Genomic DNA, 72,089 nt, shown 5'->3' with positions numbered 1-72,089 from the left:
AGACTGTATACGAATTAGGTTTCTTTCAGAGTTTGCTCATGCAGTAGCTCCATACTTAACAACCAGATACAACAGCTAGCTTGACGAAAGATCCGTTCCCCAAGACTGGAAAGTTGCACATGTCACACCAATATTCAAGAAAGGTAGTAGGAGTAATCCACTAAACTACAGATCCGTATCGTTAACGTCGATATGCAGCAGGATTGTAGAACATATAATGTGTCCGAACATTATGAATTACGTCGAAGAAAACAGTCAACTGACACACAGCCAACAAAATATTTTCCCATTCGGAGGAGAAAGTTGGTGACAGGAATCTCATGAGAAGATTCATCCGCAACGGAAAACGCCTTTGTTTTAATGATGTCCATCCCAAATCCTGTGTCATTTCAGTGACACTCTCTCCCCTATTTCGCGATAATACAAATCGTGCTGGCTTTCTTTGAATTTTCTCGATGTAGTCCGTCAATCCTATCTGGTAAGGATCCCACAACGCGCAGCTGTAAGAGGATGGACGGATGTAGTGTAGGCAGTCTCTTTAGTAGCCCTGTTAATTTTCTAAGTGCTCTGCCAGTAAAACGCAGTCTTTTTTTAGCCTTCCCCACAGCATTTTCTATGTGTTCCTTCCAATTTAAGTTGTTCGTAATTGTAATTCCTAATTATTTAGTTGAATTTACGGCCTTTGGGTTTATCTTGTAACTGAAGTTAACGTATTCCTTTTAGCACTCATGTGGATGTCCTCACACTTTTCGTTATTTAGGGTCAGTTGCCAATTTCCACGCCATACAGATATTTCTAAATCGTTCTGCCATTTGTTTTGATCTTCTTATGACTTTACTAGTCAACAAACGACAGCGTCATCTGCACACATCTTAAGACATTGCTCAGATTGTCTCCCAAATCGTTTATATAGATACGGAGCAGCAAAGGGCCTATAACACTACCTAGGGGAATGCCAGAAATCACTTCTGTTTTAGTCGATGACTTCCCGTCAATTATTACGAACTGTGACCTCTCTGACAGGAAATCACGAATTCAGTCACATGACTGAGACGATATTCCATAAGCAGCCAATTTCACTAATAGCTGCTTGTGTAGTACAGTGTCAAAAGCCTTTTGGAAATCTATAAATACGGAATCAATTTGAAATCCCTTGTCAATAGCACTCAACACTTCATGCGAATAAAGAGCTAGTTGTGTTTCACAAGAACGATGTTTTCTAAATCTGTATTGAATGTGTGTCAGAGCCGGCCGCGGTGGTCTAGCGGTTCTGGCGCTGCAGTCCGGAACCGCGGGACTGCTACGGTCGCAGGTTCGAATCCTGCCTCGGGCATGGGTGTGTGTGATGTCCTTAGGTTAGTTAGGTTTAAGTAGTTCTAAGTTCTAGGGGACTTATGACCTAAGATGTTGAGTCCCATAGTGCTCAGAGCCATTTGAACCATTTTTTGTGTGTCAGTAAACCGTTTTCCTCTAAGTAATTCATAATGTTCGAACACAATATATGTTCAAAAATCCTGCTGCATATCGACGTTAATGATATGGGTCTGTAGTTTAGTGGATTACTCCTACTACCTTTCTTGAATATTGGTGTGACATGTGCAACTTTCCAGTCTTTGGGTACGGATCTTTCGTCAAGCTAGCTGTTGTATCTGATTGTTAAGTATGGAGCTACTGCATGAGCAAACTCTGAAAGAAACCTAATTCGTATACAGTCTGGACCAGAAGACTTGCTTTTGTTAAGTGATTTAAGTTACTTCACTACCCCGAGGATATCAACTTCTACGTTACTCATGATGGAAGCTGCTCTTGATTCGAATTCAGGAGTATTTACTTCGTTTTCTTTTGTGAAGGCATTTCGGAAGGCTGTGTTTAGTAACTCTGCTTTGGCAGCACTGTCTTCAATAGTATCTCAATTGCTATCGTGCAGTGAAGGCATTGATTGTGTCTTGCCGCCAGCATACTTCACCTAAGACCAGAATCTCTTTCGATTTTCTGCCAGGTTTCGAGACAAAGTTTCTCTGTGGAGCTATTATAAGCATTTCGCATTGAAGTCCACTCCAAATTTCGGGCTTCTGTAAAAGATTGTCAATCTTGGAGATTTTGTGTCTGTTTAAATTCGGCATGTTTTTTTTTTTTTCGTTTTTTCTGCAACAGTGTTCTGACCCGTTTTGTGTACCAAGGAGGATCAGCTCCGTAGTTTGTTAATTTATTTAGTATAAATCTCTTGATTGCTGCCAATACTATTTCTTTGAATTCAAACCACGTCTGGTCTACACTTATATTGTTAATTTGGAAGGAGTGGAGATTGTCTCTCAGGAAGGTGTCAAGCTTTTTTAAATAGGTATATTTTTCGTTTATTTGTGAAGGATTTGGGGGTAACAATATTCAGTCTCACTACAACAACCCTGTGTTCACTAATCCCTGTATCCGATTCGATGTTCGTTATTAACTCAGGATTATTTATTGCTAAGAGGTCAAATGTGTTTTCACAACCGTTTACTATTCACGTGCGCTCATGAACTAACTGCTCGAAATAATTTTGAGAGAATGCTTTTAGCACAATTTCAGATGATGTTTTACGCGTACTTCCGGAAATAAACATGTATTTTCGCCAATATATCAAGGTTAATTTAAAGCCACCACAAACTATAACGTGTTTGAAATCAAACTCAAGATTTCTTTGAACCTTTCAGCAATTTTGTCACCTGAGTTGGGAGGTCGGTAAAAGAATCCAATTATTATTTTATTCCTGTTGCCAACAACGTCCTCTGCCCATACTAACTCACAGGAACTATCTACTTCAATTTCGCGACAAGATAAATTACTTCTAACGGTAACAAAGACGCCACGGCCAACAGTGTTTAGCCTATCCTTTCGGAACACCGTTAGGTTCTTCGCAAAATTTCGATTGAACTTATCTCCTGCTTTAGCCAGCTTTCAACGCCTGTAACGATTTGAGCATCAGTGCTTTCTATTAGCGCTTGGAGCTCTGGTAGTTTCTCAACACAGCTATGACAATTTACAACTGTGACACCGATGGTTCCTGTATCTATGTTCTTCCTGTGTTCGGCCTGCACCCTTTGTGACAGAAGCCCTTCTTGTGTTTTCCCGAGACTCTCTAACCTAAAAAATCTCCCAGTCCACGCCACACAGCCCCCTACCCGTGTAGCCGTCTCCTGCGTATAGTGGACACCTGACATATTCAGCGGAAAACGAAATCCAGCCATCCTTTGGCGCAAGTCGAGGAATCTGCAGCCTACACGGTTGCAGAACTGTCTGAGCCTCTGATTGAGACCCTCCACTCGGCTCTGTACCACAGGTCCGCAATCGGTCCTGACGGCTATACTGCAAATGGTCAGCTCTGCTTTCATCTTTCAAGCAAGACTGAAGCCTTTACCGCTTCTGTTAGCCGCTCAAAACCAGAGAGAATCTCTTCTGATCCAAATTGACACACGCCATTGGTACCAACGTGAGCCATCACCTGCAGTTGGCTGCAACCTGTGCTCTTCATGGCATCTGTAAGGATCCATTCCACATCTGGAGTGACTCCACCCAGTATGTACACGAAGTGCACATTGGCTTTCTTCCCCTTCTTGGCAGCCATGTCAATAAGGGGCCCCATAACGCGCCTAACGTTGGAGCTCCCAAGTATCAATAATCACACCTTCTCTGATTGCCCGGATCTTGCAGTCTGAGAGGTTTCCTCTGAAACAGGACAGGTGATGGCATCTGGCTCAGCGACAGTGTCAGCTACAGACAGCACCTTAACTCTGTTTGTCAGATTAACTGAGGAGGCCTTACGTGCAGCCCTGTGGGAAGTCTTTCGCCACCTGCTATGCCCTGGGGCGACCTCCCACTCTACCACAGGTGAGGGGTCAACCTCAGTGCGAACAGCGACTGGGCTGACCACCATTGAGGACCGATCAGAGGACGTGCTGGACGACCGTTGGATCCGACACGGCCGGCCCACAACAGTGGTGCCCAACCACTGCAGTCTCAAGCTGTGTAACCGAAGTCATCACAGCCTGGAGTTGAGAGTGAAGTGTCACCATCTCGGCTTGCATCGCACACAGCAATCACACTCCCTATACATACTAAAGGCTGTGGAAAACTAAACTACCCAAGTAAACGGACTGTCGGCATGTGCTGCGGAACTGTAATTTAGATGCTGACGAAAACGCAGGAACTGGGTCTAATAAATTAGATTGATATGCATAGGTTCAAAAACGTAACTATTGAAGCACTCACGTGAAACTGAATAACTCGCCCCTGATTAGGAACTTGTAATATGTCACAAAATCGGTTTACTTTCCGACGAAAACGAAAACGCGAGAACTGTGGCTGTTAGATGTTAAATTAACACGCAGAAACTCAAGAAACTGAACTATTAAAGCACACAGATGATATTATAAAATTCGCTCCTGCTTAGGAACTCGTACAAGTCACAAAATCGGTTACTTCCCTGTTGCTGCAACTGCTTCGGGCGGACGTTGCGTGAAAAGTGATTAAATGAAACAGAAACCACCCTATCAGATCAAAGGTATCTAGACACCACTACGTAATACGGAACTGACCACTAGATGTCATGAGAGGTGGATCGGCCAGTATACATTGAGACGGTGAGTGTTGTGTTGCCAGTACCGAGGCAGTAACAGCAGAATGGTCAGTCAGGATAGCTCGAAGACTTCGAATGTGGACTTGTTATTGGGTGTCACCTAAGCAACAAATCCATAAAGGACATTTGTGAAGTAGAAACGTGAACGAACCACCACAGCTAAACTAAGGCTGGGCAGATCTCACGTACTGATGGACAGTTACCTTCGAGCATTGTGGAGACTGCTTGTAAAAAATTGCATGAAATCAGCGGCGGGAATCACTCGTGAGTTTTAAAGTGGTACCAGCAGTCCAGCTAGTGCAGTGACTTTGCATAGGGAGTTGATAAGAATGGGGTACAATAGTCGAGCAGCTCGTCAAGGGCCACATATTCCCGTACTCAGTGCCATATGACACTCGATGTGGTGTAAAGATCGACGCCAATGGACAGTGAATGAATGGAAGTAAATAATTCGGACTTCCCGGGCGGGATGGAGCGCCTGGTTCCCGGCACGAATTCGCCCGGCGGATTTGTGTCGAGGTCCGGTGAGCCGGCCAGTCTGTGGATGGCATTTAGGCGGTTTTCCATCTGCCTCGGCGAATGCGGCCTGGGTCCCCTTATTCCGCCTCAGTTGCACTCTGTCGGTGATTGCTGCGCAAACCAGTTCTCCACGTACGCGTACACCACCATTACTCTACCACGAAAACATAGGGGTTACACTAGTCTGGTGTGAGACGTTCCCTGTGGGGAGTCCACCGGGAGCCGAACCGCACAGTAACCCTGGGTTCGGTGTGGGGCGGCGGAGGGGTGATGTGGACTGCGGTAGTCGTCGTGGGGTTGTGGACCATTGCGGCTGCGGCGGGGACGGAGCTTCTTCGTCGTTTCTAGGTCCCCGGTTACCATACAACATACAACAAATGATTCGGAGGGATGAACCATGCTATATCCTGCGGCAATCCGTAGAAGGATTTGGGTTTTGCGAATAGCTGGTGAACATAGCCTACCATCATGTGTAGTGCCAACAGTAAAGCACGGAGGAGCTGGTGTTCTTCATGGCCAGTGTGTGATCTTCTAATTGCTGTCCAGAAAACGCTAAAGACAGAAGATATGAACACATTTGACAGCTTTGTGTGCTGCATACAGCAAAGGAACACTTGGGATTGATTGGTTATTTGTATCATCATGACAATGCACTCTGACATAAATCATCAACTGTAAGGTAGTGGTTTGCGGGCAATAACATTCCTGAAGTAGACTGTCCTGCCCAGGGTCTCGATATGAATCCAATGGAACACGTTTTGGATGGGTTAGATTGCCGACTTCGCTCCAGACCCGAGCGTCTAACATCTCTACCTCCTGTGGGTTCAGCTCTTAAGAAAGATGTAGCACCTATTCTTCCACAGACATTCAGACATATCATTGAAAATATCGTCAGGAGAGTTCAAGCCATCATAAAGGCGGAAGGGTGGACACATCTCATATTCATGTCCACTAATAGGTGTCCATATACTTTTCATCCACTAGTTTACTTAACTAAAAGTTTCTGTGATCGATAGCGCATTCAGAGGACAGCCCAGCCGACACCGTCTCACCGCTTCTCTGTATGATGTTTTCCTATAGCCGTGCTTGCAGGAAGAAGCCCATTCTCGACGTCACCTGCTTCCAGTGTGTGGTGTCTCATGTCGAGCTGCTGCTCTCGACGCTGTTCACACTAGTAAGATCCTTAATACATCGAAACGGATATTAAACTCACAGCGCGTTGAACTGTAACTCTGGTTCAAAATGGTTCAAATGGTTTAAATGGCTCTGAGCACTATGGGACTTAACATCTGAGGTCATCAGTTCCCTGGAACATTGAACTACTTAAACCTAACTAACCTACGGACATCACACACATCCATGCCCGAGGCAGGATTCGAACCTGCGACCGTAGCGGTCGCGCGGTTCCAGACTGAAGCGCCTAGAACTGTTCGGCAGTAGCTCTGGTTTTCGTTTTGTATGTACGTAAATCTCCATTCGTGCAGTAGGTTTAATGACTGTCCTCTCGATGGGCTATGCAACATGTTTTTCCTTATCGAAATGCGAACCGAGTACACTTTTATTTTCCAAAGTTTCGAGGTAGCAGTTAACAATAAATAATCCGAAACTGCAACGGCAATAAATAAAGACCGTCAGAATAAAACGCAGAGCTGTGAATTAGGTAATGAAGTAGCAGATTATGTTGCCAAGTCAACTGACAATAAACAGCATAGTAAAGTAAACATTCACATCAAAGAAATTAATGACGATAAGTTGGACTTGTGTATTATCCATCAAGAAACTAGTGGTAGTAATTTTGGGGTTGAAATTTCCACACTGAATGTGAATGCAGCCGAATTTGTGCCTTCATTCAGGCATCAAACAAACAGAAACTCTTTCGAATGAAGAATGTCCAGATACAGTGGACGTGCAGGTTCCACAAGAGGATGTTAATGAACCTTTTGACTTGGATGGGGATGAGCCACTTGAGAGTGGGGCACATCCAGTTACTGCTGATAGTTGGGAGGAAGCTGCAGATGATAATGTCGAGCTTTTATTAACAATGAATAATGTGAGGAACGATATAGTAGATGAGTGGAATGAATCATTCCACAGGAAACTGGGTGATGTAATAAGTTGGGGTAAACTTTTTCTCTGCGATACAATTCGTAATACATGCATTTCTGTGGAAAGTAAATGGAGCGAATCAGATAAGAAACAATTAATAACGATAAAGATGCAGAAAAACAATGTGGTTATAAACTTGAGAAGAATACGGCATTTAACCGCAAAGAGATTCACGTTGAAAATAGTGAGAATGAAAATCAATGAAAACACAACACACTTTATATACATGATGAACTGAAAGTGACATCGAAAGAGAATGTAGGCAATTTTGAAGCAACAACGAGTCAGGTGCACAATAATAGAGCAGCAGTACCAATAATAGAACAGTATCTAGTCATGAGAAAGCAGACAGTGTCAGTCAATGAAGTCGAAACAGTAGTAAACGATAGGGAATGGATAATGCAACTCAGTCAAATGTATGACGGATTCGAACAATGGGAAATAGAAAGGAAAGTAAGTTTTGGTGGGAAAACAAGTCAGAATATAAAGAGAAGTAATAGTTATGAAGTGTGTGAAACGAAAGGGACGAGCAATCCGCTGTGCAGTGCACATGAGCTAAGTGAAAGTAAGAAGGAGGATCGGACACATGAAGTGAAATTAATGCCATTCCCGAGTGTAACGAAGTCGATGGAATTGCGCAAACAGATGGAAACTATGACACGGACAAGAATTTGTAATTTTTGATAACTGCATAAAGTTGATAAATGAACTGGAAAATTGCAGTGGAGACAGTCAAACTAGACAACTTACGTTCAGATGTAAGTAGAGAGGAAAATGAAACTGTTACTGCATTAAATACCAAACTGGAACATATGTGATATCAAAAAGGAGAAATAAACGAAGAGGAGAAGCCAATGTGTGGAAGCAAGCAGGCGCTAGTGTGGCGAGAAAAGTATTGATTTTTTCGTCACTTGACCAAGGTCTAACAGAGCATAGCACGCCATGAGCTGCTAACAAAGAGATTGCACAATATACTTATGTATAATTAAATGTATAAATACTGATTAAAGGCTTTTTAAGATTATGTAAGACTCTGAAAAGCCTAAATATTGTGAAGCTCAATATGATACGCTAATTACTTACTTCAAAAACCAGCTTTTTGTAGTATTCTAAGAGGACTGTAACATTAAAGCTAGAAAGTTTTATTTTTCGAATTAAATGCAGTTCATCATAAAAACAGTTGGTAGAAGTTTATATGAAGGTACCTGCTTTATTTTTTGAATTATTCCCCTCAGCATAATTCTCAGAGAGTTAGAACAGATGCGTAATTCTAAGAGAGTTATAACATTATTTTTGGTTTCGCCGAACGGAATTGTGGACCAGTGGACTGAAGATTATCGAACAACATGTTCTCCATCGTTTTCTGGCTGTTCGCGCTAATAGTTTTGAGGCACTTGTAAAAGGCTGTGGTATCCAAGGATTGCACAAGACTACCGAACATTTTAACGTTCAAAATTAAAGAACAATCATAATAATTTTTTACCCACCGCCCTACGGCTACAAATAAAATATCTGAACAGAATACCATTTTATGGAATGATCTGGAAGTGGAATCAAACTAGTTATGTGGTGATAAGAATAATGAATCAGAGCTAGGTGTGCAATTCATGATTCCTATAGAAGTGTATGGAACAAAAACTCGTGTTTCAGCAGAGTAATGGTCAAAACAGTGTTCTATCTCAGTCGATTTACGAAAACATTAAAACAAATCAGATCCAGTTGAGATGAATGTTGTGGATGTGAAGTTGATAAGTGCTACCTGTGTTTGTAGTAAACCTGAAAGGATCAAGTTAGCATGCGGTTCTCGATCAACAATATTACATTCGAACATAATTTTTAATAATACCTCGATTGAGTGAAGAAATTACTGGGGAAACGAATAAGTAGCAGGTTCCACTATATAAAGATAGAGGCGATAGCGTGTCTGGAAGGTACATTCAGCATTGGTTGAGGAGTGCGAAAAATCTAAAGGAAAAGAGGCTAAAAACCCCCCCAGACAAACATACTGTATATCCGCTCATAATGCCGCCATAAGGACAGAGCGCAGGATAAGTATGTGCACAAAATTACTAAATTTTGGAACTCAAATTTGGTTATAAGGATTTTATTAGACTGGATGTGTTCCTCACCCTAAGGCTGTCTTTCTGATTATCCTCAACCACGTAAAAGATTAACTGTGTGTAACATCAATACACTGAAGTATTACCAGAGTAGAAGTGATTATTGTTTGTATTGTAAAGAAATAACAGTAAATGACTGCAAGATTTGGACTACCGTTTATAAACATATAGTACTAATTTTATTTAAAGATATGTGTGTATTAAGTGGACCATGAAAAAGTGGAAGTATTTAAATTCTCGTTATAATATTAATAGCGTTAAGTTTAAAGTCAAAATATTTTCTGTTTCCTTATCTCTTGCAACAGAGGAACTTAAATGTATAGTGGAACATAAACAGACATTGATAGAAGCAGTAATTTAATTACAGTGTGTTTAAAAGTAAAGGAAAAGGTACTAAGATTTTTGTTTAAGTTGCCGATAAAATTAAATTAATGGACGGTTGTTAAAGCACAAAAGATGTTTTTTACCTGGTAAAGAGAACAGAAAGAGGACATTCCTGAGTATGGATAAGTTGTGAAAAAGAACATGAATAACGTGCAACCACAAAAATTGAAGCTGTGGGAAGAGTGCACCAGGCGGTGCCAAAATAATCACCTTTTCTTAGAGGAAAAAAGAGTTTAGTTGAAAAGTAAATTCTATATAAGGTAATATTTGGTAAAAGGAAATGTGATCTAAAGACTGACCAATTGATATGAGAAATGAAATATTGCTTGTACCATTTTAAATGAACACTAATAATTTCATTATTATTCAATTAACTCTGTGATACTGTAATGACAAATAATAATAATAATTTCTGATGCTTAACTTTACTAATAAAGCCTTAGAAAGCTAGTTAAAAGGACAATGATTTTTATCTATGTATTTACATAAGAAGATACTCAATACTTAACAGAATGCTACACTAGTAAGTAATTTCTGTCTCAGCTACACTTTATGTGTTACATTAATGATGACTGACAAATTTTGCTATCTGTATGTGTCTATGTAAATTAATTATTTCATGTTTTGCACTATACAGGATACAAATATATCTCATGTTAATAGTTAACACATTTTTCTGGAAAGTGCTGTACAATGATAAGTATATTTCATTTCCTGATCATTACGAACTAAACGTGGCTCATGCTAGCAACTGTGTTACATGCTTGGACATACCAGTGAATCCTTAATTGTCAGTACAAACCAATGAAATGTGGGGCACGTGTAACGCTACAACACAGTGCCTCACATATTTTACAGTTACTAGATTCCCTGATTTTAAAACAGTTTATTTAATTATATGCACTTAAGACTTTTCTCAGTAATTAGTGTTTATGAAACTAAAATATGATGCTAGAAGAACCAATAAGAAATAATGATGTCAAAGCTTTGTGATAAACATACTGGTTGTGTCAGGGAAATTCATACTGTATTTAGACCAAAGAATAACTTTAAATGTATCAATAACATCGTTGGTGCGAGCACGTGCAGTCATAGTAACGGAACGAGCAAGCGAGCATGTGTGGGCACAGTACATGATTATAAGAACATTTGCTAACTGAGGAAGATTAATGTGTGGTCCAAAGTTATTCAGCTGATCGCTGACTAAGAAGAGCCTGTTGCCAACTGTGGATACCACAGAAAGCATTACGTCGCAAAATAAGGCCACCCCAGTAATTTTGTAGCTGTGTACAAGTTTTTCAAGTGTAGTAGTTATTTTTTAACATTATACTGTTGTTTAGTCAAATCATTAATTTGGTAAGTGAAGCTCATTGACCCAAGTCATTAACCCTCTGCCGGCCGGGGTGGCCGAGGGGTTCTAGGCGCTACAATCTGGAACCGCGCTACCGCTATGGTCGCAGGTTCGAATCTTGCCTCGGGCATGGATGTGTGTGATGTCATTAGGTTAGTTAGGTTTAAGTAGTTCTAAGTTCTAGGGGACTGATGACCTCAGAAGTTAAGTCCCATAGTGCTCAGAGCCATTTGAACCATTAACCATCTGCAGACTCCCATTATTCCAACACTTTCGAGAAAGTCACATCTGAAAGAAATAATTAAAAGAAGATAAATCCAATTATTTTGCTTTTAACTTTAATACAAATAATTATTGCAATCAGGGGAAAGAGTAATTATAGTTCGGCGTATAGTGTTGCACTACTAATGCAGACAATCAGTCAAACCAAAAAGTATTTAAAAGCAATTATTTCATGACAAAAGTATGTTGACGCCTTTGGAGCCAAATTAATTTTATAATTTTGTATTGTATTTTACAAATAATTCCGTGAGCTTATATCCTCGTCAGCCTGGCAACGAAAAATGGTTGTTGCTATAAATGAAATCATTTAAGACATTAATTTGATAAGTTTTCTAGTTTTTTTCATGCGAGTTACGCAGTCTAGCACAGTTTCCATTTAGTGTTGCTGTCCACTATCTATTATTGGTGATCGTAACTAGAAATAATATCGCGGTATGCCAAATTAACACCATTTTGTTCATGTTACACATATCTTTAATATCTAAGCTCGCGCAAGCGCATTTTGTTCAGTTGCTGCATAATTATTAACTCCCAGAAATTACGTGATTTCAGTCACGTGAGTCATTAACAAACTTTAAATTTTGCTCGTTTTCGGACTAGTAACAGTTACTATTCAGCAATCTAAATTTATTCAACCATTTAATTATTCCAAATTACTGCTGTCTACTGTAAATCATTAACTTATTATCATTTTTATATTTCTGTCGTTGTAATACATAACAAAACTCCAAGCAGTAACGATCAGGATATAAATACCTGTATCCTATCGTTGAACATTGTTCTTCGGAACTGAAGCCTTGTTACCATTAATTGGTTCAAATGTCTCTGAGCACTATGGGACTTAACTTCTAAGGTCATCAGTCCCCTAGAACTTAGAACTACTTAAACCTAACTAACCTAAGGACATCACACACATCCATGCCCGAGGCAGGATTCGAATCTGCGACCGTAGCGGTCGCGCGGTTCCAGACTGTAGCGCCTTTAACCGCTTGGCCACCCCGGCCGGCTACCATTAATTGCAGAACATTAGATACACATATGGCTACGAAGTCTTTCGCGACGTATTTCTTGAATAAAAATCTCTCGGTGTACATGCCGCGTCAATTCAGGATAAAACTCCAAGCTTTCTACCGCTACCTCCATGGTCGTCGTCAAGGCTACATCTATGGAAGTAGAGGGCACCACTCCACTACGCGCCATATCGCTGTTGCTATGACGTATTCCAGCCAATCAGAAGCCGTCCTTTGCTTATAAAAGTGGGAACATCGCTAGTTCACGACAGTCAGTTTTAGCCCTGACGACGACCATGGAGGTAGTGGTCGAAAGCTTGGAGTTTTATCCTGACTTGACGCGGCATGTACACCGAGAGATTTTTATTCAAGAAATACGTCGCGAAAGACTTCGTAGCCATATTAGTTTCCTCTACGGGGAGGATATAGCGCGCAGCGTTCGTCACCTGGAGAAACTGCGCCTGAAACAGTCTCAGTTGCTGAGCAATCTGGCCTTTTTACAACGCTGTCGTGACAAGGATGTAGTACCAAAGTTTGCAGTCGTCAAACACCACATCAGAACAACTGCAGTAAACAGAATTTTACGAAAGACCAGCCATGCTATTGTGAAAGAGAGGATACGTCATACCAGGTATTAACTAGACATTAACGCTCGCCTGTTATTTAGTTGCCATTTATTTCTGGCCGGAGTCCTCTCACTATTGGACTGGGAATGGGTGGATATGACTTTGTCGGCACACCAACGAGCCAATTTAAGCAGGACTACGGCGAAACAGGCCGATAAATTTGAGCGGATTAACCGTGATCAAGGAAGTACTGGGTCCAACGGCATTCACCACACTGTTATCAACTTCTCTGACAAGGAACTTGATGAAGCTACCATCTCGGCTCTCAGTAAAGGATTGAACTTTGCCCCAGCTCCACGTAAGTTACCGGTGGTTGAGATTATTAGTGGAGTGGAACAAGCAGTTCGTCATCTTCCTCAAGAAGCAGCGGATGACGTAAGGCTTGCTTCTAGCCAGATTTTAGCGACATCCAAGCCGCCTAAGTCAAACATCAGCAGAGAGGAGAGACAAGGACTGAAATTCTTGCAGAAGGATGAAGATCTAGTTGTTTTACGTGCCGACAAGGGGAACGCCACGGTAATCCTCAATGCTACAGATTACCACAAGAAAGTTGGGTTATTACTGGAGGACAGCACATACCGAATTCTCAGACGGGATCCCACATCGGCGCTCAGCAGGAAGACAAGGGAGCTACTAAAAAACTCTGGCCTCTCCGACGAACTGGTGAAGAACTTACGGCCGAGAGCACCTAGGCAACCAAGATTGTACGGCTTGCCAAAGGTTCATAAGGAGAACGTCCCGTTGAGACCGATTGTTAGCGCTATTGGCTCTCCTACGGACAGGCTTGCAAAACACTTAACTAAATTGGTGGCGCCTATAGTTTGTCACTGCCCACATCATATTACGAATTCAAAAATGTTTGTTGATATCATAAAACAAATGAAGATAGGCCCAAGTGATATCATGGTCAGCCTCGACGTGCTTTCTCTGTTCACCAAAGTACCTGTGGATGACACATTACAACTGTTGGCTGCTCATTTTTCCCCAGAAATTTTGAAGTTGTTCCGACATACCTTGACGACCACTTACTTTTTATACAGTGGAAATCATTATGAAATGACGGATGGAACAGCCATGGGTTCGCCACTGTCACCAGCAATAGCGAATTTTTTCATGGAGGACTTTGAAGAACGAGCGTTGAGCAGTGCTCACCTCCGCCCATCATGCTTCTACAGATACGTCGACGATACTTTTTTTTTAATCTGGCCACACGGCAGCGACACGCTGCAGCAGTTCGTCGAACATTTAAATGGTTTACATCCAAACATAAAATTTACATTGGAGGTAGAGAAGGAAGGGAAGTTACCTTTTTTTAGATGTGTTGGTGGAGCGAAAGCCGGATGGACGACTGGGCCATTCTGTGTACAGGAAGCCAACCCATACAGACTTATATCTGCATAACCACAGCTTCCATCATCCGTCTCAGAAGAGAGCTATGCTGAATACTTTAGTACACAGAGCCAGGACTATTTCCGACAAGGACCACCTCGGTCCCGAGATTAACCATTTGACGACTGTTTTCAAGAGGAATGGTTATTCTGTCGGTGAAATTAAATCAGTATTGTCGAAGAAAGTAAGACACGATGCCGGCCATATACAAGAAGAGGACCAACACATAGCGCGGCTTCCTCTTTGCGGTGCTACAACGAGCAAGATAGCCAGAGTCCTGAAGAGGCAAGGAATAAAACCAGTTTTCCAGGAAAATTAAGGAAATGTTGAGACCAGTCAAAGATAGTCTCGGCTTAAGAGTGCCGGGAATTTATACTATTCCTTGCGAATGCGGCAAGAATTACGTGGACCAGTCTGTAAGAACCGTTGCCGACCGCTGCATCGAGCACCAGCGCCACCTGAAATACAGGTATTTGAAAAAATCAGCGCTGGCTGAACATAGCCTCCTTAACAAGCATAAGATTTTATTTGAAGAAACCAGAGTAATAGCCCACGCATCGAATTACTGGGACTCTGTGATCCGGGAAGCAGTCGAAATTAGACTTAGCGATAATAACTTTAACAGAGACAACGGCTATGCACTTAGCAACACGTGGAAGAATGCACTGGATAAACAAAAATCGCAGAGAAAAACTTCCCGCACTTTACCTCCTGGTACAAGGGATGGCGCTGCAAGCAACGCGGGATAGAAACTACATCTATGGAAGTAGAGGGCACCACTTCACTACGCGCCATATCGCTATTGCTATGACGTATTCCAGCCAATCAGAAGCCGTCCTTTGCTTATAAAAGCGGGAACATCGCTAGTTCACGACACCGCCTTCCTAGCCCTTTATCCTACCCTTCAACGGTCCCAACGTACTCTCCAAACCCACCTTGACCAATTCACCGCTTGGTGCAACCAGTGGTTCCTCCGTGTTAATCCCTCCAAGACCCAGGCGATCATCATAGGCCGCACCACCCGTTCCTTCCGCCTCCATGATTTCTACCTCACCATTTATGGCCGTCCTATCCACCTCACTCCTACCCTCAAATACCTTGGCCTCACCCTCGACCGCCACCTCACCTGGACTCCCCATCTCCTTACCATCCAAAACAAAGCTCACAACCGCCTCCGCCTCCTGAAACTCCTGTCCGGCCGGACATGGGGTCTGCATCCTTCTACCATCCTCCACACCTACAAATCCATGATCCGCCCCATCCTTTGTTATGCCAGCATCGCTTGGATTTCCGCCCCTCCCCGGTTCTATAACGCCCTCCAAATCCTCGAACGCCATGCGCTCCGCCTCGCCTTCCGCATCCGCCTTCCGTCCCCCACGCGCATCCTCTATGACCTCATCCCCTTCCCCCACCTTCTCATTTTCCTTGAACACATCCGCACTCTCTATGTTGTCCGTCGCCTTGATCCCCCTCACCCCCTGGTGTCTCCCTTCCTCTCCACTCCCGACCAGTTGCCGCGCCTTTACCGTTGTGTCCCTCCCTCTCTCCATCTCCACACCCTCCATCTCCTTTCCCAACACAACTTCCACCGTCTACCGCTCCCGGATGATGAGCTTCGCCCTGACATCTACCCTTCCTACCAACTCTAACCCCCTCTTCCTGCCTCCTCCTCAGGGCTCCCTCTCCTCCCCCTCCCTCCTTCTGAGCGGATTTCCCCTCCCCCTCCATCTCTTGTGCCTTCTTTCAGTGTCTCTGCGCTCCCTCCTGCCCTGTCTTCCCTTTTTCCTCTCCCGCCCCATGTGTCTCCTGCCTCTTCGTGAACCCACGGTTCCCCTCCTCCCTTCCTCCCGCCGCTTCCCCAGCTGCCCCATGCTCTCCCCTCCTTTTCCATCCTCTCTGCCCTTTCCCTCGGCAGGTCCCACCTGGTAGTTTTATTCTTCGTCGTGTGTGCTCCGAGTGGGTTTTAAGTGTGTTGTTTCGGAGTGTTTTTAATACTGTGGCCGACTTTTAACCTGTGCCTGTGCATCTAGTGACTTCCATGTGTTTTAAGAATCACCAATTGTGTTTTTTAACTTTCTGGTGACTTTTTTAACTGTCCCCAATGAACGTCTACATATCAGTGTATTTTTACCTCCATTTTCTCCCCTTACTCTGTTTTATGTTCCCCCTTTTTACCTCCTTATGTATGTATTATTTTATTCTTGTTTTAATTGTCATATCACTCGGCTGAAGAGCGGCGGATTGTGCTGCTGACAGCCCTCCCCTGCCCGTATGGGGCAGGGGAATGAAATCACAATAAAGAAAAAAAAAAAAAAATAGTTCACGACAGTCAGTTTTAGCCCTGACGACGACCATGGAGGTAGTGGTCGAGAGCTTGGAGTTTTATCCTGAATTGACGCGGCATGTAGACCGAGAGATTTTTATTCATTAGATACACATGTCACAAAACCTTTTGTACATCGGGGAGCATAGGCACGTTAGTACCCTTCAATGCCTTGAATGACGTTCAAATTTCGTCGAATGGTTTTTACCGGTCGCTAGAGGTTCCATTCTGCATACCAGAGCAAAAACTGCAGCTGCACTGCACACCAAAGGGCTTCGATCCTGTTCAGTGGTGTCACTGACCCACGAGGTCCTTAGAGATAAGCTCAATCACCTGGGGTGGGGAGTCATCAGTGTCACAGGTTGTCAATAACCTCATCACACTGCAAAACGTCGAGCGAGATATGTGTGGGATTAAACGCCCAAAGGAAAAGAGCTGGTTCCATTGACTCCTCTTATGCTGTCCTCTATGGCCATTTGTCTACATCTACATCTACATCCATACCTGACGGTGTGTGGCGGAGGGTACCTTGAGTACCTCTATCGGTTCTCCCTTCTATTCCAGTCTCGTACTGTTCGTGGAAAGGATTGTCGGTATGCCACTGTGTCGGCTCTAATATCTCTGATTTTATCCTCATGGTCTCTTCGCGAGATATACGTAGGAGGGAGCAATATACTGCTTGACTCCTCGGTGAAGGTATGTTCTCGAAACTTCAACAAAAGCCCGTACCGAGCTACTGAGCGTCTCTCCTGCAGTCTTCCAGTGGAGTTTATCTATCATCTCCGTAACGCTTTCGCGATTACTAAATGATCCTGTAACGAAGCGCGCTGCTCTCCGTTGGATCTTCTCTATCTCTTCTGAGTGGCTGTGTTTTCCTCGGCTACCCATAAGAAAACCGCGTGATTTCAACGCTGGGCCTCGCTGTTCTGATCTGCATCGCAGAGGCGTCGTGTGCAGTTGGGTAGAATTATGGTGAAATTTTGGTGCGAATGTGACATGATTAACCCACCTTACACCTCACATGAACTTCTGACGTCCGGACTTTTTGTCGCATGTGTTGACAACTTGCTGTCAGAAGCGGAGTGTGAAATCACAGGGCGCCACGCTTTTGCACTATAACAGAGGAAGACTGTAAACCTTTGACCAAATTTCAAACTTCTAAATTGCAACGAGAGACAATTATATAACAGAGGAAGATTGTAAGCCTTTGAACCACATTTAAAACTTCTAAATTGCAACGACAGACAATTACGGCGTATAGTAAACTTAATCTTTTAATTGTGTTGCACAGCGTAGTTGGTGTATTGAATGGCAGCTTGCCCTACGTGTAGAAAAATGTAAGTTAATGCAGGTTTGTACGAAAAAATTTTCTCATGATATTCAAATACAGCATTATTTGTGTGGTGCTTGACACAGTCACATCGATTAAATTTCTAGACGTAACGTTGCAGAGCGATATGAAGTAGAACGAGCGCGTAAGAACAATAGTAGGGATGGTGAATCATCGACTTCAGTTTCCTGGGGGACATTTAGGAAAGTGTAGCTCGTCTGTTAAGAAGAGTGTGTATAGAACAATAATGCGATCGATTCTTGAATAATGCTCGAGTGTCTGGAATACCCACCAGTTCGGATTAAAGGAAGACATCTAAGCAATTCAGAGTCGTGCTGCTAGATATGTTACCGGTAGGTTTGATCAGCACCGTAGTATTACGGATATGGTTCCTGAATTGAAATAGGGATACCTGGGAGGAAGATGACGTTACTTTCGCGAAAAATTGGTCAGAAAATTTAGAGATAGGATTCAACTGCACTTAAGGACTGCGAAGACAGATAAAATAAATTAGAGCTCATTCGGAATCACATAGAAAGTTATTTTTCTGTCGCTTCATTTGCGAGTGGAATAGGAAATGGAATCACTAGTAATAGTGTAACGTACCCTCCGCCATGCACCATACGGGAGCTTGCGGAGTATGTATATAGGCATAGACATAGAGGAATTGATATTTTAGGACCTCTTAGCCAGAAACCAACGGGAAACCGTTACGTTCTGACTATTACGATCATTTCTCACGATGTGTAACAATGATCGGCATTCCGAACCAAAAGGCGACTACAATGGCACGAGCTATGGTGAATAACTGATTGTTGAAGTTTGATATCCCTGAAACGTTAATCACTAAATACGGTACCAACTTCATATCAGAAGCAGTTCAGAAGCCTATTTAGGTATGGGCAAACTAATCTGCACCCGCCGGCCGTGGTGGCCGAGCGGTTCTAGGCGCTACAGTCCGGAACCGCGCGACTGCTACGGTCGCAGGTTCGAATCCTGCCTCGGGCATGGATGTGTGTGATGTCCTTAGGTTAGTTAGGTTTAAGTAGTTCTAAGTTCTAGGGGACTGATGACCTCAGATGTTAAGTCCCATAGTGCTCAGAGCCATTTGAACCATTTGAATCTGCACCCACAAATTAATGGTAGAACGGGACACTCACACCGTTCTGTCGGTAAAGTGTAAGTTATTATGTCAACAGCCATCATAATGATTTGGGTGTTTACTGCTATTTGTCGCAGCATAAAATTCCAAACAGCACACCAGCACTGGGCTTTCTCCATGTGAGATAGCGTACGGGATAGTCAGACCAACGGTCTGGAGGAGCGGAAATCCAGTTGTAAATTTCGAAAAGACATTAAGGGAAACATGAAACGCGTGCAGGGCAAACAGCAAAGCCCTGCAGCGTCATAAAGAAACAAGGAAACGTTGAGGAAAAGTTACCAGAGTGCCCCAAGGGTAATACCAAGAAGTTTATCGCACAGTACCAGGGGCCCTACCAAGCGATCAAGATGATGTCAACAGTAAATTTCAAGCTACTATTGCCAACCCGAACGACTGTAGTTTATATTGGACACTACGACCATTTCAAGAAACTCCAGTCTCATTGTTACAAGTGTTAGCACCGACCACTAAGAAAAGAACGAGGGAAGACAGGGAGAACGAGAACCAAAAGGATCCTGCACCCTCTACACGCGAGATACTGTACGGGTTCAGATCTCGGAAGCAAGGAAAAAGGACGTGGAGTACCATGAAATTTTGTTTAGCGTAAGTAGTGTAAGGTTATTTTGTGTTTGTAACGTTAATTAAGGTGTTCTAAAGGAAGAGGAAAGAAGGACAGCATGTAATTGCTGTGCATTGTGATTCCATTGCCCAAAAGCCTGTTTGGGTGGCAGGGCGGAAATCTGTGTATACTGTCGCTTTACACCGGGGGTGTAGTCACGTTCCAACGGATTTTTTTTTGTTATCTATTCATACAAGGAGTTCCTAAAGTGGGAGGGAGAGTAATGATGAATTTCTTTTCCCAGGTTCCTGCAGGCCAGAGAAGGGGTTCAGAGGCATCCTAATCCTGCCGGTGCTACGCCCTTTTCACCGAGGGTGGAGTAGAAAACTGCAGGATCAGCAATTGGAAAGTGGAGTGATATTCATCAAGCAAGAGGATGTTATACTCGCCAGTCACCGATGGACTCCGAAGTTGACGTATAATATGTGGGAAATGAGAGGTGAGGTGCGGAGGTTCGAGGAAACATTTTCGAAACTGTGGTGGGAAGCAGAGCGGTAAGGAGTGTTGAATAAATATGGGGAGAATACCATATGTTGCACATGTTCTACGAGCTGTTAAGGGGCAGTTGCAGCAAGTAATAGATGTAGTGCCACGAACCCCTCGACAGTGCAAGAAGGGAGGTTGGATGTTGGTGGGGAAATAAATAAAACGGTACACGTGTCTGCCGACGACATCGATATCAGAGAACTGAATGGCGCCGTGGGAAGAATACGGGAAATGCCAGATGGTAACAAAGCAGTACTACAGTAGCACACTACATAATTGTAGAACTTAGAGCAGGATGTGGTTAACAATAAAAGAACATTGCGGAGACTGACCACAGAGCTAACGGAGTGTACGAGGACAACATTTCACATTGTGAACAGGGACGTAGAGGTTTCACAGCCCCGGTAGGATTCATTTGATACAACGGTAATAGTAGCAAGGTAGCCGATTGCACATGGGATGTCGAGGTGGAAGTGGCAGAATTACTGCAAGCCATACACCATGCCATACATGGACTATTAAGTTCAGCGCTACTGGCACCGGAGCAGTACCAAGCCCCACTCTATGTGCTGGTTCGGTTCTCCGTTGCAGATGACCAAATATGGTGCAAGTGTTTTACGATCCACCTTTACCAACTGATGTGAGCTGCCCTAGGGAAGTATGTACAGGTAAAGAACAGACAGGTAATGCTAATTTCAGAGGGTGAGGAAAGGTACACCGTAATGTCATCTGAAAAACTCCGTAACCGTTAGAGGAAACAAGTGGTCATTTGCCCGATCCGCGTCTTACAAGCAGACAAGGACACATGCGAAATTCAATTATTCTTAGGTGTGGCTAACATCTAGGGACGCTCACTGGGCATCCTCGGACCACAGCCCTATTTTCAGCGAGCAAGGTTGCATTGTGGCTACTCTGTGTACGATGTCATAGTAGTAGTGGTGAATTGCTACGAACAGGGGAGACTTAGATGGGTGATGCAATCGGAACTGTCCAGCAGCGGGCTGCTAATCACAAGGACAACTTGTGAGACAGTGGGGCCTACATTCCACCTCCCGGCCACTGTTACAGGAATCACCAGGATGACCGTCAGTCAACCACTGTTGTACGGGCCGGATAAACCATTGGGGCTACTTCCAGCGCAAAAATTGAACTATCTCAGTGATACTCTAGAACCGGACATCATCATCTCCCTGAACAAACTCATAGCAACCCAAGAGGAGTGTATTTCTGCAGAACAGATGCTGCAGCACTTACATCAATATTAACATAACCAACGTCGTACGATCGTCGGCGGAAGTTGAGAGTTGCTTTCCATTAGAACGTTCTAAACGGGGTATTAGCAGTAATAGGCAGCCTGGGTGGCTGATTAGTGGGATAAGGATATCATGTAGCGGGAATTATATCAAAATGTTAGAAGTAGTCACAATCAAGCTGTAGTAGCCCATTATAAACAGTATTATAAGGTACTTAAAAATGTTATTAGGAAGGCAAAGAGTATGTGATAGGCAAAGAGAAGAGGTAATTCATAGGACAAAAGTAAAACCAAATAGTCAGTTGTGAAGGAAGTGTCTGGTCAGCAGCACATGGTCGACGATATGAAGTCAGTTCGCAGCAAAAATATTTCTGTTACTGATAAATGAGATATATGTAAAGTATTTAACAATCATTTTCTGAGTATTGCTGGTGAATTAAATAAAAATTTAGTTTCTATACGGAATCATATAACTTTATTGGCCAATGCCTTTGCGAGATTGAGGTCTGAAATACTCCTCTGTGATACAGACTAGGGGGAGATTGAGTCAATAATTAAAACACTGAAGACTAAGGACTCTCACGGTTATGATGGAATGCCGAGCAGAATATTAAAGTACTGTGCTGCACATGTTAGGGCTGTATTTAGCCAGATTTGTAATTTTTCCTTTAGGAATGGTCAGTTTCCTAAACAATTAAAGTACTCAGTAGTAAAGCCGCTTTATAAAAGCGGAGAAAGGGATAATGTAGACAATTTTAGATCTATTTCTATGCCATCAGTGTTCGCCAAAGTTATTGAAAAGGCTGTGTATATAAGGATAATTGATCATTTCATATCACACGATTCCCTATAAAATGTAGAGTTAGGATTTAGAAGTCGCTTAATAACTGAAAATGCTATATTCTCTTTTCTCTGTGAGGTACTGGATGGGTTAAACAAAAGGTTTCGAACGCTAGGTATATTTTTCGATTTAACTAAGGCGTTTGAAGGTGTTGATCACAAAATATTGCTCCAGAAGTTGGACCAATACGGGATACGGGGAGCAGCTCACAAATGGTTCACCTCTTACTTTAGCAACAGACAGCGAAAGGTCATTATTCGCAATATTGAGAATGGCTGTGATGTGGAGTCTGAGTGGGGTACGGTCAAGTGGGGAGTGCCCCAGGGATCAGTGTTGGGGCCACTCCTGTTCCTTATTTACATAAATGATATGCCCTCTAGTATTATGGTAAAATATTTCTATTTGCTGATGACACTAGCTTGGTAGTAAAGGATGTTGTGTGCAACTTGGCTCGGTTTCAAACAGTGCAATTCATGACCTAAGTTCATGGTTTGTAGAAAATAAACTAACGCTAAATCACAGTAAGACTCAGTTTTTACAGTTTCTAACACACAATTCAACAACACCTGACATTTTAATTTCACAGAATGGGCATATGATTAGTGAAACTGAACAGTTCAAATTTCTAGGTGTTCAGATAGATGGTAAACTGTCTTGGCAGGCCCACATTCAGGATGTTGTACAAAATGCTACCATTTTTACTATTCGAACGGTATCTGAAGTGAGTGATCGTTTGACACGGAAATTAGTCTGCTTTGCTTATTTTCATTCGCTTATGTCGTATGGTATTATATTCTGAGGTAACTCTTTCCTTTCTAAAAGGATATTTTTGGCTCAGAAACGGGCGGTTCGGGCTATAAGTGGTGTAAGTTCACGAAAAATTAAGCTGATTCTTGTTGTACTGTCGATTGCGTTTACTTAAACTTATGGATTGACTTTTTCGGGTTCATAAACATTTTATTTTTATCTGTTATTACTTTTATGTTGTAATTTCATGTACTGACACGTTCCATGACCTTGAAGATTTGCTCCTCAATTTGGTCCTACGAAACTTGACGTGTAAATAAATGAAAATAAAATCGTGACCAAGAGCATCACATTATCTGGCACCTTAATAGCTCTGACTCTGTCCTGTGCAAACTTCATCTACCTTAGGCAGAGAGTCCCCCCCCCCCCCCCCCCCGGTGTACCAGATACCAATAGATTGCACTACCCTACCTGCCGAGTGCAGGATACAAACTAAGTGGAAATCGAGGTGTCACGAGAATTTGTTCAGAAGGAAAGTCTTTTCCAGTATTATATTCGTTTGTTCTGTATTTATTGTCATTAATGCTAGTAGTATGTGTATCTATGATTAAGGATGACGTTGGAGAGTCTTTGAATGCTCTGAGTGATTGGACTTTCAGCTGTAATACACCAATGAAATTAATGACGTAGTGACTTGAGCGTTTTTTGTGCAGTGATTAATAAGGGATGTAAGCAGTTTATGGCTTTTTGAGGAGTTGCCAGAGGCATGTGGACTAATAAGAGTCAGTGTAACATTTGTATTCTGTTATCTATAATTTCTCAGGGAACATACTAAGCCACTTTACTATTAGGTAGATACTAAGGGATTTCCGGTGGGAAAGAAGGGTTCAGCAACATTTCACTATAATTTGATAAGTGTTTAGTTAAGGAGGTGGAAGATCATCTGTAAATGGAAAGCCAGTTGGTTAATGTCATAGTCGTAATCCGCAGTCCATTAACGTTGTGGTTCAAACTAACTACACTTGAGAAAGATGTGTTGTAGATCATTATCAGTGTTATCAGTGCAGGAATGTATTTTGAGTCTTTGTAGAACCACCCTGAGCTAAGATCCAGTAGCGAGGTCTACCAGAGTGGGGAGATATGTAGCGTTGCCCCTATTGTTTGGCGCTAAAGAGTTAAATTGTAGTGCTGCTTCGGCTGTTACAAAAGGACCGTGGAAGCCCGCGAGGTCAGATCTGACCTAAGAGACGTTACGCCAGGTGCAGCAAGACCACCAGCCTGTTTCCACATTGCAGGCTGAAGACCAGCGCCCGCAATACCAATGACAGCACAAAGTCTTGGCGACCACACCAACAGCAGCCCAGCTGCTACACCTTCTGGCCACTCCCTTGTTTTGAAGTACGTGGTTGGATGCAGTGCCTTGACACAACAAGCAGGCACCGAACCTGTACTAATATCAATCACTTTCAGCCAAAGGCATCTGAGTCTGACAGCACCATCTAGGGGGATAGGACTGCACCAGGTGACAGGGCGACATTGTTCTGCAAGCAGACACTATGAATCTTGGAATCCACCACCGACGAGCCTACTGTTGGTTCTAGGTCCACTCCCATGGGCTTGGCATCTGCCAGCTGGTGAGTCACCTCTGGGCTCACTTCATCCGGAGCCAACCGCCCTGGAAAGCACGCATTCGAGAACAGTATGGTTCAGCCATTCCACAGCCCGCATCTGTCTAGGCAAACTGATGCAATACGTCTCTGCTTGCCAAGGGCGGACACCAAATGGCTCTGAGCACTATGGGACTTAACTTCTGAGGTCATCAGCCCCCTAGAACTGAGAACTACTTAAACCTTACTAACCTAAGGACATCACACACATCCATGCCCGACGCAGGATTCGAACCTGCGACCGCAGCGGTCGCGCGGTTCCAGACTGTAGCGTCTAGAACCGCTCGGCCACCATCACTGGGGCATGTCTTCCACTACAAGAATCATCGTGGGACTCCGTGCCTGCTGGTCCACCCTGTCCTGAGTTATAGAGCCGTGCAAAGACAGTGCATGTGCTGCAGCAGACATCATGTGTCAGCATTCTGGCCCATTCACCATCAGGCCGCTGGCCACCTGGCGCATCAGCAGCATTGCATTTGATGCTGTCAGTACACGCGAAGCGGGCGTTTATACTACGGAATGACGCTATGAGTGCTAGACCTTATTTTCTATTAAAATGTGTAACTGTTAATGATGTTTTTTGAGCCATCATTGGTCAACATCTTGATGACAGCCCTTCGCTTCAGCTCAGCGCTGCCACTGTAGAGCCCATCCATTCTGGGCATCTACACTTTCTATCTGATCTAATCACAACTCAGTATTCATTCGTTAATCGAAAAAAACTTTCTATATTTAGGATACATAATTCCTTTACAAACATTATTTTTGATAGTGTGCACACACTCAGATACGCACACACACACACACACACACACACACACACACACACACTTGAATGAAGTACAGAAAATAAATGACTTTTTAGGCTTTGTCTACAGGAGAGCTTGCACAGTATGCAGAAGAATATTTTACACTTACTAGTTTCAAGTCTTGTAGCTCAGGTGCTCTGGAAATTCTGCTACTGAATACAAGAACTGATCTAGTAAGAAAAACCTTTGAGTTTTACTGAAAATGATATAATTTTTATCATATGTGGAAGACTATTATAAATTTCTACCGCACTATTTGTAATGGGACGCAGATGTCCCCGCTGATAGTTAATGAACTTTCCTTTCTACGTTATCTCGTAACGCGTTCACAGATACTGAGGTTTTTATTTCTGTTTACTACAGCCAGAACAACATGACTAGCATACGGACAAGAGAGAAATGTACTTATTACTTGAGCTAACGCAGGAATTTTACTCCCGTCCATTTTCGTACAAAGACTGCGTGATTTGCGAGCCAGATACAGCCGACAACTGCCACTGGAGAGTGCTGCAGTCTCAAATGGTGATAAGGAGCATGTTCCTTCTGATGCACCAGATTGTTTATAAGCGTGCACCAACTACGACGTAAGCCACGTCTGGTATGCTTAATGATGAGAAACACGCCCATGTGAGGATAGCTTTTCCATCTTGTTTCTTTTACATATTGTGTATTGCCCATCTTTCCCTATAAGTTTATACATTTACTGAGAATTTCAAATACAATCACTCCTTAAAAAATATTTTGTTTTAATTGAGAAACAGTACTTCGTTTTCGATTGACGCTGGGCATCACATGAAACAGTTACCAGTATTCGTTCGAGCTCGGATTAACATACAGGGTGTTACAAAAAGGTACGGCCAAACTTTCAGGAAACATTCCTCACACACAAATAAAGAAAAGATGTTATGTGGACATGTGTCCGGAAACGCTTAATTTCCATGTTAGAGCTCATTTTAGTTTCGTCAGTATGTACTGTACTTCCTCGATTCACCGCCAGTTGGCCCAATTGAAGGACATGTGTTGGCTGACGAGAATCCGCATTCAATTTTGCAATCACGTCATCAACACAGATTTTCTGTGAACGTTTGGGCAGGCATTGTTGGTGATGTCTTGATTGGGCCCCATGTTCTTCCACCTACGCTCAATGGAGCACGTTGTCATGATTTCATACGGGATACTCTACCTGTGCTGCTAGAACATGTGCCTTTACAAGTACGACATAACATGTGGTTCATGCACGATGGAGCTCCTGCACATTTCAGTCGAAGTGTTCGTACGCTTCTCAACAACAGATTCGGTGACCGATGGATTGGTAGAGGCGGACCAATTCCATGGCCTCCACGCTCTCCTGACCTCAACCCTCTTGACTTTCATTTATGGGGGCATTTGAAAGCTCTTGTCTACGCAACCCCGGTACCAAATGTAGAGACTCTTCGTGCTCGTATTGTGGACGGCTGTGATACAATACGCTATTCTCCAGGGTTTGCATCAGCGCATCAGGTATTCCATGCGACGGAGGGTGGATGCATGTATCCTCGCTAACGGAGGACATTTTGAACATTTCCTGTAACAAAGTGTTTGAAGTCACGCTGGTACGTTCTGTTGCTGTGTGTTTCCATTCCATGATTAATGTGATTTGAAGAGAAGTAATAAAATGAGCTCTAACATGGAAATTAAGCGTTTCCGGACACATGTCCACATAACATACACTCCTGGAAATTGAAATAAGAACACCGTGAATTCATTGCCCCAGGAAGAGGAAACTTTATTGACACATTCCTGGGGTCAGATACATCACATGATCAAACTGACAGAACCACAGGCACATAGACACAGGCAACAGAGCATGCACAATGTCGGCACTAGTACAGTGTATATCCACCTTTCGCAGCAATGCAGGCTGCTATTCTCCCATGGAGACGATCGTAGAGATGCTGGATGTAGTCCTGTGGAACGGCTTGCCATGCCATTTCCACCTGGCGCCTCAGTCGGACCAGCGTTCGTGCTGGACGTGCAGACCGCGTGAGACGACGCTTCATCCAGTCCCAAACTTGCTCAATGGGGGACAGATCCGGAGATCTTGCTGGCCAGGGTAGTTGACGTACACCTTCTAGAGCACGTTGGGTGGCACGGGATACATGCGGACGTGCATTGTCCTGTTGGAACAGCAAGTTCCCTTGCCGGTCTAGGAATGGTAGAACGATGGGTTCGATGACGATTTGGATGTACCGTGCACTATTCAGTGTCCCCTCGACGATCACCAGTGGTGTACGGCCAGTGTAGGAGATCGATCCCCACACCATGATGCCGGGTGTTGGCCCTGTGTGCCTCGGTCGTATGCAGTCCTGATTGTGGCGCTCACCTGCACGGCGCCAAACACGCATACGACCATCATTGGCACCAAGGCAGAAGCGACTCTCATTGCTGAAGACGACACGTCTCCATTCGTCCCTCCATTCACGCCTGTCGCGACACCACTGGAGGCGGGCTGCACGATGTTGGGGCGTGAGCGGAAGACGGCCTAACGGTGTGCGGGACCGTAGCCCAGCTTCATGGAGACGGTTGCGAATGGTCCTCGCCGATACCCCAGGAGCAACAGTGTCCCTAATTTGCTGGGAAGTGGCGGTGCGGTCCCCTACGGCACTGCGTAGGATCCTACGGTCTTGGCGTGCATCCGTGCGTCGCTGCGGTCCGGTCCCAGGTCGACGGGCACGTGCACCATCAGCCGACCACTGGCGACAACATCGATGTACTGTGGAGTCCTCACGCCCCACGTGTTGAGCAATTCGGCGGTACGTCCACCCGGCCTCCCGCATGCCCATTATACGCCCTCGCTCAAAGTCCGTCAACTGCACATACGGTTCACGTCCACGCTGTCGCGGCATGCTACCAGTGTTAAAGACTGCAATGGAGCTCCGTATGCCACGGCAAACTGGCTGACACTGACGGCGGCGGTGCACAAATGCTGCGCAGCTAGCGCCATTCGACGGCCAACACTGCGGTTCCTGGTGTGTCCGCTGTGCCGTGCGTGTGATCATTGCTTGTACAGCCCTCTCGCAGTGTCCGGAGCAAGTATGGTGGGTCTGACACACCGGTGTCAATGTGTTCTTTTTTCCATTTCCAGGAGTGTATTTTCTTTCTTTGTGTGTGAGGAATGTTTCCTAAAAGTTTGGCCGTACCTTTTTGTAACACCCTGTATATATACATTGGAGATCTCATCCTAAATCACAAAGATATTACTGAAGAAACTCTAGAAATATATGTAGTATATAATATGAACGATAGATATAAATCTTCCTCGTATCACAGGCATTTATCACATTCAACTTGCAATTTTAAATAATACATTAAATGAAATAGCAACTCAAAATCTGTTTTCAGTATATCTATACACATATGCACGCACTGTTTCGTGTGCCTTCCGTTAGAAAGCGCCAACAGCAAAGATTGTGACTAGTGGACAGAAAGCTTTTTGTGCTATACAGTTTGCAAGTACTGAATCTGTTCTTACAGTGCAACGTGCATTCAGTATTAAGTTCCATTGCAATCCTTCAAATGATAATAACATCCGTAGATGGTATCATTCGTTTGAAAATTCTAGCTGTCTTTGCAAAGGGAAGAGTACGGGACGACAAAGGGTGATTAAAGAACGTGTTGAACGAGTGAGAGAGTCTTCTACGAGTAGCCCCAAGAAATCAGTTCGGGAGGCAAGTCGTGGACTAGTAGTTCTAATGAGGTCTGTGTAGAGTCTTTTAAGGAGACTCTTACAACTACGTCCTTATCGTTTGCATTTGTTTCAGGCTCTTAAAACTACAGACTACGGTTCATGTGACAACTTTGCAAACGAAATGTTGCTGCATGACGATAAAGGTTTTCTGGATCATGTCGTCTTCAGTGATGAATCTACATTTCCCGTAAATGGAAATGTGAACACACACAATGGTACAGTTGAAACGAGACCCCTAAATTGAGCGTTTTCTGTGCTATATAACGGGAGAAAGTTTATGAGCCTTTCATTTCTTTGAACCAACAGTAACTGGTGTTTCTCATCTTGACGGCTAGAACTGTTGCTCTTTCCTCAATTGGAAGAAAGTGAATCAAAGAACTTTGTTTTGCAGCAGATGGTGCGCCGCCTTACTGGCATAACTCAGTATGCGATTGGTTAAACGACGTAGTGCCCTACCGCTGGATTGGCTGCATGGCGCCGGATGAAGAGCTTGTTTCGTATGGCCTTCACGTTCACCCAACCTGGCACCATGCAGTTTTTACCCATGGGGGTTCATAAAGGATCATTTGTTAGTGCCTCAACTACCAACTAATCTTTCCGAAGTAAAACACAGGACTAAAGCAGTTGTTGCAACAGTATCTCCAGACACATTGATCAAGATTTGGGAAGAACTCGCCTATCAGCTCAATATGTGCTGTGTCACGAATAGTACTCACATTAAACAATTGTAAGAGAAACTGTTTTAGTTGCTCTTTCATCTAATGTATTATTTATAGTTGTAAATTGAATGCTAAAAATCCTTAAAACCCCAATATTCATTTTGACACACCCAGTATAGTGTGTTTCTTAAAAAGTTTGGGAGAATCTGTTTTCAGAGAAGCATATAATAACTCTTTGAATAACATCGTTAACTATCTCCTCTGTCGCTTCTTCTCTAATTGGATTTGTTAAAACACCCTTATCGTCTGCAAAAAAAAAATAAAAAAATAAAAACAATTCTGTTCCTTGAATGTTAAGTGGAAAGTAATTCACAAATAGAAGCAAAAGCAGTGGACCCAAAATTGAACCTTCATGGACTCTCTCTGAGATTTCTTCCAAGTTAATAAAATGCTCTATCCTTCCAACATTATTTGATACAACTTTTTGCGTTCTGTTTGTTAAGTATGATTCATAACAGCTGTGTGCAAGCCGTCAGTCCCATAAAACTTCAGTTTTTATAGAAGTGTAACATGATCTACACAGTCAAACGGCTTGGAAAGATCACACAATCATCAACTGGGGGTGTTTTATTATTTAAAGTTTGTAATACTTGATGAGTGAATATATAATATTCTCAGTGGAGCAAGCTTTCTGGAATCCTAACTGTTATATGCTAAATAAATTGTTTGTACTTAAATGTGAAACTACTCACGAGTACATTACTTTTACAAATCGGCCACCACATGCAGCACTGGATGTGCATCTCAACTGGGCAAGTAAACTTAACACACGCCGGAAGACTTCATCTTACCTCTGCGAGCTTAAAAAGTTACAGAATATCATCCCACAGGATGTGAAACGTAAACTCACGTTATCGTCCGTTTTACAGAACCTTCGCTACTATGATGTAATCTGACATGGTACGTGTAGTGAGAACACTAGACGGCTAGAACGAAGCGTGAATGCTTGTGTGCGGTACAACTGCAATATTCATCCATTTGGCCATGTCATACGACCTGTTAGGCTACAACATTTATGTCTGCTTCATCGGCTCCGCAGTGCACATGCACCGCACTACCTTGCATCAGAGATTAAGTACCTGTCATCACATCATAATCGAAACAAGGCGTCGCTTATCTCATACCACAGCTGTGTCCATCTGTAAAACAAAGACATTCGCAAACCCCTATGTAGCTGCCATCCGACTCTGGCACTAGCCACACTCCAATCTGAACGCAGTTGAAAGTACTGTTCCTTTAAAGAAGAAGCTGAGGCGCTTCATTCTGTCACCCCCATAACGTTTCCCCAAAAGTTAGCGTGTGTGGCCCCTTTTCCCCTGTCCAACACTAAAGCTAATGCTCCCGTCTTCTCCCACTTATGCTTCTTTCTCTTTTCATTTCTAATTCAGTCAAGCCACTTTCTTTTCCCCTGTCTTCATTAACTGTGTTTTATCATGTTCCTCTTTCTTTTCCACTTCCACACGATCTCTCATGTGCATTGCTACAAGTAGTTGAACGTCTCATGAACGAATATAAACTGTGGCTACGAATTCTTCCGGGTTATATGGCCGTGGTCCATGGAATTCTTCTATTCCTAACATTTCGTCCAATACTACGTTGGACATCTTCAGAGGTATGGCTGGTCCTGTTGAGTCCAGCCATACCTCTGAAGATGTCCAACGTAGTATTGGACGAAACGTTAGGAATAGAACAATTCCATGGACCACGGCCATATAACCCGGAAGAATTATCAACAACAGTACCATCCGGTCGTGAAAGCCTTCATTGTATGTGGCTACGAAGTCTTTCGCGATGGAGCTCGTGGATAAAAAAACGCTCGGTTAACCTGGCGCGTCAAATACGGGTAAAATACCATTGCATCGGGACTTGAAGCGGAAAGTTAACCGAGAACTTTTTTTTCAAATTTAAAGTGAGTTTTTATTTTTTTCTAAACTGCACTAATTTCTAAATGTTGTATATTAGATGTTACATGTATCATTCTTATCCCATTGAATGTAATACAAAATCTGTACAATTCTGGATAAATACAAGAGAGGGCACGATGAGCCTAATCTTGTCAGGTCAAATAAACAAATAAAAAATGTACCGACGATGCTGCCCTTAGTAACCCCACACAAGGAAGGCATGATTTGGAAACGACACCTTCCTGTTATCATTTCCTTGTCTTTACGTGGCTACTGACGCATTTGATCTGTACGACGTCTGATCGGAAAAATAACCGAACATTTTAAAATTCATGCCAACTGGTATACATATGTTTAGTGATATGCAGTTGGCAGCAGTGCTTTGCGCGTTACCATCGTTGCAACCACGTATTTTTGCAGTATGGGTATCTCGTTCAGTTTACGCGATATTTTTATTTATTTAAGCGATTATTGAAATGTAGGATTTTCTGGAGCAACAATGAAACGCGGCCGGGGTTGCCGAGCGGTTCTAGGCACTACAGTCTGGAACCGCGCGACCGCTACGGTCGCAGGTTCGAATCCTGCCTTGGGCATGGATGTGTGTGATGTCCTTAGGTTAGTTAGGTTTAAGTAGTTCTAAGTTCTAGGGGACTGATGACCTCAGAAGTTAAGTCTCATAGTGCTCAGAGCCATTTGAACCATGAACAGTGAAACGAAAAATTCTACGTGAAACTGGGGAAAACTTTTATAGAAACTTTCAAGATGAGAAACAGCCTTGCGGAGATGATAGTCTGGGTCGTACGTAATGTTACAAATTGTTTTCAAGATTTAAGAAAGGTAGCCAGTCGACTGAAGATGATCCCCGACCAGGAAAGCCTTCCACTTCAATTCATGACTCACACGTTAAGAAAATCTACGATCTGACGCTCGCAGCTCCCTAATTGACTGTCACAGAAATTTTAGAAGTTAGCATCTCAACTGGATTATGGCATGAAATTTTGACGGAAAAACTAAACATGTGTCGATTTGCACAAAATTTTTGTCCTCGTTTGATCACAAAACAGCAGAAAGAAAATCGAGTCGATGTTTGACGGCGACTCCTTAAAGGAGCCAATGACGATGTAGCATCAATGCAAAGGGTCGTAATGGGAGACAAAAGCTTTATTCGCAGTCACGACATTGAGACGAAAATTCGGTCATTACCATGGACTGGCAAAGGATCCCTACGCTCCAAGGAAGCACGTAAATCTTGATCCAATGTCAAAGTGATACTCACCCTTTCTTCCGACTATAATGAAACTGTGCATTTTGAATTCTTGCCTCAAAGTAAAACAGTGAATCGTGTGGACCATCAATGAGTTTTGCAATTACGTGAAAGAATCCGCAAAAATAGACCAGAGTCGTGGTGAGACAACTCATGGTTCTTGTACCACGACAATGCGCCCGCACACTCAGCTTTGTCATGTCGTTAGTTCTGTGCCAAAAATCAGATGACGGTCCTCCCGTAGCCTCTGTACCCGCCACACCTGGCACCTTGCGATTTCTTCTTGTTTCGGATTTTAAAATGAGTGCTGAAAGGACGCTATTTTCAGATTATTGATGACATCAGTGCAAATTCGCCGCAGACCTTAAAGACCATCTCACATGAAGCTATCCAGGTATACTTAATGAAATTGACACACTGTTGGGAAAAGTGTGTGAATAGGGGAAGAGAGTACTTTGAAGGGGCAGGGACCAATAAGCTGTAAAATTAATAATAAAGTTTAAAAAAATAAAGTTCCGCTATTTTCTGAACAGATCACGTAATACTTGAGGAAATGCTTCGCTCCAATGCCGGTAGTAATTAGCGCGCAGAGTTCGCATTTATTGACAAACTCAAGCAGAAAGTAGATCTATCTCCAAATGGTGAGATGTGGCAGGTGGAGGGAAGATCCAGGAATACCGATTAAAACTGGTACTAACATTTGTTGTCCACCTAACGTTTACTGAAAGTTAATTGGAAGTATCTTCCCTAGATTCGATGTAATGTATGTAGTTAGTGCTGTAGAAGCTCACAAAATGAAAATGCAATTAGTTCCACTAGTGGTAGATCATTGCAGTATAGATCGTAGCGTCTTTTTAGGGTACTAATATTTATTTATCCCGTGGCGCTGCGCCTGATTCCTTCTCACCGATTATCTGCGAATCTGTTGTCTAATCGCTTTTCACCTCTGAAGCTGACTGATCCGCCACTCCAAGACCCGTGAACCTATGATTCCACTTGACGATCCCCTGATCCTTTGTCACAACACGACTAGTAATTCAACCACAGGGCGAGGTAACACAGTGGTTATCACAGAGGACCCGCAATTTGGAAGTTGGGGCTTCAAATCCTCGTTCCCCCATCCAGAGTTAGATTCTCTGTGGTTTTCCTAAATTGCATAAGGCAAAAATTGGAATTGTTTCTTTGAAAAGGGCTTGTCCGATTTGTTTCTCCACCATTCCTCAATACGAACTTCGTTTCTCCATCATTCCTCAATATGAACCTGTGTTACGCTTTTTATAAACTTGTCGCTGGCAGGTCGTTAAACCCTTATCTTCCTTTCTTTTTGACTATCCTAACCTAACGTTTACTTCTGTCACAAAGAGGCTGTTTGAATTCCCAGGTGCATGCATTTCAAAATATTGTTGGGATGATAAGACCGCCTCAGTAGCTGAGTGATCAGAGCGTCTGACATCCATTGCGGGCTCAATTCCCGGTAATGTCAGGGGTTTTTCTTTGGTAGGAGTACTGAAACGGGGTCCAGTCAACCTCGTGGTGTGCAGTTAAGGAGCTATTTGAGTGAAAAGTAGCGGCTCCAAAATCTGGAAAGCCAACAACAGTCTGGAAAACGGTGTGTTGACTCCACGCCGCTCCATACCGCATCCGCAAAACATTTGGCAGAGGATGCCAAGGCAGCCGCTCGGCATAATCAGATCTCTGTGCCTGGTCGCGGAGTCTAGTTTAGTTCTGATGGGATAATAACCTCCTTGATGCTGCCTTGCTTAGAGTTTCTTCCCAATACAAACGAGCAAGTAGACATCCACGCGACTCTGGAACTTACAACCAACAGAGCATTTTCTACGTCTACATCATATTCCGCAACCCATCCATCGGTGAGTGGCGGAGAGTACTTCTGGGACGACTTACTGACCCACCTTCCCTTTTCTAATCGCGAATGACGGCTGGGAAGAATGATTATCGGTAAGCCTCTGTATTAATTCTGATTTCTCGAATTTTCTCGTTGTGGTCGTTTCGCGACGTATATGTGGGAGGAAAGTGCTCATTTGAAATTTCAATAGTAAACCTCTCCGTGATGCATGATGCCTCTCTTGTAACGTCTGCCATTGGAGTTCGTTGGGCTTTCGCGCCGACTAAACGATCCCGTGACGAAACGTGCCGCTCTTCGTTGGATCTTCTCTCTCTCTCTCTTCTATCAGTCCTGTCTGGCTGTCTGATAAGGATCTCAGACTGATGAACAGTACTCAAGAATCGATCGAACAGGTGCCTAATGAGCCACTTCCTTCGTGGATGAGTTAAACTTCCTTAAGATTCTTCCTATGAATCTCAGTCTGGCACCTGCTTTTCGTACTATTTGTTTTATGTGGTTATTCCACTAAAGGTCACTCTGGGTAGTTACTCCTATATATTTTACGGTAGATACTGTTTCCAGCAATTTTTCATCAACAGTGTAGTTGTACAGTAGAATAATCCTTTTCCTATGTATGTGCAACATGTTACATTTATTTACGTTCAGGGTCAGCTGACAGAGACTGCACCATTCATCGATCCACTGTAGCTCATTCTGCAAATCGATACTGTCTGCTGGCGTTCTTGAAGACAATCACATCATCTGCGAACAGACTTAAAGAGCTTCCAACGCTTTCTGCTAGATCATTTATATACATTCTAATCAGTAATGGCCCTATCACCCTTCCTTGGGTTACTCTGGAAATCAGCTTTATATCTGTCGATTTTGTTCCGTTAAGAGCGACGTGTTGAGTTGTATCTGCAGGGAAGTCTTCAATCCAGTCACAAATCTGGTCCGATACTCGTTAAGACCGTATATTTTTCAATAAACAGCAGCGCAGGGGAGAGGGGGGGGGGGTCCACTGCCTTCCTTCCGTTAAGGAAAATGGCACCATCCTAAGCGCCGTAGTCTACAGCGTTATGGAACTCATGGAGGAACAGAGCGAGCTGAGTGTCGCAAAATGTCTGTTTGCGGAATCCATGTTGATTTTTGTCGAGGAGAGATTCGTTCTCAAAAAGCGTCATAATTCTTGCGCATGAAACATGTTCCATAATCATATATCAGATGATACAGGCCTATAATTATGTGTATCTCTCCTACGACCCATCTAGAAAACTGGAATGACCTGCGCTTTTTTCCTGTCAGTAGGTACCCTTCGTTGCTCCAGCGATCTATGACAAACTTCTTAAAGAAGGGGAGCTAGTTCTCTCGCATAATGTTTGTAGAATCTTATAAGTATATCATCTGATCGTGATGCCTTTCCACTATAAGTGACTGTACTTGCTTTTCTATTCCGCAATTGGTTTCTCAGTATTTGCCATGTCGACGTTCTGCATTATAAGTCACATCGTTTGTCAGAAAGCATGAAGAACGACAACCATGGGAATAAAAAAATTGTGATAATTGTCTGTTACTCTCATTGATGCATAAGAAAGTTGTAGTAGTCGTTTTGGAAGGAATGGTATGAAGTGGTGTGCCGAGAAGAAGCGGGTGTGCCGGGCTCGGGCAGCGTGACCCGCTGGTATTCAGGGGCGGGCTTGGCGACGCGACCAGACGCTGGAGGACACCGCGACCGCTCAATGTCAGCCGGCCATCGCACGCACCGACGACCTTGCCACTCCTCTTTGTGCCCACTGCTCGTTTTCTGCTGGATCGTTGCCTGGGAAACGCGCTACTTTCCCGGGAACCGCAGTAAACTCCTACAAGTGTCATTACTACTAATATTGATGACAGTTCAAGAAGGATATTGCTAGGATCTGTTCTTATAGTGTAAGAAGGGGGATGCGTGTTGCGTTCTATCCAGAGAAAGACAGTGAATACTTCGAGGCGTCACCACTGCGCTGTTTGTCTTTGTCCGTCGCGACACGCTCCGGACGTTGCTTGCCCTGGAAACTGCCAACGCTGGGGCAATTTACACTGTTCTTGCTTCTTACTCTTTGTAGGAAAATATATATGCACGGAAAACTATAGCTGTCGCTTATTAACGTAAGGCTTGGAGTGTTAGCATTATGCCAGTCACAATGAACACAACAGTTTCTACGTACCTTCACCATACCTAAACTAAAATTGAAATCAAGGCCAAAAGATTTTCTACGCGCACCATGCCGCGCCCTCTGCACACGGAAGCGGCAGTATTGTCTGGTGAGTCACGTCGTACAGTGCCCCTCGCTACTACTCACTGCCCCACGACTCGCATCCTTTCGTGAAGAGCGGTATAATTTCTACATCTACATCTACGTCTGCATCTATATGGTTACTCTGCAATTCACACTTAAGTGCGTGGCAGAGGGTTCATCGAACCATTTTCATACTACTTCTCTACCATTCCACTCTCGAATGGCACGTGGGAAGAGGAACACCTAAATCTTTCCGTTCGAGATCTGATTTCTCTTATTTTATTATGATGACCATTTCTCCCTACGTAGGTAGGTGTCAACAAAATATTTTCGCATTCGGAAGAGAAAGTTGGCGATTGAAATTTCGTAAATAGATCTCGGCGCAAAGAAAACCGCCTTTGTTTCAGTGACTGCCACCCCAACTCGCGTATCATATCAGTGAGACTCTCACCGCTATTGATCGATAACACGAAACGGGCTGCCCTTCTTTGCACTTTTTCGATGTCCTCCGTCAATCCTACCTGGTAAGGATCCTACACCGCGCAGCAATATTCCAGCAGAGGACGGACAAGTGTAATGTAGACTGTCTCCTTAGTGGGAAGTGTTCTGCCAACAAAGTGCAGTCTTTGTTTCGCCTTCCCCACAATATTATCTATGTGGTCTGTCCAATTTAAGTTGCTCGTAATTGTAATTCCTAGGTATTTAGTCGAATTGACAGCCCTTAGATTTGTGCGATTTATCGTATACCCAAAATTTATCGTATTTCTTTTAGTACCCATGTGGATGACCTCGCACTTTTCTTTGTTTAGTGCCAATTGCAACATTTCGCACCATACAGAAATTCTCTCTAGATCATTTTGTAATTGGAATTGATCGTATGATGATTTTACTAGGCGGTAAATTACAGCGTCATCTGCAAACAATCTAAGGGGGAGCTCAGATTATCACCTAGATCGTTTATGTAAATCAGGAACAGCAGAGGGCCTATGACACTACCATGCCGAACGCCAGATATCACTTCTGTTCTATTCGATGATTTACCGTCTATCACTACCAACTATGACCTCTCTGAGAGGTAATCACAAATCCAGTCACACAACTGAGACGATACTCCATATGCACGCAATTTGATTAATAGTCGCTCGTGAGGAACGGTAACAAAAGCCTTCTGGAAATCTAGGAATATGGAATCGACCTGAGATCCCTTGTACACAGGACTCATTACTTCATGGGAATAAATAGCTAGCTGCGTTGCACAAGAACGATATTTTCTGAATCCGTGTTGGTTATATATCAATAAGTCATTTTCTTCAAGGTGATTCATAATGTTCGAGTACAGCATATGCTCCAAAATCCTACTGCAAACTGAGCTCAGTGATATGGGTCTGTAATTCAATGGGATACTCCTATTTCCTTTCTTGGATATTGGTGTGACCCGTGCTACTTTCCAGTCTTCAGGAACAGATCTTTCGTCAAGTAAGCGGTTGTATATGATTCCTAAGAAAGGCGCTATTGTGTCTGCTTACTCTGAAAGGAACCTGACTGGTATACCATCTGGATCGGAAGACTTGCCTTTCTTAAGTAATTTGAGTTGTTTCGCAACACCTAAGATATCTACTTTTATGTCACTCATTCTAACAGCTGTTCTGGTTTCGAATTCTGGAATATTTACTTCATCTCCTTTCGTGAAGGAATTATGAAAAACTGTACTTAGTAACTCCGCTTTAGTAGCGCCATCATCGGTAACATTTCCGTCGCTATCGCGCAGTGACGGTATTGACTGCTTTTTGCCACTGGAGTACTTTGCATATGACCAGAATCTCTTTGGGTTTTCAACGATATTTTGAAACAATATTTCATTGTGGAAACTATTAAAAGCACCTCGAATTGACGTCTGCACTAAATTTCGAGCATCCGTGAAACTTAGCCAGTCTTGTGGATTTTGCGTTCTTCTGGATTTGGCGTGCTTTTTTCGTTGCTTCTGCAACAGTGTTCTGACGTGTTTTGTGTACCGTAGTGGATCAGTCCCGTCTCTTATTAACTTATGCGGTATGAATCTATCTATTGCTGTCGATACTGTAGCTTTGAATTTGAGCCATATCTGCTCTACACTTACATAATTAGCTTGGAAGGAATGGAGACTATCTCTTAGGAACGCATCAAGCGAATTTTTATCTGCTGTTTTAAATAGATATATTTTGCGTTTATTTTTAGTGGTTTTGGTTAATATGGTTTTGAGCCTCCCTACAATGACCTTGTGTTCACCAATCCCTGTATCCATCATGACACTCTCTATTAGATCAGGATTATTTGTGGCTAAGAGGTCAAGTGTGTTTTCGCAACCATTTACAATTTGTGTGGGCTCATGAACTAATTGTTCAAAGTAATTCTCAGAGAAAGCATTTGGTACAATTTCTGAAGATGTTTTCTGTCTACCACCGTCTTTGAACATGTATTTTCGCCAACAAATCGAGGGTAGATTGAAGTCTCCACCAATTATAACTGTATGAGTGGGGTACTTATTTGTAATGAGATTCAAGTTTTCTTTGAAGCGTTCAGCTATTAATTCATCTGAGTCGGGGGGTCGGTAGACGGATTCAATTATTATTTTGGTACGGCTGTTGAGTATAACCTCTACCCATAGTAATTCGCAGGAACTATCTACTTCAACTTCACTACAAGGAAAACTACTACCAATAAACACACCACCACCTACTTTATTTAATCTATCCTCTCTGAACACGATTTGCGCCTCTGTAAAAATTTCGGCAGATTTTAACTCCGGCCTTAGCCAGCTTTCTGTTCCTATAACGATTTCAGCTTCAGTGCTTTTTATCAGCGCTTGAAGGTCTGGTAATTTTCCAACACAGTCACGAGAATTTACAACTATAATACCGACTGTTGCTTGGTCGATTCTTGTCGTTTCTTTGCCCTGTACCCTTTGAGACTGGAGCCCTTTTTGATCTTTCCCGAGACTGTCTAACTTAAAAAACCGCCCAGTCCACGCCACACAGCCCCTGCTACCCGTGTAGCCGCCTCCTGTGTGTAGTTGACACCTGACCTATTTAGCGGAACCCGAAACCCCACCACACTATGGCGCAAGTCGAGGAATCTGCAGCCTACACGGTCTCAGAACCGTCTGAGCCTCTGATTCAGACCCTCCACTCGGCTCTGTACCAAAGGTCCGCAATCGGTCGTGTCGACGATGCTGCAGATGGTGAGCTCTGCTTTCATCTCGCTAGCAAGACTGGCAGTCTTCACCAACTCAAATACCCGCCGGAAACCAGAGAGAATCTCTTATCCATAGCGACACACGTCATTAGTGCCGACATGAGCAACCACCTGCAGTTGGCTGCACCCTGTACGATTATGACAATCGATGTCAGTGTATAATGACCATGGGCGTTTATATGCTACCATATTTATCGTCACTACTGTGATTAAGTTATATTATTGTAGCGAGATGCAACAATGGAGCAGGAAGAGCGATACCGGTATATCGAGGTTCTTGAATCTGAAAGCAGGAATTTTGGTGCGTTCAGTGCACAACTGAATCAAGTAAAATGGCTCTGAGCACTATGGGACTTAACTTCTGAGGTCATCAGTCCCCTAGAACTTATAACTACTTTAACCTAACTAACCTAAGGACATCACACACATCCATGCCCGAGGCAGGATTCGAATCTGCGACCGTAGCGGTCGCGCGGTTCGAGACTGTAGCGCCTAGAACTGCTCGGCCACTCCGGCCGGCGAGTCAAGTCACAATAAGAGAGTTCGGAGAAAAACAGACATAAAATTTTTGCTGAATCATTAATTACAGGGAAAGGCTTACAGCATTTTAAAATGTTTGAATGATAGAAGATATTTTGTGTAACGTAGGCTCATACTGAAGAAGGGTAAATCTAAATGCTATTACGTGCTACCTTTAATGGAAAAGTAGAATTTTGGAAATGATTCTTTTGTGTACTGAATGTATTGTATTTGTTTCATTCTCTTTTTTCTAGACTCCAGTTTTTATTAAGGAAACTGTGGTGTCACCGCCAGACACCACACTTGCTAGGTGGTAGCTTTTAAACCGGCCGCGGTCCATTAGTATACGTCGGACCCGCGTGTCGCCACTGTCAGTAATTGCAGACCGAGCGCCGCCACACGGCAGGTCTAGAGAGACATACTAGCACTCGCCCCAGTTGTACAGCCGACGTTGCTAGGAAAGGTTCACTGAGAATTACGCTCTCATTTGCCGAGACGGTAGTTAGCATAGCCTTCAGCTAAGTCAATTGCTACGACCTAGCAAGGCGCCATTTATCCTTTGCTATGTATCTAATGAAGCATGTACAGTAACAAGACCAATGTTCACCAATTGTGGATTAAAGTTAAGTATTCCAGAAGCTACGTACTTTTCTTTATAGCATTCATTAAGTATCCTGTTTCAGACCTCACGCCATCCTGCGTGAACTTATAGCGTGCATTTCGGCTTCCTCAAAAAACACGGTGTTGGCACTTCTGCCGACACTTCAGAAACAGTAGAGAAAATTCCTTTTCTCGAATATGTTATTATAATTTTGTTCCCTGTGACTGCATGCAACAAGTATTTCCAAGCAGGAAGTTAAGCAATTTAGATTGAAGAAAAATTGCATTCACTTTCATCTGCTTGCTCTTCGAAAGCTGAGGAAGCTCTTGTGGCAGAACCACATGGTAGGCTCTTGAAAAAATGGTGATGACCAGATGAAATGTGTAGCAGTAAATCCTCAATGTTCTTTTTCTTCTCTTTTATTGTTCGTTGACGCCTGGTATAAAGAAGACCCTGTTGGATGTTACAAAAACATGTCAGGGAATGCTGGGCATCTTTTTCGTGTGAACTTCGTCAGATTAGACATCGGGGTGCAGAGGCTGCTTAAACATCAGGGTAAAAGGATATTCTATTTAATAACGCAATCATCTCAGAGCGAGTTGATGCCACAACCATCAACCGTTTTTTTGTTCGTAACTGAATTTTCCAACTTACTAGTTGTGCGAAGTTCACCTCAGATCTGGGGGACGTTATCTTTGCTTGGCTAACGATATCCATACAATCATTTTGTGTGTAAATCTGCGAAATTTTCATACTGGCTTTCTCCACTAAGCTCAAATCACTATTATCAGGTAAGTAAGAATATCCTGATGCTATACGAACAATTTGTGATGAACTGTTAAGATTTCAGGCTCGTATCTTGACATAACTTCATGAGGGACAATGACATTTTAAAGTTTTTGTTTTGGCCGGTAGAAGAGTGTGAATGCAAAATTACTTTATTATGTTTATAGGTTACTCTCCGTTACAGATCTCACCCTAGTGCTTTAGAAATATTTGAAATTAATGCGTTTAGGTTATTCGTTTTCTGTTCGTTACTAACTGCTCCAAGTTACTGGTGGTAAGAACTCCGACAATTTCGTTTCGATGACCTTTAGTCTGGGGGACGTTTTCTTTGCTTGCCAACCATCTTCATCCTATCAAAAAAAAAAAAAAAAAAAAAATGGTTCAAATGGCTCTGAGCACTATGGGACTTAACTTCTGAGGTCATCAGTCCCCTATAACTTAGACCTACTTAAACCTAACTAACCTAAGGACATCACACAACACCCAGTCATCACGAGGCAGAGAAAATCCCTGACCCCGCCGGGAATCGAACCCGGGAACCCGGGCGTGGTAAGCGAGAACGCTACCGCACGACCACGAGCTGCGGACATTGCAGCTTGAAGCAGGGGGCATTAGTAGGATGGATTTTAGCTGTGTGAGGTAACGGGTGACTTGTGGCGCCCTGAAACTATTCTAAGTTCGGAGTTGGCGTGGCCGCACGGGCTGCTCGGCAAGCCGGGGCTCGTCAGCAACCGCGTGGTGACGAACGTTAGCCGGAGCAAGAGGGGTAGCCCCAGTGCGTGGTCCAGGCCGACTGCGTGGCTGGGAATTCCATGTTGACTCGGTGTCGAGGACTGTGCTTTGTGTTGATGAAAGAGACTTGTATGCCGAGAGTGCCAAAGATGGAGGACTTTGTGAAACCATCATGGCAGACATTTCACAGTTCGTATAGAAATTAATAGTAGCCAGAGGAATCATGATACCTCAAAAAGAAACACGTACATTACCATTATTTGCACGACGATTATAATGGTGTAATCAGATTTTCAATGTCTTTATTAATTTAAAGTTTAGTATCTGACTATAAATTATACAAATAACACCCAGCAACGAATTTCCAAAATCTAAACCGTTCATCCGATTTTATCGATCGACGTGTCTTTAGGAAGCTATTAGTGTCAACCTAAATTGGTATGAATTACAGAAATGCAACTGGAATACTACATAAGTTATTGGAGGTCAAAGTGGACGATTACTATTAATCGCGACAGGTCGTAAGTACTCCACAGTTACACGAAAAAACGGTAGCAGCATGCTTATAAATATATTTATTCGTCTATGTCTTTTTTCATATCCGATATATACTATTCATGAAGAAATTGGTCAAATATTTACTGTGTTTTTGAAAGCACAGAACATTAGGCTACTGGCCTACTTTTGGTTTCTATTTCTTTGATATATGTTTATTTGATTAGTTAATGTATTTAATAATGTGTGTTAGAGAGTGTTTATGGTCCAGCCGTAGGAATATTTAATTTCAGGTTGTTTAAATGTAAATCCGGTATTTCGTATGTGTTTCAATATGTTTGTGAGTGTACGTTGGCTTGGAGAAATGGCGGGAGCGCTCTAGCCAATCACAGCGCTCGTTACTACGGTAGGCGACTACCGAAGTCAATGGAGGAACTTTATGGAAGTGGGGGAGGACTTGTGCACTTGTGAGATTTCCATGACGTCTGCAGTGAAGACGTAGTATGCGTTTAGAAGTGAATATCTCGCGAGCTATATTGCTGCTCATAACTAATTATGTGAAGTAGGAATCTATTGTTTCCCTGTTATTCAACTTATAGTTTATTTTATTGCTGGACCATCGACACCAATAAGTATTTTGCAGTAATAAACGGCATTTTTAAAGGTACTTCTGCTATCATACTCATCATTTAAAGTCGTTAAAAATAGAACCTACAGATTTTATTTAATTGCTATCTTTCATTTATGAATTTCTATGTCACATTCAAAATTCGCAATTGCCGAGTGATAGGAACCTTCGACCATTCGATTCATGTGTATATTTATATTGTATAGTGTAGACTCAGCAGTATATGGCTTGTAATGCGGCAACTACTTATCCCAGCCCCTAGACAACGAAACCAGCCAAAATTTTTAATATTTAAGCTCTGAGTCTGAGGGTACGTAGTTGAGGGCCACCACCTAATTTTCATTTTTATTTTTGAAAGCCCGCAGCTGGAACTCTTACTCCCTTCCTCTTAGCACACTCCTGCCCACAGTTCCGCTGCCATTACCCAATACTTCTCTTCCACTTCTCAGGATGCCGAGAACATCTTATTCCTCTGCTCTCTGTTCCATAATGATTTCATGCATTAAAAAAAAAAGTGGTTCAAATGGCTCTGAGCACTATGGGACTCAACTGCTGTGGTCATTAGTCCCCTAGAACTTAGAACTACTTAAACCTAACTAACCTAAGGACATCACACACATCCATGCCCGAGGCAGGATTCGAACCTGCGACCGTGGCAGTCGCACGGTTCCGGACTGCGCATCTAGAACCGCGAGACCACCATTTCATGCATTCCTCGGCAGCTGTGTCCTCTCCTGTGTTAAAAAAAAGTATGTGCTGATATAACATACAGTGACTGTATAAGTACCGTAAAATATTCTAATCATCCATTTAAGCTCAACAGCACAGACTGTTTGTTAACTCATCAGTTAATTCACATTTATCAAATGTGCAAGGTTCGCCATTCGGAAAGTAAGGTCCAATCGATAGCGAAATTGAAACGACAGTGAAAATCCGATAAAACTGTGCACAGATGTGTTGGGCATGGTCTCTAGTATGCCCATCGATCGCGTCACGTCGCTCTTTTCAGTTTCGAGCGCACAGTGAGCACGTAAAGATGCCTAGAAAAAGGTGTGAGGGTCTGGTGAGATATTTCGCCTGAAGCTATTCAACCCACATAACATGTCTGTCATGCATTTCCTTCTCTATGACAATTCTCCCGCCCCCCTCTCCCCGCCCCCTCTCTGCAGGGGCGATGAAGATGCTCCTGCAACGTTTTCGGTGGGAGGTGTTTGATTACCAACAATACAGCCCGTAATTGGTTCCCAATGAGTTTCGTTTCTACTCACATGAACCGCTGGCTATAAAGACAACATTTTGACACAGACAACGAGCTGTAGACCAGCGTCGAGATTTGGCGTAAAGCACAGGCGGATGTCTTCTATGACAGAGGCATTGGAAAGTTGGTACAACACTACGACAAATGTCTAAGACTGAGTGGCGACTATGTAGAGAAGTAGATGGAAGGTCTAGCTAAGTGTTTAAAAAAAAAGAAAAAAAAGGTTTTTGACTTTTGCAGTGGTTTCCATTTCGCGACGGACCGGACCTTACTTTCTGAATAGCCCTCGTAATTATTAGATTCCCTGACCTAGATTGCTGATATTCCAATGCGTTACCTTCCATATCTTCAGACTAATCACACATACTCGTCAGGCCGCTTTAATTAAAGCGTACACAGACCCCAAAAGACTGCTTCATTCCATGCCCAACAGTGTGATCAATCCTATAGCTGCTATTTACAATATCTCGACAAGGATATTTTATGTTCTGAGAGCAGCTTCATAAATAGTATTTAAAAGTGGAATAAGTCCAAAATAACAGAAAATGGACTTAATTCCCATGTGTTCTGAACGCCCCATACATATATGTTGTAAAAAATTGCATAAAAGATTCCAAGGAACATGTTGTTGTATGACCCACTCAGTTGACAGATCTTGTACGAAAATGATGCATGTTGAGACTATTGTAATCAGTGGTGTAGGTGACAAGGTGATCTTCGAACAACAGTTCCGTCTTTGTTGAAGCAGTCAGAATCATTCGAAAATATTTTAAGGAATTAACTCGTCTATGAGAAACCATTTTTCTGATCGTACCACTAAAGAAACAACAAAGTTCAATGGAGAGTTGGAATATCGGCTAAACTTCTGAAAAAGGAGGAGTTGCACTTGCAAAACAAATATGCAGAACACGTGACTACCATTTGGAACAAAGAAGGAACGTCAGGTGATTAGATATAAGTGATCATACAACAAGTCCATAAAAACGACGATAAACAAGGATGTAGAAATTATGAACACTGTAATTAATTACCAAGCTTACCAAGTGTTTTCCAAGATTCTTTAGAGATGATTGGAACCATATTTAAAAGAGGTAATAGATGGGAAACAGACGCCATTTATCAAGAATCTATCCATCAGTGATCCGATATTTCTACTAAGAGACGCCACATAAAATTTGGGAACATAATAAAACAACCGAAATAATGATTGTTGATTTTAAGAAAGCCTACGATAGTATAAACAGAGTAAAGTTGTGAGAGGTAATGAAGAAGTTTGGAATGCCAAAGAAGATGTCTAATCTCGTGAAAGTTGCAATGGAGGGCTCAAAATGAATAATGAAAATGGAAGGAGAACGTTCTACAGCTCTCAGCGTAAAAACAGGAGTCAGGGAAGGAGACGAAATACCATCACTTCTGTTCAACATAATAATATTGTACGCAGCAAGCGGAGAGGAATAGCTATTCAGCACAGGAATGCTGGGCTGAGTTAAGTGTTCAAGGAGGTGAAACAGCTCAGATCATCAGCCTCCTATTCACAACCCAGGACAGAACTAGTGTACCCAGTCTGTTCGCGTACACAGTAAAGTCTGTGTGCAAGTGTCCTAAATGTTTGTGGAGCATGGGAACATGGGACCCAGCCCTGTATGCACTCAATGGGATGTGGGAAACCACGTAAAAATCACATCCCTGTTGGCTGGAATAGCAACCCCTCGATGTCAATCTGCTGGACAGATTTGATCTGGGGCCAGCATACCTCCCCGTGCAGGAAGAGCTCGCGTTACCATATGCGGCTACCTGGGCGAGTAACCTGGGGATACAAATTATTTTACTTGCCTCTGCTGATGACGTAACATTAATTGCTGGAACTCTAGATGATCTGAAAATATTGGGAAGGATGCCATTCAAAAAAGCAATGGAAGTTGGATTAGTGGTAAAAGATGAGAAAACCAAAATTCATGAAGGTAGAAAAAGATTACAGGACAGAAAGAAGGGAAATCCAGCAGGTTGAAAACCACGTATTTGAATAAGTAGGTGCATTCACGTAAACAAGAGATGAGAAACAAGAATTAGAAGCGAGGATCGAAGTAGCATCTAGAGCGTCATATTCACTTCACAATTTACTGTTGTCCTCATTTTTTCAAGAGGAACTAAAATAAGAACACGTAAAACTACTATATGCAACAGAAATATGGAGGATAGATAAGTATACAGAGAGAAAGATGACAGTTTTTGAAAATAAAATCCTGCAGAAGATATTTGAAATAATTTGTGAGGGAGGCGAACCACAAGAAAGGCCACGTTTATACGTAGAAGAGAGGAGGGATCAAGATTGAGAGAAGTGCAGGAAAGAAATCCGAAGGACGAATATCTTAATGCAGATCGAAAATAAGTTGGAGAGACCAGATGGCGTAGGATCTTAAGATAGTTGTATAAAGGGAAGAAGATTACACGGACAGAACGCTCTGGAGGAGGCTGCTTGACGAGGCCAAAATCCGACTGCCATTTGGTGGGACCAGGAGACTAATTGACTGATTTGGGGGTACGGGGCCAAACAGCGATGTCATCGGTCCCATTGGATTAGGGATTGACGGGGAAGGAAGTCAGCCATGCCCTTTCAAAGGAACCATGCCCGCATTTGCCTCAAGTGATTCACGGTAATCACAGAAAACCTAAACCAGAATGATCGGACGCGGCTTAGAACCGTCGTCCTCCGGAATGCGAGCCCAGAACCACTGCGCCACCTCGCTAGGAGGCCCAGAAGAGTAAGAGTAAGCGTACCAGTAAGTACACCACCGCATACCACTGGTATTGAGATCTCCAAAGAGGAAACTTCGGAATGAAATTTTCACTCTGCAGCGGATTGTGCACTGGTACGAAACTTCCTGGCAGATTAAAACTATGTAATGGGTCGAGACTCGAACTTTGCCTTTCGACGGCAAGTGTTCTGCCCACTCTTTTTTTTTTTTTTTTTTTTTTATCGCTGGGTTTGGTCGTTGCAGACGTCACATGACATCCGATAAAGTTCGTTTGTTGATCCTTCCGCTCAGTTTTTTTATTACAGAGGCCAACCAGCTCTCTGAGCGAACACGCTGAGCTACCGTGCCGGCTTCATCGGTACCATTGGAACCCACTGAGCTACCCAAGGACGACACATTACCTGGTCCCACAGCTTGGATAGCTCAGCCGGTAGAGCTCTTGCCCTCAAAAGGCAAAGACCCCGAGTTCGAGTCTCGGTTTGGCATACAGTATTAATCTGCGAGGAAGTTTCACATCAGGGCCCACTCCGCTGCGGAGCGAAAATTTCATTCTCCCAGGCTTTCGTCCAGGAGGCCGGCCGGAGTGGCCGTGCGGTTCTAGGCGCTACAGTCTGGAGCCGAGCGACCGCTACGGTCGCTGGTTCGAATCCTGCCTCGGGCATGGATGTGTGTGATGTCCTTAGGTTAGTTAGGTTTAAGTAGTTCTAAGTTCTAGGCGACTGATGACCTCAGAAGTTAAGTCGCATAGTGCTAAGAGCCATTTGAACCATATTCCAGGAGTGTAGTCTTGCAAGTTTCGCAGGAGAGCTTGTGTGAAGTTTGGAAGGTAGGAGACGAGCTAATGGTGGAGGTAAAGCTGTGAGGACGGGTCCCCAGTCGTGTTTGAGTAGTTCAGTCGGTAGACCAGTTTCACGCAAAAGGTAAAGGTCCCGCGTTCGAGTCTCGGTCCAACACACAGTTTTAATTTGTCAGAAAACTTCAGCTTCGATGGTACTCAAAGTCTTTACAGCACTTCGCCACTATCAGAAAGATACACAAAGCTGACATAGGAGTAAAATACCAGACAATTTTCTGGATGTTAGTGCACACATAATTGATGCTATTCTATACGAGTCCAAAAAAAAAAAAAAAAAAAATGGTTCAAATGGCTCTGAGCACTATGGGACTCAACTGCTGTGGTCATAAGTCCCCTAGAACTTAGAACTACTTAAACCTAACTAACCTAAGGACAACACACACATCCATGCCCGAGGCAGGATTCGAACCTGCGACCGTAGCGGTCGTGCGGTTCCAGACTGTAGCGCCTTTAACCGCTCGGCCACTCCGGCCGGCTATACGAGTCCCTTCAAGTTAGTAAAGATTGTTCACCTAGAGTAACACACGAGATTATGGCACACTGTACTTGGCAGCGAAGTAAGGAAGTTTAAGAATTTGGAACTGAAAAATTTCGAATGCATAAAAACAGGTGACAAATTTCAGTTTTACTATGAGACTTAGTTCCTCCAATGCTAAAGTAGTATACCGGGCAATAAGTTTCCTTTAACGGACTCGAGCAGCTGCCAAGTCTTCAGCTTCTTGCCAGTTCATGTACGTGCAAAACCTCATTTCTAGGTGTACAAGCTTTTCCTCTACTTCTGTATCCATCCGTTAGTTTCCACAACAGTGCTGAATTGAGGATTCTTCCATATTTCATGCTTAGAACATGTCCCATAAGCTTCACTCTTCTTTCAGCAACGATTTTGTGTGACCTGCACAGGCTGCTTCTTCTTAGCACTTCATCATTCATTATCTGAAACGTGGTCGCTATAAATGACCTTCAAATTCTCCTCAAGTACCGTAGCTGAAAAACATTGAGCTTATGTGTCGATATTACTGACTTTTTCCAGGTTTCACAGTCTTATATGGCTATCGGTAGGATGATGGAGGAGTGCAACCGAAGCTTTGTGGATATAATTGTCATATAAGTCGCTTTCGTTAGAAGACTAGACTAACTTTCCTAATTCTGCTGCTAACGTCTGCATCTAGTTGACGTTATTACAGATAAGTCTGCCGAAATATGGAAATTTGTCAACACCTTGTAGTACCTTCCACAGCACCATAATTTTAGTAGATACATTTCCACTTTTTATGCACATTGTGTTTGTCTTACCACCATTTGGTTTTAGTCCTACAGTACTAGCCATTCCATCCAGACTGGTAGTCATTAGTTGTAATCTACGTAGTGTTTCTGCCAGAAGAACAATGTCATCAGCAAAATCCAGATCCATGAGCGTAGATTTCTCATTCCAGCGTATGGTCGTGGTGGAGTTGTATATAGTTTTCTTATTATGAAATCTGTGACTAATATGAAAAGGAATGTTGATAAAATGCATCCTTGTCTAATTCTTGTCAGAATGCTAGAACAAGGAATGTTTCCATGTGCAGTTCTTATAGAGCAACTCTGATTTAGATACAGGTTTCCGGAGACATCCGTGAAGTAACCAGGATTTCCATATAGGTTTATAAAATTCCACAATGATTCTCGGTGTACAGTGTTAAAACCTTCTTTAAAATCAACGAAGTGCAGGTGCAGTGGACACCTGAATTCTATGCATTGTTCTATTACGTTTGGCAGAACAAATATTTGTTCGGGGAAGGATCTTTCACTTCTAAAGCCAGTCCGCTCTTCTCGCAATCGACAATCTGGTGCTTCTTATATCCCTTTTAGAAGAACGAGGCGAAAGACTTTTCCAGGCACCGAGAGAAACGTGATACCTCTCCAGTTTGTACATTCGGTTAGATTTTATTTCGTTGGTAGCTATTATTAGAGCGTGCCTAATAAAGATCAGAAGGATACCAAAATCACTATCGACAGAAAAAGCAGAGTGATGCTTGTTGTCAAGTGTGTGATCCAGAATTCAAAGAAAACCGTGGTGAATCTGCACACTGATAAATATTTGCCCATAAAAGTCCTAGCTACAGAAACGTTCGTTTGTGTTGAGGAACAAATACCACGATCCTGGTGGGCCCTTCGATGTTTGTACAGATTATATGTATCAAATATTAGAATGGCCGTGAAATATTTCGTTCCGTTTCACTTCGTGCTGTTGCTTCACATGAACACGTAAGTTTTAAACTAAGAATGCCTGAAACTCTTTGAGAAAATATGGAAGACCTGGTACAATCGATGCTTAGATGTATCAAAAGTGAATGGAGTTTGGTGGGAAACATATTGAAATAGAATATAAATTGAAACACTATATAGGGGCTACACCACGCAGTTTTTTTCCTGGTAATATAACGTTACAGAGCCGAGTTATAACCATAGAGAGATGACAATCACTACGCTTTATTAAATACGAAAACGTACTAGCTTTGAATCCACTGTCACGAAACATCATCGAGATCAAATGCATCGTACTGAAAACAGTTTCTAAGTGATCATGTGTCGTCTGATAATGATGTGATCATCGGCATATGTAAAACATTCTGCGGGATTTTTTTAATTGGTAAAAGATAGGAACCCACAACTCCACTTCGAAGCATAGTGCTCTCAAAATATCTGACTCTCAAAATATCTGCACGAGCTTCTTTACAGTACTCCTTGAGCGTTCAGGATCTCTGCCAAATAGGGGTTAATAGGCGTCATTGATCGTGTAAAGAGAAAGACACCACGGACAGTTCTCTCCTTTCCAAGTCATGACAGCACTGAATAGATCTTGTATTATCCGAATTGAAACATGCCCAGCACCACTACAGATGCAGTTTGTGGAAATAAGTTTTGTTGAATACTGTAAGGGCAATCCACAGTTGCTTACGCGCTGCTGACACAGTAGACAAAATTAGGGCAGTGACAGCACATTTGAAGAAATATAAAAATTGATTCCTATCATGTTCCTCCGAAAAAATAAACTGGAAGAATATTTGATAATATTTTTACATCTTCTGGCCAAATAATTCACAATAACTGGCAGTGTATATTTATAGATACGCTCGTCATTTCTTCAGCTGAAGTAGACGACAGAGTCGGTCTCAGCTTTCTAGAATCAAGGGATTATGCCAAATATTGCTTCCCGCACCTTAGCACTCGAAGAAGGCCTACGTCCCTTAGACGTCGGTTAGACTTTCAGTTTCTCAAAAAAATGGTTCAAATGGCTCTGAGCACTATGGGATTCAACTGCTGAGGTCATTAGTCCCCTAGAACTTAGAACTAGTTAAACCTAACTAACCTAAGGACATCACAAACATCCACGCCCGAGGCAGGATTCGAACCTGCGACCGTAGCGGTCTTGCGGTTCCAGACTGCAGCGCCTTTAACCGCACGGCCACTTCGGCCGGCTCAGTTTCTCAATTGTTACTTTAAATTACGGATCAACTTTGGTAGGGGGTTTACGTCAAGAACCTTTGAAATACGAAATTTTAGTAGCGACATACTGTAAAAAGAGGCTGATTGTGTGTGGGGTGCACACAAGGATTTTTTGGATTGGGCTACTCACCATCCATTCTAGATAGCGATGGCTGTAGGGGACCCAGAAGTGTCAGTGTAAGGTTTATAGGCGACAAAATTAAAATACTAATGGTTGACTGACGAAGTAATCTCAGCAAAGTGCCAGGGATTGAAACGATATTAAAAACTGTGCAGCTCACATAATAGTAGGTACCGAAAACTGATTAAAATCCGAAAATGACAGCAGTAAGATCTTTGGAGAAAATTTAAGCGTACGTCACAAGAATGGGCTAATGGAAAATGGAGGTGGTGTATTTATCACACTGGACAATAAATTTATATTTACCAAGATAAAAATTGAAGCTGTATGCGCGATTGTTTGGGCAAGATTAAGTATCTGGGGTATGTATGAACTTATAACTATATCCTTCTATCGATCAATAAACTTCCCTCCAGGTGTAACTGAATGCTTTAGAGTAACCTCATTTCGCTAGTGCATAAGTTCACCAGTCATACTGTATTCCAAGAGGATATTTTAATCCTCCAACAGTCATTGGGGATAATTACAGTTTTGTCAGTGATGGGCGTGAGAAGATATCGTGCGAAACATTACTAAAAGTTTCTCTGAACGGTAATTACAACAGATAGTTCGGAACATCACGTAAGACGGAAATAAATTGGCTCTAATGGTGGCAAACAGACCTGACTTTTGTGAATATTTCCACATTGAAACTGGTATTAGTGAGCATCAGGCAGTTGTAATACCAATGATTACCGAAGTACAAAGGGTAACAAAACAAGTAGAAAGAGTGACATGATCAGCAAACTAGATAAAGAGACAGTAGTGTCATATCACAATGAGGAACGTGAAACATTTAGCACTGGACAAGAGCATGTCGAAGATCTATGGGTCAAGTTTAAAAGTACAGTTGACCGTGAACTGGATAGAAGTGTACTTAGTAGAACAGTTCGTGATGGGAGGGACCCTCCATGGAATATAGGTACTGTAAATAAACTCCTAAGGAAACAATGACTACTACAATGTAACACGTGTAAAACAAATCCTAAGGCTATATAGAGAGAGGTACCGAATGAAACACGGGTGGCCGTCAAGAGGGTAATGCGTGAAGCCTTCAACGAGTTCCGCAGCAGAGTGTTATCGAAAAGTCTCTCAAAAAACACAAAGAAATTCTGGTCATATGTAAAGGCTGTTAGCAGCTCCAAATTTAGTGTCCAGACACTCATGGACGAGAAAGGTACTGAAATTGAGGGTAGCAAAGAAGAAGCAGAAATGCTTAACCCCCTTTTCAAATGTTTTTTTCATCGGAAATCCCAGAAGTGTTTCCCAAATTTAATTTTCGTGCCACTGCAAAAATGGTTGAATTAGGTATTAGCGTCAGTGAGGATGAACAACAGCTGAAATAGTTAAAACTGAACAAAATTCCAGGGTTCGATAGAATGGCTATCAGCTTCTACACCAAATTTGTGGCTAAGCTACCCTCTCTATAAACCATAATATACGCCAAACACAAAATCGTGTCTAGTGGTTGGAAGAAAGCAATGGTGACACCAATCTACAAGAAGGGGAGCAAAAGTGATCTATAAAACTACCGCCCTGTATCCTTGACATCTTGAAACATATTCTGGACTCAAATGTAATGAGGTTGTTGAATAGAATGGCCTCTTTGATACCAACTACGATGTATTCTGAAACACTGATAGCGTGAAAATCAATTCGCGTTATTCTCACATATCATGAAAGCCACGGATCAGTCATCATTTGACTCAGTAACATATCTTCTTGATACCAGATTCCATTACAATAGGAATAGAGTATTCTTTCCTGCTACCGAGGATTCAGCATTTTCCGTCTTAATACCTTTACTGTATTTGAAAGGACAGTATGTTGGAGCCAGTTGGCGGGAAATCAGTCAATGCGATCACTTGGCACCAAGTAGCAGTTTCGTTTACGTCTTGTTACCACTTCAGGTGAGTATTCCTTCATTTCTCTGTATTTTTCGAAATTTATATCATGTATATATATACCTATTGTAGACAATATCTACAAATTTTGCTTTTATGGCAAAATTTTATTAAGTTTGGTACTACTGCATATTTTTTTTAATATTGTTGTTGTTGTTGTTGTGGTCTTCAGTCCTGAGACTGGTTTGATGCAGCTCTCCATGCTACTCTATCCTGTGCAAGCTGCTTCATCTCCCAGTACCTACTGCAACCTACATCCTTCTGAATCTGCTTAGTGTATTGATCTCTTGGTCTCCCTCTACGATTTTTACCCTCCACGCTGCCCTCCAATGCTAAATTTGTGATCCCTTGATGCCTCAAAACATGTCCTACCAACCGATCCATTCTTCTAGTCAAGTTGTGCCACAAACTTCTCTTCTCCCCAATCCTATTCAATACCTCCTCATTAGTTACGTGATGTACCCACCTTATCTTCAGCATTCTTCTGTAGCACCACATTTCGAAAGCTTCTATTCTCTTCTTGTCCAAACTAGTTATCGTCCATGTCTCACTTCCATACATGGCTACACTCCATACAAATACTTTCAGAAACGACTTCCTGACACCTAAATCTATACTCGATGTTAACAAATTTCTCTTCTTGAGAAACGCTTTCCTTGCCATTGCCAGTCTACATTTTATATCCTCTCTACTTCGACCATCATCGGTTATTTTACTCCCTAAATAGCAAAACTCCTTTACTACTTTAAGTGTCTCATTTCCTAATCTAATTCCCTCAGCATCACCCGATTTAATCTGACTACATTCCATTATCCTCGTTTTGCTTTTGTTGATGTTCATCTTATATCCTCCTTTCAAGACACTGTCCATTCCGTTCAACTGCTCTTCCAAGTCCTTTGCTGTCTCTGACAGAATTACAATGTCATCGGCGAACCTCAAAGTTTTTACTTCTTCTCCATGAATTTTAATACCTACTCCGAATTTTTCTTTTGTTTCCTTTACTGCTTGCTCAATATACAGATTGAATAACATCGGGGAGAGGCTACAACCCTGTCTCACTCCTTTCCCAACCACTGCTTCCCTTTCATGCCCCTCGACTCTTATAACTGCCATCTGGTTTCTGTACAAATTGTAAATAGCCTTTCGCTCCCTGTATTTTACCCCTGCCACCTTCAGAATTTGAAAGAGAGTATTCCAGTCAACATTGTCAAAAGCTTTCTCTAAGTCTACAAATCCTAGAAACGTAGGTTTGCCTTTTCTTAATCTTTCTTCCAAGATAAGTCGTAAGGTCAGTATTGCCTCACGTGTTCCAACATTTCTACGGAATCCAAACTGATCTTCCCCGAGGTCGGCTTCTACCAGTTTTTCCATTCGTCTGTAAAGAATTCGCGTTAGTATTTTGCAGCTGTGACTTATTAAACTGATAGTTCGGTAATTTTCACATCTGTCAACACCTGCTTTCTTTGGGATTGGAATTATTATATTCTTCTTGAAGTCTGAGGGTATTTCGCCTGTCTCATACATCGTGCTCACTAGATGGTAGAGTTTTGTCATGACTGGCTCTCCCGAGGCCATCAGTAGTTCTAGTGGAATGTTGTCTACTCCCGGGGCCTTGTTTCGACTCAGGTCTTTCAGTGCTCTGTCAAACTCTTCACGCAGTATCTTATCTCCCATTTCGTCTTCATCTACATCCTCTTTCATTTCCATAATATTGTCCTCGAGTACATCTCCCTTGTATAAACCCTCTATATACTCCTTCCACCTTTCTGCCTTCCCTTCTTTGCTTAGAACTGGGTTTCCATCTGAGCTCTTGATATTCATACAAGTGGTTCTCTTCTCTCCAAAGGTGTCTTTAATTTTCCTGTAGGCAGTATCTATCTTACCCCTAGTGAGACAAGTCTCTACATCCTTACCTTTGTCCTCTAGCCATCCCTGCTTAGCCATTTTGCACTTCCTGTCGATTTCATTTTTGAGACGTTTGTATTCCTTTTTGCCTGCTTCATTTACTGCATTTTTATATTTTCTCCTTTCATCAATTAAATTCAATATTTCTTCTGTTACCCAAGGATTTCTATTAGCCCTCGTCTTTTTACCTACTTCATCGTTTGCTGCCTTCACCACTTCATCCCTCAGAGCTACCCATTCTTCTTCTACTGTATTTCTTTCCCCCATTCCTGTCAATTGTCCCCTTATGCTCTCCCTGAAACTCTCTACAACCTCTGGTTCTTTCAGTTTATCCAGGTCCCATCTCCTTAAATTCCCACCTTTTTGCAGTTTCTTCAGTTTCAATCTGCAGTTCATAACCAATAGATTGTGGTCAGAATCCACATCTGCCCCAGGAAATGTCTTACAATTTAAAACCTGGTTCCTAAATCTCTGTCTTACCATTATATAATCTATCTGAAACCTGTCAGTATCTCCTGGCTTCTTCCATGTATACAGCCTCCTTTCATGATTCTTGAACCAAGTGTTAGCTATGATTAAGTTATGCTCTGTGCAAAATTCTACAAGGCGGCTTCCTCTTACATTCCTTCCCCCCAATCCATATTCACCTACTATGTTTCCTTCTCTCCCTTTTCCTACTGACGAATTCCAGTCACCCATGACTATTAAATTTTCGTCTCCTTTCACTACCTGAATAATTTCTTTTATCTCGTCATACATTTCATCTATTTCTTCTTCATCTGCAGAGCTAGTTGGCATATAAACTTGTACTACTGTAGTAGGCATGGGCTTTGTGTCTATCTTGGCCACAATAATGCGTTCACTATGCTGTTTGTAGTAGCTAACCCGCACTCCTATTTTTTTATTCATTATTAAACCTACTCCTGCATTACCCCTATTTGATTTTGTATTTATAACCCTGTAATCACCTGACCAAAAGTCTTGTTCCTCCTGCCACCGAACTTCACTAATTCCCACTATATCTAACTTTAACCTATCCATTTCTCTTTTCAAATTTTCTAACCTACCTGCCCGATTAAGTGATCTGACATTCCACGCTCCGATCCGTAGAACGCCAGTTTTCTTTCTCCTGATAACGACGTCCTCTTGAGTAGTCCCCGCCCGGAGATCCGAATGGGGGACTATTTTACCTCCGGAATATTTTACCCAAGAGGACGCCATCATCATTTAATCATACAGTAGAGCTGCATGTCCTCGGGAAAAATTACGGCTGTAGTTTCCCCTTGCTTTCAGCCGTTCGCAGTACCAGCACAGCAAGGCCGTTTTGGTTAATGTTACAAGGCCAGATCAGTCAATCATCCAGACTGTTGCCCCTGCAACTACTGAAAAGGCTGCTGCCCCTCTTCAGGAACCACATGTTTGTCTGGCCTCTCAACAGATACCCCTCCGTTGTGGTTGCACCTACGGTACGGCCATCTGTATCGCTGAGGCACGCAAGCCTCCCCACCAACGGCAAGGTCCATGGTTCATGGGGGGTTGCGAAATGATAATGTCGACTGTAATTGATGCTGGGACTTAGTGCCATATTTTCGAGACTGGTTCCTAGGTATCTGTGGTGATTATCTTCGTTAATTTCCAATACATTTCTTGCCGTGATTGTTGCTAAATGTCATCATCTGACACATTATCTTTATTTTTTGCAAACACAGACTCTTTCTGATACAATAAAAGTCATGAATACACAGAGCAGACCAGCTGACAGCAGACACGATTTCTGTAAATAAACTATGTGGTTCTATTGATTAGACGGTGAGAGAAGACTAATTTCCTTTGTAAAATGGTATGTCCAAAAGACAGCCATAACTGCATCGACCAAGATTGAGAAGCAGCTTGTGGAGCAATGTAAGAGATGATCGAAGAGAGATGCGAGATACATTCAGGTTCCTTGTCCAGGAGTAATCGGCTGCTGGATTAAAAATATGGGTGGCATAAACCTGATTGACAGATAATGCGACTTTACAGAATTTGCACAAAAACCAGAAAGTGCGCTGTAGAACCTATTTTTCACTCACACCATAAATCTGGGAACAGCAAATAACTGGATTCAGTACAGGGATGAGCAAATTAAGAATCGTGAGCCAAAGAAGAGTATACTGCAGTATCTTGACTTCAAACTAAGAATTGTTGACCATATGTTAAGTGGACAAGAGCAATAACATTCCAACGAAGAAGATGGGGACTCAGCTCCTAAGGCGGAGACTATTGCCCTCAAAATCACGCTCACCTACTGCGAACAGGTGGCATGAGATGACTGAGTTGAAAAGTAGCATGAGATGCCAAGGCTGCTCAGCTTTCCTCTGTCTAAGATCACAGAACAACTGTTTCTCGAGTGAAAACTTCCTGGCAGTTTAAAACTCTGTGCCGGACCGACACTCGAACTCGGGACCTTTGCCTTTCGCTGGCAAGTGCTATACCATCTGAGCTACCCAAGCACGAGGCACGCCCCGTCCTCACAGCTTTACTTCCGCCAGTACCTCGTCTCCTACCTTTCAAATTTTACAGAAGCTCTCCTGCGAACCTTGCAGGTCTAGCACTCCTGAAAGAAAGGATATTGCGGAGACATGGGTTAGCCACAGCCTGGGAGATGTTTCCGGAATGAGGCGAAAGACAAAGGTCCCGAGTTCGAGTCTCGGTCCGGCACACAGTTTTATTCTGCGCACACTCTACTGCAGAGCGAAAATCTCATTCTGTTTCTCGAGTATCATCAGGAAAAAATTGTCACAATATCTGTCTTTTCTTTTTAGATTAACAGTGATAGAAAAAATTTCGCAACTCCAAAAAATAATGAATTTAGAGTAATTAGATGTTGAAAATATATTTGTCCAGATAACATATTTAAGTAAGTAACACTGCAAGATTATAGGTTAATGTAAGCGCGAGATAAGTCATCGCAATTGTGAAATGCTGCCACATAAGTAACAGGTGTAACTGCCAGAATGTTGAATGCAACCATGCAAACATACATGCAGTATGTTATACAGTTGCCATATGTCATTTTATGTAGTGGAGTTCCATGTCTGTCCCACCTGATCAGTCAGTAAAAGGATGCTTTAATGCTGGTTGTGAATGACGCTTGAGTTGTCGTCCGATGATGTCCCATATACGCTCGATTGGAGACAGATCTGGTGATCAAGCAGGCCAACGCAACGTGTCGACACTCTGTAGAGCATGCTGGGCTGCAACAGTGGTATGTGAGCGAGCGTTATCCTGTTGGGATGTACCCCTTTAAATGCTGTTCATGAGCAGCACAACAGGTCGAATCACTAGACAGAAATAACAATTTTCAGTCAGAATTCGTGGGATAGCCACGAGAATGCTTCTGCTGTCATACAAAATTGCACCCCAGCCAATAACTTCAGCTGTAGGTCCAGTGTGTCCAGCATGCAGACAGGTTGGTTGCAGAGCCCCAGCTAGCTTCCTCCTAACCAACACACGGACTCACTGGCACCGAAGCAGAACCAGATTTCATCAGTAAACGCAACAGACAACCGTTCTGCCCTCCAATGAGCTCTCGCTTGACGCCACTGAAATCGCAAATGGCTGTGGTTTGGGGGTCAGTGGAATGCACGCTATAGGGCATCTGGCTAAGATTTGTTCTCGAAGTAACCAATTTGTAACCGTTCACCATGACACTGCAGTGCCAACTGCAGCTCACATTGCTGCTGCAAACCCAGTATGATGCGCCAGAGTTGTGCGCCGAGCTCGATGGTCTCCCCTCTCGGTAGTGCTACACAGCCATCCTGAGCTCTGTCTTCTTGCGATCATACATTCTCGTGAACACCACTGTTAACGGTCATGTACAGTGGCCATATTCCTGTCAAGTCTTTCTGTAATATCGTAGATGGAACATCCAACTTCTCATAGCCGTATTACCCGACCCCCTTCAAACTCAGTGATGTGTTGATAATGGCGTCTTTGTTGCCTTTAAGGCGTTCTTGATTAACATCAACTCACCACATTCAATCTCAAAGGTTAACTAACGCTCACGACCGTTGCAGCGTGTTTTTAACGCAAACCTGATTTGAATCCTCATAGTGGCACTACTAGCGTCACTCTTACACGACTAGGGCAAAATCTGAAAAGACGTCATCTTTCAGATGTAAAAGTTCGCCTACCATCTTTCATTTACATCGCACTACTTCTTGGTGTTGAGATATTTTTTTTGTCATTTATAATTAGTATATAAGTGTTATCTCCCTAATATGACTGTATATTGTTAAGTAAATTACTAATAAAGAACTTTTTTTACAGTTTCACTGTCTTTCTAATGCTTACTTAAATTTTCCAAGACCCAATGGACACTGCTCAAAATCATAAAGCGTTTCTTAAATTTTGAAAATTTTCAGAATTCCAGTTCATTATCTTCTTTTTAATGGGTACATAAAATCTGTTTCAAATCAATTAATGAGAATTGCCGCCAGGTCTCAGCAGGAAATAAACGCTCATTGTCGAAAATACGACGTATGGAGTATCAAGCGAAATTCGTACGTAGACTGAGGATTTCTTGGTAAGAAGAAGGCATCATGTTATGTTAGATGAAGTAACTCCGGGCACGTGTCAGGAAAATCTGTTAGAACCTTTGCTGTTCATATTGAATATTAATGAAATCAGTAGCCTCAGCCTTCTCGCAAATGATACAGTTATTTATGATGAAGTACTGCTTGGAAAATCTAACATTTTGCACTTCGGAAGACGGAAAACCGTAGTAGCCTATGACTACAATATCAACGAGGCACACTTGGAATTGATCAAGTCATGTAAATACATGGGTGCACCGATTTGTAAGGATATGGAGTGGAACAGTCACATAGGCTCAATCGTAGGTAAAATAGGTGCTGACTGCGATTCACTGGTGGAATACTAGGAAAATGGAATCACTCTAGAAAGAAGATCACTTACAAAACACTTGCGCAACCCATCTTAGAATATTGCTCGAGTATGTGGGACCCATAGCAAATAGGAATAAAAGGGGGATATTGAATATACACAATGATGCGCAGCACAGATAATCACAGGTTTTTTTCTCATCCATGGCAGAGCGTCACCAAAATACTTAAAGAATTTAACCAAGAAATGCTTGAAGACTGAACCAAATTATCCTGTGAAAGTGTACTTAGTCAGTTTCATGGACCAACTTTAAGTGTTGAATCTATATTATACTACAGTCACATTAATTTAACCACCGCCTATGTTCAACATCAACGTACGATAAGCACTCAGTGATGGCACGTGGCAGAACTAGCAGTGGAGGGCATGTAAAGCATGTCCAGAGGGAACGTGGAAAAAGATTTCAGTCATTATCCTAATGCGGAAAGGGAGCGATTTATCTAGCGTTCAAAAGGGCATGATCAGTGGCTTGCGGGCCAAGGGTGGAAGCATTTCCAAAACAAATAAGTTTGTAAACTGTCCGCATGCTGCCCTGGTTAAAGTACACTGCGCATGCAAAATGGCACTATCCTAAACAGACTCCGAGGCAACAATGCTGCACCGTAGGCCGTAGATGACATGGCTGAACAACGGCTGTGAAGATGCGTACAAGCGAATAGATGTGTAACTGATGGCAACTGACTGCCCAGATGAACGATGGGGCTACCAACAGTATCTCCTCAAGGACTGTTCAAGCAAACGTTGCTGCGTTAAGGGCCTCCGCAGTAGGTGCCTTGTTCATGCACCCACGCTGTCTGCTGTTGATTGGAGATGAAGGCTGGCATTCGTATGACAATACCATAACTAGAGGTCCACTGGCTGGCAACAGGTAGTCTTTTCAGAAAACTGGACGTGTTATTTGTGGAAGGCCCTCCACATACACATGAGTAATACCTGGGCGTTAAGCCATGCTGCTAGCACGTTTGCTCTTTGACCTGCTTTAGTACTAAAGGAAAGATAAGATTTATCTCTTCGTTGACAGCACTGTTATGAGTCGCAGCACGTGCACTGTTAAATACTGCAAACAATCTTTATAAAGAAACCTTCCTGACTGTTGTCATTTATGATTTAGAGTTTGTACAGAAAATTTAAGTTAGGTTGACCTTATGGGAACTGAACCCAGATAATCTAGGAACACGGGATCAGACAGTTATAGTATTTTCTAAATTATTGCTAGTGGAAATCAGAATTTATATGGAATGTCAACCCTGATACTATCATTTCAAGTAATTTGACATTTCAAAATACCTAATTGGTTTGCTCAGATTTCGCAAAACCCTTGTTTCATCGATAACACTACACGACATGCAGCGTAAGCCACCTTAACAAGCGTTCTCAATAGAAGTTCCTACAAGCAAGCTGGGAAGGAGATGATATAAAGAAAAGCGTGGCCAAGTTATTGGAAGACGATTTGAGACGTAAACCCATCTTGTTCTTAATCGTTCAGTGCACTGCTCAGTTCCCTGCAGGACTGTTAACAGGTGACACAAAATATATGTGGACAGTAAAAAACTGTGACACACCCCCTCCAGTACTACCCTAAAACATTAAGCTGTCTGCTAAACAGAAATAACACAAGCGGACTGCAAGGCCTTTTTTCATATGTTGCTGTTGTGCACTTGAAGTACTTGAATATCACGGCAGTTGTTATTATCTTTCACTGGTTTTGCCACTGTCTTTGAAACTTTTCCTTAATTCCTGGAAATCAGTAGTATACCTTTTCTCAATTAAGACCCATAAATAACATATGGCTTAATTGAAGACAACCGTTTAGCAACAACTACGAATCTTTGAAACTACAGTAGTTGCCAGGGAATTGCTTGGAAGATATTATTATTGAAGGTTGGTAGAGTAGTTTCGCTTGGTTTCGACACTTAGGGACATCATTATGAAATTTCCGAGGCAGCCGGTGAGTTGGATAGGCTAACGTGAGTTTGCAATTTAATACAGAAGAAGTGCATCTGCTAGGACACTGAGGCTCCCATCAATTTCACAGAAGCATTAAACGCAGAAGAATGCTTGAGCATAAAAGTATGTTCTGTTCCTTGCTTGCAGTCGAAATATCGCACAGTGGATTCGATAAGAATTCTTGAGCAGATACGTCAGGGTGTGTGGATTATTTCGAGTTAACAATTGGATTTTGTTATTGAGCAGATCATAAGAAACCAACGTTTCGTGTTATCTACAAAGTTATGTGCAGATTGGTGGCGCTTTCGTCATGCTGCCATATTTAATTATGGTATTTCACATACAAAACCAATCCTACGACATAGTCCAACTGGACGTGTGAGTTTTAAGCCCTGAGAAATTATGATTACAAAACTTAGATCAGATTGCGAAAGCGCAAGTTAGATCCAAGCAGCAGGGTTCAACATTATAAAACTGAGAACACTTTTCTGTAAAAATAACTTAAGATGAAACAGCGATTGGCCAGATGTTATATTCAGGCCATGCCCCTGTATGAAGCCACATATAGCACTTGAAAATGCTCGGAGTTCTTTTCGACTACTCGGGCTATCGATAAAACGGAGTGCAAAGACTTCCTGAAGAAATCCTCGAACAAGGGCAGGGAGCGAACTGCATTCACCTTTAAAATTCCGTTGAATAACAGATCTTTGAAACATATCAGGCCAGAAGCCTGTGTGGAGACACATACGACATTCGTCAATTCATATTGAACGGTAGCTCGAAGATAAACAGAACTTAGACGCAGACGATTGTTAAGACTTGATAATATCAACATTTGGACAGGAACCTAAATAGCTTCAGGATCGCTGAAGTCAGGTACGAATCCCCACTCCTCACTTTAAACCTACCCTGAAACGTCGAACAGGGATGGTTGTACAGGCATTGGCTGGTGAACGGTTTCGACAACTTTCAGCCACTAATCGGGCACCACGGTCGCTTAATATATTCCCAAATTAGTATTTCCGACAGATAGTCGAGAGATCCGTTCACAAAAAAAAAAAAAAAAAAAAAAAATGGCTCTGAGCACTATGGGACTCAACTGCTGAGGTCATAAGTCCCCTGGAACTTAGAACTACTTAAACCTAACTAACCTAAGGACAACACACACATCCATGCCCGAGGCAGGATTCGAACCTGCGACCGTAGCGGTCGCGCGGTTCCAGACTGTAGTGCCAGTACCGCTCGGCCACCAGCGGCCGGCTATCCGTTCACATTCAAGAGAAATCCTCCAGAAGAAATCTTAGCATATGCTTGAAAACAACTCATTTCATCACTGAGAAAAATCAGTTATTTGGGGTTTTAGGGCAAAATTTCATCGTTATAGAGCGTCTGTTGAATATTACTCTTTTCTCTGAATGAATAGTCTGCGCTAAGAATTGTGGAACTGCTTGTCTGATCAGTTGTCAGTAACTTATTGGCCTCCATGCTTAATCGATATCCCACCTCTTAAGCTTCGCCAAACAAATGTTCTCCAACAATAATGTGAGAGGATACTTGACAACAGAGAGCTGTCAGTCCATTTAGACACTGAATATGACGATAATGTTAATAATCAATGAGACGAGGACAGTTAAAAGAGGATAGTTTTATCTCAGCGCAGTCCAGCCTCAACGATGGTCCGAATCACATCTGGTATGCGATGTGTCATCCAATAACTACTAGCATTGTTACTAGTCTACCTTACCTTACAAGATATTCTTACCAACCTTATGGCCAGCATGAGAGCTCGTTTCAGGGCATGCATTGCCATATGTGGTGATCACATATCCTATTAGGAATGATGTCCCGCCTTTTGTAATGTCTAGGGCACCATCAAGAACGTGGTGGCGTCAGTGCTATTATACCTTGAATAAAATGTCATTACTTTTCATGTCATTGCATATTTCTTTAAGTTATCTTCTGTACTATACTGTAGCAGTTCTTTCTATGTATGGTCCAAGTTTCATCGAACTATGTTACTTGACAGTGATACATTATGTGAGAATTACTTTCTTTTTTAAGTTTTACACAATAGTGCATTACAGTTTTGGCATTGGAACTGCCGAATGAGCCATGAAATAAATTACTGACAAGGGGAGGCCACGACGTTGGGATAACAGACTTACTTCGAACTTTGTTCACCTTTAGTAGGCCATTATAACAACATAATGTGCAAATAGCAAGGTGCCTTACTCTGGCAATTCCGAGAAAATCACAAGAGAAGTTTTAAGCGTCTACTATATATATATCTGCACGTCGTTAATCACTGTAAAGAGTTCAGGATGGTCAAGTGGTGCCGGCACGTTAGCTCAGTGTGTTCGGGTAGAGGGTTAGTCGCCCTTTGTAACAAAAAACTGAATAAATGGATCAACGATGAACTTGAATAGGTATCATACGACGTCCGCCCCAAACAAATGGAACGAACAAAACGAGATTTAAAAAAAATGTGGTTAGCGTTCGAGCTTCGGAAGCCCAGCGAGTACGAGTCGACGGTTCGACTCCCACTCGAACTTAATTTTCAATGTATAATTTTTTCATCACTGGTCATACTATTTAATTTATACGACATTTGATAGGTAATATAAACTAAAAAACCATACATTAAGTTCTAGTGAATTTCATGTTATTTGACTACTTACTATTTTTAATTAAATTTGATTATTAGAACAAAGATATTTATAAGTGTCGACAACTAAATGAAGAAGCAGATAAAGTTTTCCTGAAAATGTATGGCTGTCGTGATTTGCGAAATCCCTTATACATGCAATCTGGTAAGGTACCCGGAAATACTTTGCACGTGGACTCTTCGAGCTGCAGACACAGATGCAGGCTCCATTTGGCAGTAAACCTGCGTAGTGGTGAGACGTTGCTAATGTAGCAAGAGCGAATAGTGTAGGTGCAAAATTTTTGAAAATCACAGAATTTAAACTTGTAGTACAAAAATTAAGGTTTGAACGGGAGCCCAACCGTCGCCTCTTAGACGTTCGCCTGAAGCAGCTCGAACGCTAACCACTTGACCATCATTAACTCCAACGTCCATCACCTACGCACAGATACATCAGTTACATAATAAACGCGTGAAACTTCTCTTGTGATTTTCTCGGAATTTCCAAAGTAGTGCACCTTACTATTTGCACGTTATGTTGTTTTGACGGCCTACTAAAGGTGTACAGAGTTTGAAGTAAATTCGTGATCCCAACGCCGTGGCCTCTTGTGGACGAAAACCAACCTCTTCGGTTTAGAGGGCTTCTATCCCAATATTTCTTCCTCTTTGTTCTATGAAGTGGCCAATGACATTCTGAAGGTGCTGAAATCGGAGATGATTATCCGAGCTGGTTTTCGGCATTGGATTCTGGGAGCAACAAGGCTGCTTGTGGCTGGGCGAGAAGCGAGCGGCGCTGGCGGCGACGTCACCGCCCAGCGACACGAAGCGGTACTGTTGTTGGCCTTGGGTCGGGTAGCGGCTGGCGGCTAGCGGGGCTTTGGCAGGCGCAAGGACGACGCTCCGCCAGCAAGGCTGCGCAGCTTTCCTTTTCCTTTTACTTTCCTCCAGCTAACGGCCGTCCGCTAACAGTCTTTCTTCTTTCCCGCAAAGGTTTTCTGTTGAATTTAGCTGTTTATAAGAGAGCTCTGAAAGGTTATGTCTTGCATTGTGATTTAGCTGACAGAGCTCAATAACACTTCGTTTCTGAGAGGATGAAAGCTCAGTACTTTGTTGGAATCTGTAAGACAGCTAACGTGCCAGCTAAACAAGAAAAGAAGCGTCAGTTGCGTCTTTGGCAATATGATAGTGAATTGCTATTCGACAATTCTCCTGTGATCGATGCCTGTGAATATTGCAACCGTACGGTTGTTTTATTAAGTCTTAGCAGTGCTGGTGAGCTTTCGTTGCCCTTTGTTGGACGCGATATAGACTCTCTAGTCTGTGGCTACTCTGAATCCACATTTGTTTTTCAAAAGCCGTTTCTGCAACGCGTATCTTGAAACAATTCAAAACGACTTTACAACATCAAGCCTCCAAACGGTAAAAGAATTGTAATTCCTTTTGAAGCGTCTGTCATGCGGCGAAAATAAATTTAAGGCTATAATCAATACGGAAGTTTGTTGGAGCACAACAATGCTTCCTTCTGGATACGACATCTGCGCTAAAGTCTGTGAAAATTGTGACAACCAAAAGAGATACAAGTAACTGAAATTGACTTAATACCATGGATTAGGGTAATGATAATACTCAAAACTTGAGATTATGGAACTGTACGTAATTTATGATTTAAATAATCCAGTAATTACAATCAGATCCTATAAATATCGTATCATGCTATAAAACAGAACCTGGATACATTCCAAAGGAATACCCTACGCAGTTTGTATAAGAGTTCACATATTGCCAACAGTGTGTGTGTGTGAGTGTGTGTGTGTGTGTGTGTGTGTGTCGAATAACAGTGATGGATACATTACCGACCTGACCATACCCTAGACATGATCGAGGGACAACATGTCTGGTGAATATAGAGGGCGGTACAGGACGCATGTGGCCCCATATTGTGCTGTTCACCGAGCAGGGTAGCGCAGTGGTTGGCACACTGGATTCGCCTTCGGGTGGACGACGGTTCAAACCCGCGTCCGGCCATCCTGATTTAGGTTTCCCGTGATTTCCCTAAATCGTTTAAGGCAAATGTAGCGACAGTTCCTTCTAAAGGCGACGACCGCTTTACTCCTCCATCCTTCCACAATCCGATCTTGTGCTCCGTGACCTCTTTGTCGACGAGACGTTAAACAGTAATCCCCTCCTCCTCCTCCTCCTCCTCCGGAAATACACGAACTGTATTGCTCATATATAACATACAGAGTTTCCTGAAGAATAGGCAGTACCTCGATTTACAAAAGTTCCTCCATGTAGCTGTCGCTGTTCAGATCATCCTCGGTACTTGTCCGCGGGACTGCTACGGTCGCAGGTTCGAATCCTGCCTCGGGCATGGGTGTGTGTGATGTCCTTAGGTTAGTTAGGTTTAAGTAGTTCTAAGTTCTAGGGGACTTATGACCTAAGATGTTGAGTCCCATAGTGCTCAGAGCCATTTGAACCATTCGGTACGTGTAAGTCCAGATCACAACCTGAATCCAATGACGTAACAAAAAAACCGCACTTGCCATTTATCTGATATTCTACCCTCAACCCAAGCTACCTGCCATATTGTGGTCATCACAATAGTGTTAAGTCAAAACCACAATCAAGCCCGAGGAGGGGTCGTCAGTGAAGTACAATATTTAGAAATGGTTCAAATGGCTCTGAGCACTATGGGACTTAACATCTATGGTCATCAGTCCCCTAGAACTTAGAGCTACTTAAACCTAACTAACTAACCTAAGGACATCACACAACACCCAGCCATCACGAGGCAGAGAAAATCCCTGACCCCGCCGGGAATCGAACCCGGGAACCCGGGCGTGGGAAGCGAGAACTCTACCGCACGACCACGAGATGCGGGCTATAATATTTAGAACTGAAAGCATATTTACTACTGACATCATCATACAGCCAGAACAGAACTAATCTCCTGGACGGAGATTGCAGTTATTAATACAAACATCGAATGTTTCAGAAACCTAGTACTTATAAAAACCATCGATTTTTCCAGATATAAAAACATTACAGACATAAGATATTTCAAGAACCTTCCAGAAAGGATAAAATAAAACAATACATATCATAGAAACGTATGTATGTATGCTCCTCATGTCTTCCTAAATCACTGGAATGACTTCAACCAAACTTGGTACAAATTTCATTTACTGCCTGTGAAACAACGCTGTCGGGGTAAGAACCATCTACCCATCACAGAGATGGGGACGGGGCTGAAAAAGTATTGTAGCCCATGACGTGAATCTAGCCATACATTAGTGATCCAGTATGTGAGAATGAGAGCACTTCGTGATTTGGAACAAACTTAATACATAATTTCAAACCTTTAAGATACATCTTCTCGCTGACAACCTCACAAAATGATGAAAGGAAAAAGTTTACCACTTACTACATTTTCGCTGTTCATGCAGTAAAACTGCTCCATGAAGCGTGATGCGACAGTTTTTCACCTATCTCAGTGTTTATGACGTCATATTTTCTGATCTATGCAAGATATAATTTTGCTAGTACATTCAGTGGTATATGTGAATACATTTAGTAGCAAAGAAGTAATAAATTAAAACTTATTTGTTACTAACTGTATTCACATATACCACCTAATGTTTTAGCAAAATTATATCGTGTATAGAACAGAAGATATTACGTCATAAACACTGAGATAGGTGTAAAACTGTCGCATCATGCAAGATGTCTAAACTTATTACTTCGTTACTACTAACTCTATTCGCAACGCATTTCGCAACCAGTATACACATATGACGCTGACTGTACCTAGATGTATACAGGGTGAGTCACTAACTATTGACAGCAAGAATAACTCCGGAAGTATGATACGAGCTGAAAAGTTTGTAGGACAAATGTTGCATGGGACAACGGGAGCCATAATATGATGTTGGTTTTTTGTTGCTAGGTGTGGTCGCTTCAGAGATATGAAGGTCAACTTTTTTTTTTTTAAATGGCATGCTGTAGTTTGGTACTTATTTTCTGATAGCGGCTATCGAGACGAATCCAATGATGAGTAACAGTAAGGTCTTTGAAGGTCACAAAGGTGGTATGATCGTCCATTTACAGAAGGTGTTCGAAGTGATGACCATTGGTATCAACGCAGTGCTGTAATCCTCTTATCATGGATTGAATGATTCCTTACACATGCTCTGACAGTTCTCTCTCGCATATCTTCATGTGTAGCTGGAACGACTTTATAAACAATGACTTTTACGAATCCCCACAAGAAAAAAACCAGAGCCGGTCACGACACCTCTTCCGCGTCCAATCCAACGATTTGGGGATTGTCTCTGCAACTCATTTTTAGCCATCAGCGAAAAATGTCCCGGACAACCATCGTGTTGATACCACACACTGTTCCTTGTTCCTAAAGGTATTTCTTGCAATAACAGACGTAATGTTCCTTCCAGGAATGTGGTGTACTTCCTACCATTAAGATTTCCTTCGATGAAATAGGGGCCTATAATTCTGTCCTCCAGAATCCCACACCATACATTCACCGACCACGCTTTATGGTGTGCAACTTGCCGCAGCAAACATGGATTTTCAGTTGCCCAATAATGCAGGTTATGCAAATTAACATTACCATGGTTCGTGAATGTAGCCTCGTCAGTAAATAAATTAGTAAATGTGTCATCTCTCTGAATCTGAAGTTGAGCCCATCGGCAGAGTTCAGTGCGACGCATACAATCCGTACCAGTTAATTATTGGTGAAGACTGGTATGGTAAGGATGATATTTATGGTGATACAGAACACGAACAACACTACTTTGGCTCATGACAGATTCCCTTGCGGCCGGCCATTGTGAACGAGCGGTTCTAGGCGCTTCAGTCTGGAACCGCGCGACCGCTACGGTCGCAGGTTCGAATCCTGCCTCAGGCATGGATGTGTGTGCTGTCCCTAGGTTAGTTAGATTTAAGTAGTTCTAAGTTCTAGGGGACTGATGACCTCAGATATTAAGTCCCATAGTGCTCAGAGCCATTAGATTCCCTTGCGATTTGACGGGACTAATATAAGGATCTTGAAACACAGTGGCAAGAGTACCAGTTTACGTTTCCTCATTAGTAACTTTCCTTTGCCGGATATGTTTCCGATGTGTTAAAGATCCAGTTGCTCTCGATTTATCAAACACATATTTAAATGTACAACGTGTAGGCTGAGTACGTCGAGGATATCTTTCAGCGTATAAGACTCTAGCTCTCACTGAATTTCGTTGGCATTCTCCGTAAATGAGAAGCATTTCGACTTGTTATTCGAAGGAATACATCATTCATATTCGCTTGATTCGACGATACTAGTCTTACCGTTCCTATTAGTGTTGTACTGCGAAACCGTCGAATCGTATTTACATGTCAATGGCACGTTAAATGGATACGCCGTATTCGGCGAATATTTACTATTTGCACGATATACGAGAGAGAATTGTCAGAGCACGTCCTTCGATAAGTGTCGAAGTGATAAGGAATACCATTCAATCCATGATAAGAAGATTGCAGCACTGCATTGATACCAATCACTTCGAACATCTTCTGTAAATGGACGTTCATGCCACCTTTTTAACCTTCGCACACCTTCAAAGACCTTACTGTTACACATCATTGGATTCGTCTCGATAGCCACTATCATAAAATAAGTACCAAACTATTTATATATGTATTTATTTATTTAACCTGGCAAGATTAGGGCCATGAGGCCCTCTCTTACATATAACCAGGCATTCTACTTATTTTACATTCATATGTTTTAGTAGGCATGTTAAACTACATCTAGTACAAAAAGTGAAATAAACAATTAGAAAGGTACACCTGGAAAAAT

The sequence above is a fragment of the Schistocerca nitens genome, chromosome 3 (genome assembly GCF_023898315.1).
Source record: "Schistocerca nitens isolate TAMUIC-IGC-003100 chromosome 3, iqSchNite1.1, whole genome shotgun sequence".
Classification (NCBI taxonomy): domain Eukaryota; kingdom Metazoa; phylum Arthropoda; class Insecta; order Orthoptera; family Acrididae; genus Schistocerca; species Schistocerca nitens.
The sequence above is the reverse complement of the archived record's forward strand: the minus strand, read 5'-3'. Positions refer to the sequence as shown.